General features: G+C 48.1%; 1 protein-coding gene across 1 annotated transcript; it reads right to left on the bottom strand.

Annotated features, from left to right (window-relative positions):
- Positions 1-20783: 20783 nt before the first annotated feature.
- LOC119977802 (cytokine receptor-like factor 2) lies at positions 20784-62109 on the bottom strand. The gene is made up of 10 exons (XM_038819027.1): positions 62034-62109; positions 56686-56803; positions 54019-54185; positions 47613-47748; positions 46209-46393; positions 42375-42520; positions 37829-37973; positions 37146-37248; positions 29099-29183; positions 20784-21221 (listed from the first exon to the last, which is right to left on the bottom strand). Exons 1-10 carry the CDS (start codon positions 62107-62109, stop codon positions 20934-20936), a joined length of 1449 nt encoding a protein of 482 aa, XP_038674955.1. The 3' UTR covers positions 20784-20933.
- Positions 62110-72089: the final 9980 nt, after the last annotated feature.

Raw genomic sequence — 72089 nt, 5'->3', positions numbered from 1 at the left:
TCTTCCCTTTGCAGTCAATGGCATGACCATTGCTGAATATCCTGCTATCAACATCCCTCGGGGTTACCAATGACCAGCAATTTAACTGCACCAACCATATAAATTCTGTTGCTACAAGAACAGGCCAGAGGCTGGGAATTCCACAGCGAAGAGCTCACTTGGCCACATAGCTAGAATGTGATTCAGAATGGCACCAACGGGGCACATTCAATCCCTACATCAGCTGTGGTAGTCCATGGAGGCCGGCCTTGCCCCTTGCTTGCAGAGTGGTACACCCCAAGTATAAATAACCAATTATCTCTCTACTCTGGACTGATGCCTGTGGTCCTTTGTGGACCGTGACTAAGTTCCCATTCCCAAGCTTACTTCTTCAAAACCTGTCCACCATCTACAAAGAATAAGTCAGAAGTGTGTCGGAATGCTTCCCACTTGCCAGGATGAGAGCAGCTCCAACAACACTCAGCACGGTGGCGCAGTGGGCTAGCCCTGCAGTCTCACGGCGCCGAGATCCCAGGTTCGATTCCGGCTCTGGGTCACTGTCCATGAGGAGTTTGCACATTCTCCCCGTGTTTGCATGGGTTTCACCCTCACAACCCAAAGATGTGCAGGCTAGGTGGATTGGCCACGCTAAATTGCCCCTTGATTGGAAAAAAAAATGAATTGGGTACTCTAAATTTTTTAAAAAAATAAATAAAAAAGCTTGACACCAAATAGAAAAAGTTATCCACCATTTTAAAGATTCACTTCCTTCACCTCTACTGCATGGTGATAGCAGCTTGTAGCATCTACACAATGCACTTCAGCAACTTGCCAAGGCTCCTTCAGCAGCACCTTCCAGACCCGCAACCTTTACCACCTCAAAGGACAAGCGCACCAGCCACATGTTAACACCACCACCTGCAACTGCCCCTGAAAGCCACACACCCTTCTGACTTGGAAATGCATTGCTGCTGTGGAGTGCAGTGGTTCAAGGAGGGACTCATACCACTTCAAGGGCAATTGGGGAGGGCAACGAATGCTGGCCTTGTCATCAATGGCCACATCACAGGAACAAATAATAATGAAGTAAAATCTCACAGACAGCAATGAGAGATTAGCCAATTAATCGGTTCTCTGATACTGGATGAAGGAGGAATTGCCAAAATCCCAGAAGAATTCCCTATTCAAATTGCGTCATGTGGTCTTAGAAATGTACCTAAACTATTTGAAATGTTAAACTGCTTCAGAGGCAGATGGGACCACTGACAATGTTGCATCAACTCAGTACTGCAGACGTAGCTACTAATGTCCTTCAAGATCTACTGAACACTTAGGAGCTTCTCATTCAATGTTGGGATCACTATCAATTGAACTGGGTTGACTAAAAAGATCAGCCGAACGTGTTTAATGAGAGTGGGCCTGGTACTATTCAGTACCTGAGTGTTGATGTTTGCCTTGCTGCACTGAACAAACTCCAGGTTTTATTTCTCCCTGACTGCCATGTTGAGGTTAAGGTTGGTGCCAGTGGCAATGCCTCTGATGTTGCAACTCCCCACTGACTGTCTGACTGTGTAGTCAATACATCATGCATTGACTACACTTTTCACATCTGACTTAACGCCAAACATCTTTAAACTATCTGGCCTCTCTGAGCCACTGTCAGTGGGTGAACCTGCACATATTGCTATTGGGACAGGAAAGGAAATAATAGCAGACTTGTGATTGGTTAGGCACCTATTAGCACTTCTTAGCCATTTGAAATCACGAATGATATACAGCAGAGAAAGAGGAGGCCATCCAGCCCAAGAAGTCGATGCCGGCAATAATTCTCCCCCTCAACAGACTGTGGACACTGGAACAATTGTATCCTTCGAACCAAGAGGAATAGACTTTTCTCAGGCAAGGATATCAAATGTCATGGCGCTCAGGTGAATAATTGGAGTTGAGGTACAGACCAGGCAATAACTGAATGACAAACAGGCTTGATGGCCTTTGATTGCTACCAATGGAGGACTGAGGCTCACAGTGGAGACCACCAAGGCTGAACCAGCGGGAGGAGATAAATCATGAACTGATGTTCAGATGGGTTTTAAAAGCTTCCAGATTGTAAGACGGCGAGAAGATTGAGGTTGATCCGGAAAGAATTAGTTTGAGCAGCCCAGGGAAGATGCGGGTAACAGGAAGAGTGTGCAGGACGGTGTACTCGGAGAATTAGGAACAGAAATGCAAAATGAAAATGGAAGCAGCAGTGTGGACGGGACTTTGTGACTGTAAATTATTAAAGTGATGTAAATCTCGGGGCCTGAAGTGGTTTTCATAGAGACCAAAGATAACTTGAAAGAAAATGGAAAAGTTGGAGCACAATGAAAACAGAACCAGAAGCACACAACACAGCATCGCAACTGCAAACTATTAAAACGGGGTGAATCTAGGGGCTAACTTTCTGTGAAAAGGAGATTGAACTTAAACGAGAGCCGAAGGAATGGATAAGGAAGTATTTCTGCAGCAGCATATTTGAAGGTTGTTTTTTTTTTCCTCAACTAACCATGGCCAGTTTAAAAAGCTACTTTCTCTTAAGGGTACCCTAAAGACTGTCTTTAACTGCGGGAGCCTAACTCGGCTCAGGAGTTCAGACAGTCAGGCCTAACTCGCGTCAAACGATTCAAACATGCAAAAAAATGATCAAGGATCCTTTCAGAGAGCAGGCGACGGGAGGGGGACATGATGCCACTGACACGCAGGAGGAGTTTTAAAAGATTGTTATGTTTTGCGATTGTGTATTTAATTTAGGATAAAATGAAGGAGTGAAAAGGGTCATGGGACCTGCTCTTAATTCTGCTGACAACAGTCCTGGCTGATTTGGTTGTTGAAGGTTAAAGGTTAACCATTAAAGGGCCCCCCACCAAATAGACAGTTTGGCCAGGATTTTCACTACAACAGAGAGGCTCTCAGGCACACCTGGCCAGATATCACAAGTCCCACCCCCGATCAAGACACCTACCATTTTCGCCCGGGACCGGGGTCAGGATTTTCACATTTACATTTTACGGAGGCCGCTATCCATATAGATTAGCGGCTGTCGCCAGTCTCGTCGGATTTTGGTCTCCCAAGTGTCTGAACCACGTTGTGTGCAGAGTAGACCTGGTTGGAGAAGGTCTGAACTTTGTGCAATTCTTTGGACAGCCCTTTGGAAGGGTATAGTTAACCCTGTGGAATTTTCTTCAAACTGACCCAGAATTGGCAAGACTTGATTCAAACTGTCCTGCTTCAAGCCAAGGGTGTTAGAACAGTCGGTCTGCGGGGACCGCAGGGCAGTATTATTTTTGTCCCCACTGACACATGCACTCAGGTGCCAGAAAGAACTTTGTGATGGGGGAGGGCAGAGGGAAGGTACAAGATGGGCACGGCAATCATTGCACAGGAGACGCTATTCAAACTATCAACGTCAGCAGCTGGAGGCCATAGGGAGGGTAGATCAGGAAGAAGAGGAAGGGCCTAAAGCACCAGAAGAAAGGAGGCAAAGCGGGAAAAGGAGGTATTACCCTGTGGGAAGGGTGTACAAACTTAGGACATCCTGCCTCAATATGAGGGAGACCCAATGCCGAAGGCAACTGAGGCTAAGCCATGATTTGGTGACAGGGGTATGTTGCAAGGTTAAGTAACAACTGAAGCCACACTTTATTAATCCCTACATCCTGCCAGTGACTTTAAAGTCAATCTTCACTCTCGGTTTTTAAGCCTCAGGCACTTTCCATGGCTCAGCAGGAGATTTATCTGATATATTCCAGTCAGCAGGACGTAGTTGCATTAAGGCTGGAACCAACGCCCTGTTTTCTCATGTGGGGCATCACATTCATTTTCCTGTAGCTTTGATGTTTCAGACACAAGAAGCCACAACCAGTGCCCCAACAGGAGGCTTCCCTCAGGCACAAGGTGTTATCGATTGCACACATGTTGCCATAAAGGCTCCAACTCATAATTCGGAAACTTTCATTAACCAAAAATCCTTCCACTCACTCAACGTCCAGATGGTTTGAGACGATAACAAGGTGTTCCTTCATGTGTGCACGCAAGGCTCCTTTTATACTAAGGAGTTCACAGCTCCCTCAGCTATTTTCACCACCACCGCATATCTGTTCAGGAGACAAAGGTTACCCCTTAAAAAAGTGGCCAATGACCCCCTTTACCATCCCTCAAACAGAGGCAGGGCATAACTACGGCAGCAGCCAAATTGTCACAAGGAGTAACATTGATCAGGCAAGTGGCATTTTAAAAATGCACTTTAGGTGCCTTGGTCGCTGGGGTGAAGCTCCACAAGTTCCCCCAGATGGGTTATCAAGAACAGCAGTGATGTGCTGCAGGGCATTGCATAGCAGAGATGTTCGAGGAGTCGATGACAATAACACCAACTTCGGAGGAGGAGGAAAGTGAGGAAGATGAAACTTCTCACCACTCGCCTGACAAGGCAATGTTGTCTTCTCTGAGACACAGGACTTCTGAGGGACCATTTTTAATCCGTGCCTAATTCGGCTAATCTGTGCCGGGTCTGCCTCTGACGTCTCACTACATTCAGGGTCAACCACCCCGATTCCGAATATAACCTGAGCTCGCCACCCACAGCGCCCCAAAACCAAAAATCTAATGACGTCATAGCCTTCACCATGGCGGGGGCGGAAGAGACCCCCTCCCCTGCGCATGTGCCGGTATGACGTCAGCAGCCGCTGACACGCCGGTATGACGTCAGCAGCCGCTGACGCACCGGCGCATGCGCGGACTTCCGCCGGCCGGTGAAGGCCTTTCGTCCCCGGCTGGCGTGGCTCCAAAGGCCGTTCGCGCCGGCCGGTGGAGCGGGAGCCACTCCGGTACGTGCCTAGCCCCTAAAGGTGCGGAGAATTCCACACCTTTGGGGAGGCCCAACGCCGGAGTGGTTCATGCCACTCCGTCCCTCCGGGACCCCCCGCCCCGCCGGGTAGGAGAGAATCCCGGCCCATGTCTCGTCTCAAGTCCCTGGTAGGTAGTAGGAATGTCAGGTTTTTAAAATGGTGATACTTTCAATTGTCTGTTTAATTCCAAGAGAGAAAGGAGGTGGGAGGATCTAGACGATAACTAATTAGCATTCCTAAATGGATAATAGGTCCATATGGTTCATGTTACCGTGAATCTCGGCTGTGCACAAGTAAAAGTCCAAACAAAGCCATTTTTGACTCGAGTAATATTTTTCCTGAACCTCACAGATATGGGATGGGATTCTCCGGCCACGCCCATCTCGCAACCGGAAATTCAACTGGGGTCAATACACCTTTACATGGTCCGTGTCCCACCCATAGTGATCTTGCGGTGGACGGAGCAGAAGAATCCAGCCCATGATCAGTCTCCAAAAATCTCAATGCAAGAGAGAGAGATAGAGATAGAGACGGAGACACAGAGAGAGCAGGGATATGGAGGCAACAAGTCTCAATTGTTCACCACGCAAAATGTGAGAGGGAGCTTGTGCTCAGATTGAAGAGATCAAGGTCATGAGGGTTTAAACAAAGCTGGAAGATTCGGCTAGCTTTGGCTAGAGTGAGCAACCTCTAGAGTAAGCCACACTGTGCAAGTAAATTCGGGGATTAGACATTAATCAACTGGAAACTAAAAAGGAGCCGGGAGTCCCTTGGTAAAAGCCAATTACTGCTGATGCTGGAATCTAAAATGAAAGAGAAAATGCTGGAAAATCTCAGCAGATCTGGCAGCATCTGTAGGGAGAGAAAAGAGCTAACGTTTTGAGTCCAGGTGACCCCTTGTCAAAGCTTTGAAAAAGAGTCATCGGAGTCCAGGGGCGCGATTCTCCTCTGCCCACGACGGATCGGAGAATAGCGGGAGGGCCTTCCCGACATTTTTCCCGACCTCCGGCTATTCTCCCCCCCCCCCAGCGGGGCGGCTGAGGGGCATGACGGCCCGCGCATGCGCGGGTTTGTCGCATATGCGTGATGACGTCATCTGCGCATGCATGGGTTGGAGCCGTCCAACCTGAGCATGCGCGGCTGAAGTCATCGTGCACGTCAGCCGCCGTGACGCTTGGCGCACGGGCTTAGCGACGGTCGCTAAGTCCGCGATGCCGTGCTTCACGGGTCCGTGCTGCTAGCCCCGCCCGGGGGGGAGAATCGGGTCCTGGGAGGGGGTGCGGAGGCTGCCATGAAACACGGCCGGTTTCACGGCAGCCTTTACGATTCGCCGCATTTGCGGAGAATCGCGCCCTAAGTGTTAGCTCTTTCTCTCCCTACAGATGCTGCCAGACATGCTGAGATTTTCCAGCATTTTCTCTTTTGTTTCAGGAGTCCCTTGAGATAGGTTTCGGGTGAGTGAAATGTTTAATTGGAGCACAGAGTAAAGTACAACTGTTGGGAGAGATTTTTGATTGTTTTAATTGTTTTCTGCAGTTTATAAGTTGCCCACCAAAATAGTACTTAGTAAATGCTGTTTTTCGTTTTTCTGTTACAGAAAAATCTTAAAACGTGAAATCTTGTTGTATAATCCTTTCAGGCACTCATTGGAAGTTTGAATTTCTTTTTCGAAGTTATTGGTCTCTCTGGGCAGAATTCCCCCATCGGGGTCTATATCCTGTGTTGTGGGATGAGAGAATGTGGGGTGTAGAGGCCAACGGGAAATGCCACCATATCAACCAGCCTTGGCCTCATTAATTATGCACCTGGGTGTTTCACGCCATGGTCCGTGGCGGGGCGGGCCTGATGGCATGTAATCCATCGTCATAACTGGGCGCCATATTTGAAAGGGACCCGGAATCCCTACTTTCACCAAGATGTCAGGAAGGGAAGGTGAGGGTCAAGCCCCTCAGTTCACTGACACCTCGCTGGGTGTCCTCCCTGACCAGGCCGAGGTCAGGAGGGCCATTCGCTACCCGGCAGATGGGAGGAGGAGACCCAGCAGAGACACATCCGACCTGGGCGCAGTGGCATCAGTTGAGCTTGAGAGCGAGGTGCCTATCATAGATTAAATCTGAACCTTTCACTTCCTAGTCCATGAATACTGAAACCTCTGATAGCTTCTTGAGATCCGTCCATTCAAAATAGGTTAGTCAAGTCTTTCCTTATCCTTCTGGCTTTGTTTCAAATTGTTTTCTTTATTATTCATCTGCAGGATGTCGGCATGGCTGGCGAGGCCAGCATTGATTGCCCATTCCTAATTGGCCTTGAGAAGCTGGTGGTGAGCCAACTTCCTGAGTCACTGCAGTCCATCTGGTGTAGGTACATCCATAGTGCTGTTAGGGAGAGAGTTCCAGGGGTTTGACCCAGCCACAGTAAAGCAATGGCAGTAAATTTCCAATTCCAGTTCCAATGAGAGCAACTGGATCCTTGACTTTCTGACCAACAGACCACAGTCAGTAAGAATGAACACCAGTACCTCCTCCACAATAGTCCTCAATACCAGTGCCCCGCAAGGCTGCGTACTTAGCCCCCTACTCTACTCCCTGTACACACACGAATGCATGGCAAAACTTGGTTCCAACTCCATCTACAAGTTTGCTGACAATACGACCATAGTGGGCCGGATCTCGAATAACGACGAGTCCGAATACAGGAGGGAGATAGAGAACCTAGTGGAGTGGTGTAACGACAACAATCTCTCCCTCAATGCCAGCAAAACTAAAGAGCTGGTCATCGATTTCAGGAAGCAAAGTACTGTACACACCCCTGTTAGCATCAACGGGGCCGAGGTGGAGATGGTTAGCAGTTTCAAATTCCTAGGGGTGCACATCACCAAAAATCTGTCCTGGTCCACTCACGTCGATGCTATCACCAAGAAAGCACAACAGCGCCTATACTTCCTCAGGAAACTAAGGAAATTCGGCATGTCCACATTAACCCTTACCAACTTTTACAGATGCACTATAGAAAGCATCCTATCAGGCTGCATCACAGCCTGGTATGGCAACTGCTCGGCCCAGGACCGCAAGGAACTTCAGAGAGTCGTGAATACCGCCCAGTCCATCACACGAACCTGCCTCCCATCCATGGACTCCATCTACACCTCCCGCTGCCGGGGGAAAGCGGGCAGCATAATCAAGGATCCCTCCCACCCGGCTTACTCACTTTTCCAACTTCTTCCATCGGGCAGGAGATACAGAAGTCTGAGAATACGCACGAACAGACTCAAAAACAGCTTCTTCCCCACTGTCACCAGACTCCTAAATGACCCTCTTATTGACTGACCTCATTAACACTACACCCTGTATGCTTCAACCGATGCCAATGCTTATGTAGTTACATTGTATACCTTGTGTTGCCCTATTATGTATTCTCATGTATTTTCTTGAATTTTGTTTAATTCCCTTTTCTTCCATGTACTGAATGATCTGTTGAGCTGCTTGCAGAAAAATACTTTTCACTGTACCTCCGTACACGTGACAATAAACAAATCCAATCCAATCCAATCCAATGAGCCTCCTGAGAAAGTCATCGAAAATGGACTTTCACGTTTGATAGATTTTCTTAAACATTATTTCCCCCAAGGTAGTCAGTGGGGTATCTTTTGATGGCTACTTGATCCAGTAGCCAGGTTCAATGGGGCGACTTTGAACCCACGTTAACTGTCAGCGAGAACAGCAACTTGGACGCAAAATGCCATGAGAGTCGGGAAATACCTTTCTCATCGGCGAGGTCACGTTCCCTGATTTTCCACACCCCTCGCCGATGACATAATGAGGCTCCTGCCCAGGATCGCGGGACCTTATTTAAATACATCTTAGTATAATTAGTGAGCCCTCTAGTGGGGTCCTCACCTCTCACCGAATATTCACTGCGCATCGGCGTGATGTCACATTAGCTTGATTTACCCAACAGTTGGATAAAAACGCGAACCTAGCAACCTCTTCTCCAAAGGGAATATTGGAAGTGATTGCTCAGGTCGCTATCACCCTCCAGGGTGCAAAATGGCAGGGAGTTACTGGACGGGGGATTGGACACTGGCACTGATGTGGGAGAACCTGATAGGTTTAACTCACTTTGCGGGGCTGGGGGGTGTAAGGTTTGGGGCGGAGGGGTGGTTGCTTTCATGACTTTGCAGCCCTTCGATCCTTTAGGTCTCAAGGGGTCTGTCGGCTGGTGTACATGGTCTCACCTCTTCGACCCCCCTTGCTGAACTTGTGGCTATTTCTCCACTGAGGGATTGCCTTTCTCGAACGGCAGCTGGAGGTGGCTGGGAGTGGGTGCTCACTGGGTCAGCACAGGGGGTGACTTTCAAGTCCCTGGGTGCGATCCCGTGAAATGCTAGGCTGCATGGGCAGAGTGGGGGACTTTGAGAAAGGATGTTGAGTAGCTACATGAGGGAGGAAGACCCTCACCCAGGGGGAGGACGAGTGAAGTCAGAATGAACCCCCAACACACAGGCTGCAAAGTACATCCTCTGGGCAACAGGTATCAGGAAGGGGAAAGCCAAATGTAATGAAGGCCAGCCAATCAGAGTTAGGGTAACTGACTATTCAAGGTGAGAGGCCCGCTTAACCTGTAGCCCATGAGAGCTGGGGGATGGGAGTGACATTGAAGGATGAAGGTGACTTCAAACTGCTGCCTCAACGTGAATGGACTGCTCAAGATATGGTTGCAGTGCTTGGACCAGCCAGAGGGTGCCCTCCAATACAGCCCCCGGAGGGGGTCCAGCATCATAGTGGCCTGCTGCGCTCTGCACAGCTCGGCACTGCAGTGGGAAGAGCAGCTTCACCAGGAGGAGATGGAAGAGCACCACATCTCCTGGGATGAGGATGAGGTCGAGGATAACGACGAGGGGAAACCTGCGGAGGAGGCAGAGGAAGGACCTCGGGCAATATCCAGGGCCCTCATGGGAATCAGGGATGCCCTCAATGCCTCTCGGTTTGGGGCCGATCAGGGCTAGGGTGTCAAGACCTCTCCCATCATGTGGTCTCACACCATCTCACTTTGGTGGAGCCTGTGGAGGTCATCATGATGGCTGCACAATTCAATGGCAGGGCGGTAAAGCAATTGGTCGAACACTGCAGAAGAACGATGGTGTGTTGCAGTGAGGACAGGGCAATGCCCACCTTAACCTCGGTGAAATGTTTGCCTCCTGCCTTACATAGAACTGAACATGACCTGCCGCTGAATGGAGTGATCTAGGAGCCATAGAGGCAAATAATACATCCCAGCTGCTCCCGCCTCCTCTGAGATCAGAGTCACAGTGTGTTTCACCAGCTCTTGATGGAGTGGACAGACTCTCACACATTTTCAGCCCATTGCATCCTCATAACTAGAGAATGCTGGCAGACACGAGAGGCCTGAGCATTGATGTGGTGGGGGGGGGGGGGACTTTTCATGGATCGGGGTTTGGGGGTGGGGACGCTGGGGGTCCTGAACCAGGGATAGCGTGGCATTACTGCATCACCAGCGTGATGGTGGGAGGGACACAGCGCTGCCATTCTCACATGGCACAGGGAAGAAGCGCTGAGTTTGTGCCGGGGTTTGTGGAGCAAGGTGCCATGACATGACAGCGTGGAGGCTATTTATGGTAAATTTTAATGTAAGCTAGGTATTACAATGAAGTATTTGTCCTAATAGTGTCTAGATTCACCCATGCCCACTTGGTGCCACTTATTTCTTAGACTTTTTCACCCTCCTGCTCCATCTAGGTTTATTCCCAGGATCCACAGCAGAGGCTGAGGCGGTCTACTGACTTCCACACCCTGTTACCTCAGGTGACCCGTGGGAGAGTTGGGACCTTGACGATCCTGGCCTGCTTTCAGGCAGCATGGGCGTTGCAGTGCTGCCCTCCTCGGTGTGGGGGGCTGGTGGTGTGTCACTCACAGGGACGGGTATGTCAGATGGGATGGACACACCCAGAGTCTATGAAGTGGAAGGCCCCGGGCTGTGTTCTTGTCGATCCTCTTCCCTTCAGGTGCCTGGGAGCCCTTGGGCTCCATGGGATAGTGGGGTGGCTGGAGTGAGATCCAGAAGCCCTGTGGTTCTCTGGCGCTGACACTCGTGGATTTTTAGTAGTGCTGTTGAAACCCTGAAGCATGCAGTTCATGGGGCTCAACTCATGGAGTTCATCAGATGAACCATGGAGTGGACAGTACCCACCATGGAGTGCCTGTCTTGCGCCAAGATCTCCACTTTGGACGCCACCTTCACAGTGTTCGCCTTGTTGCTATAGAGTGACATCGCCATTTCTTTACATTGAAGGCGATGAGACTCCTCCAGTCGGCTTTACAGTCCGAGGACTGTCATCCCTTCCTGATGCCCCCAGTTTCTGCCTCTGCAGCTCCAGCAGCTCTGAGACGACCGTGTGCACCTCATCGGCCTGGAGTTTAGCAGGATCCTGGGCTCCGGCATCCCTCCGAGTGTCAGATCCCTGGGACGTCCCTGCCTCCTCCAGCTGTGGATCATCAGGTGTAAGGTGTTCACCAGTGACCTAGAAGCCTGCCTACTACTGATTCCCACCGAGGTGTGAGTATCTGCACTGGTGCAGGGTGAGGGTGACGGGTGGGACACCTCTTCAGTACTTGTCTCTGAGATGTCTCCCTCAGAGCTGCTCGGGTCTGTGCTTTCAAAGGGCTGCGAGGATGGTCTGGGCTGATCTGATTCACCTGCAATGGAAGGGTGATGCCATTAGTCTGGGACAGGGGATCACTAATAGGAGAAATGTCACTCACGTGAGGCTTGTGCCATGTTTGGATGTGTCGAGGGTTCTCGCTTGTGTCTTTGGCCCACACCTTGCCCTATGCGCAGGTGGGGTCGTGCTCCTCACCGGCAAGCTCAAGGGCTCGTTCCTCGAATGGGATTATGGTCCTGAGCTCCGACATCACTCCGGTCGGCTGTGCCTGCTCACAACCGTTGCTTCAGGTTGTTCTGCAATGAGACAGATGGGGGAGTTGTGCCACGTCAGATGGGGGTGAGGTCTGGCATGTGTGGGAGCAGGTACGCATTGGGCACTGGAGCTACTGGGTGGATTGTGGGTAGGGGGCGCATGACAAGTGGTGTGACCCCGTGAGTTGGGTGGGAGAGAGATCACTGTAGAGGTGTGAGGGGCGTGTTACAGGGTGCTGCGGGGGACATGCGGAGGCAGACTTACCCTGCCCGCAAGAGGAAAGCTATCCATCTTCTTCTGGCACTGCAGCCCCAACCCGTGATGGAGTGAGCTGGCGCTGACAATTCTGGCCACAGCCTCCCAGGTGCGGTTGGCCACTTTTCTGGCTGGCGTCTGCCCAATTGTGGGTCGAGGGTTCTCGCCTCTGCTCGGCCCACCAAGAGGTTTGCCTCGGGCTTCCTCGGTAGAACATGGCGCAGTCTTACTGGCAGCCAACTCCCTCCCCCAACCCCCTGCCCCCCCTCCCCCCATCCTCCGCGATTGGATTTGGAACAAGTGCTGGGGAAGTGTTTAAATGGCGCGCCCTACTGATTGCAGAGATTAAGTAGCAGTGGGATGTAGAGGCAGGCTGCAATGGGCGTGGCTTGGAACCTGTGGAAACATTTCTTTCCTTGAAGCGGCTGAACGTAGGGCCGGTTTCCTGGCTGGCTGCGCTGGCAGTATTCCCTCTGGTTTCCTCACTGAAACCGGCACTTTGAAAAAATATGGTAAAATTCCGCCCGATGTGTGGGCCGAGACAGCAGGTGCCAAAACAATGATTTGGTCTTGAAATCATGATTTAAAAAAAATAAATTTAGCGTACTCAATTTATTTTCCTAATAAAAGGGCAATTTAGCGTGGCCAATCCACCTAACCTGCACATCATTGGGTTGTGGGGGTGGGACCCACGCAGACGCGGGGAGAATGTGCAAACCTCCACACGGACAGTGACCCAGGGCCAGGATGGAACCCAGGACCTCGCCGACGGGAGCGCCAACCGAAATCACGCTCTTTTGTTATTGAAGAATAAATGCCTGACTCTATCATGTAAAATCCCTCCTTCTGTTATTTAAGTGCAGGCATAAACTCATTAATCTGATGTGGGTTAACACCTCAACCGAAAGGCGTTGAAGAGGAATATCAGAGGTTAAATGTTTGTGTCATTATCCCACAGCATTGTTTCAGACCCTTCATCGAAATTGAGTACAAATTCACTCCAGTTCATGACTCACTTTCTCTCAGCCTTGCCCTTTAGAATCTCCAAACTTTGCCGGCAAATTTAATAACTCAAACCTGAGGGTTTTATGACGTCGGTCTTCGTCTACAGCGACAAAGAAGCAGTGGAGAATATCATATTCAGTTTTATCTAACAGAATTTAGTGCTTTTACCGATGACTAAGCTTCCACGTGTGTATGAATTTCCTTTCGCAGCTTAAACGTGCAGCTGCTCTGAAGTGTGAAGTTGTGGTCTCTAACCACTTTCCACTTTGGCCAAACCTTCATTGGTTTACACCACAATGCAGTGTTTTAATGACAGACATTGATGTAGTAAATGAACACACAGTAATGTGTACTTCTACCATTGTACGCTTTATGCAATTTGTTTCTTTGCCCTGTCTAAGATATGTCCCAATCTCTCTGAGTGCCTGTCCCCATAATGCATATATATTGTAGAGACAGGATATGATATCATCTGTTATGTGACACAGGGTTGGACTTTGTTAGTTAACCAAGTAAGATATATTCGTAAATGTTTTCCAGCAACATCTGTAAATGACTGTAATCTTCAAATAAAGAAGCCACAATACTTCAGAGCTGGGCTGACAGGTGGCAAATGTAGTTTAATGCAGAAAAGTGTGAGGTGATTCATTTTGGAAGGAATAACAGGAAGGCAGAGTACTGGGCTAATGGTAAGATTCTTGGTAGTGTGGACGAGCAGAGAGATCTCGGTGTCCATGTCCATAGATCCCTGAAAGTTGCCACCCAGGTTGAGAGGGTTGTTAAGAAGGCGTACGGTGTGTTAGCTTTTATTGGTAGAGGAATTGAGTTTCGGAGCCATGAGGTCATGTTGCAGTTGTACAAAACTCTGGTGCGGCCGCATTTGGAGTATTGTGTGCAGTTCTGGTCGCCACATTATAGGAAGGATGTGGAAGCTTTGGAAAGGGTACAGAGGAGATTTACAAGAATGTTGCCTGGTATGGAGGGAAGATCATATGAGGAAAGGCTGAAGGACTTGACGCTGTTTTCGTTAGAGAGAAGAAGGTTAAGAGGTGACTTAATTGAGGCATACAAGATGATCAGAGGATTAGCTAGGGTGGACATCGAGAGCCTTTTTCCTCGGATGGTGATGTCCAGCACGAGGGGACATAGCTTTAAATTGAGGGGAGATAGATATAGGACCGATGTCAGAGGTAGGTTCTTTACTCAGAGAGTAGTAAGGGTGTGGAATGCCCTGCCTGCAACAGTGGTGGACTCGCCAACACTAAACGCATTCAAATGGTCATTGGATAGGCATATGGACGATAAGGGAATAGTGTAGAGGGACTTTAGAAGGGTTTCACAGGACGGTGCAACATCGTGGGCCGAAGGGCCTGTACTGCGCTGTAATGTTCTATGTTCTAATAGTTTGCCAGTGCTACCTCATGGTGAGTTTGTGTGTGAAGGATGATATGTGTCAGATCGTATCTTGTGGGTACATGAGTGGTAGGCAAAATTGACCCAGGTAAACTGTTCATGAAGGCCTATTGAAATATAGTCACGATTGTAATATGGAAAATGGGTGCAATTTAACCGCCGCGTTGCACTTGGTATGGATCTGAGTGCACCTACTATAGCGCGGGAAAGATAGAAATTGAGATTGACGCCGGGCGAGAATCAGTTTGCTATCTAACCAGCCCATTCACGATGGCGAGCTCCGGATCTCGCCCAAACATGGTGAGCATATCACTAACCCCAATTTATGTTAATCTCTACCGCTTTTAAAAAAAAATTATTTTATTAGAAACATGCATCAAAGTTAATCTCTATCTCATTAGCGAGATTGAAGTCAAATGTAACCTCCGCCTGGGAATTAACTGGCTCCCCAGCGAAATATCTCGCGGGTGTCGTTTGGTACTCCTTTTTAAAAATATGAAGCTGGCGCAATGATTGCTGAGGGGGAACTGAGGAGGTGAGTAGCCATTTACATTTTCAAGTATGCAGCTCAAGAGCACTAGAGCTGCTGCCCCGGTACTTAGGGTGAGGGGCTGGTCTTGGTGTGTGTGTGTGGGGGGGGGGGGGGGGGGGGGGGAGCCTGAAGCATTCTTTTTGTCAGTGAGGTCTTCAAGCCATCTTTAAATATTGTGAATGCCATAACTGGAGCAACTACAGATGCTGCCTGTCTGCCCTACCAAACACTTCCAGGACAGAGCCCTGCTCGTGGTTATCGGCTGAAGGTCACTTTAACTCCCTTTGTCTGTGAGCAACCTCTAGCTTCACAGCCAAAGGCTGTTTGCTAATGAGGAATTGGCCTTGTTGGTTGTGTAAGCACTTCGCAGCTGCAGCTTGTGTTGGCTGCTTTCTCCTGTTAGTGACTGGCAAATGCCTGGAAGCCGCTATAGCTGAGAGTTTATTTGCTGCTTGCTGCTGCCTCTTCCCCTTGGGCTTCCTTGCTGCTTTCTGGATGAAGGGAAGGAAGAAAGAAGGTAGTTGCCTTTCGGGTCTCTTTTACCTGGAGTGCGACGAGGGGAGGCTTTTGGCGGGCACGCTGCCGGGCTGAGGATGCAGGAGGGCTTGCCAGAGCAGTCTGTGGGTGTTTGTAAAGGCCTGTTTTGTGCACTGACTGTGTATTCTGTCCTGGGCTTGTGGGTCACCTGTTAGTGCCCCCTGTGTTCCTGTGGCCCGGTCTTCGGGCAGGGTAGTGATGGAAGGTCAGATGCCGATACTGCAGGAGAGGAAGGGCAGCCCAGCTCGACTGTCCAGCCCAAAGGTTGCATCGGAACATTTTAATGACCTACAGGTGACTCTTTGTGTTCAATTGCTACCTGCTGCTCCCTTTAAGAGAGCCATGTGAGTTGCTGGAATTCCTTGGTTTCCTTTTTCACTGTGTTTGTTCTATGTTTGTCGGTGGGTTGGGGGGATTTGTATGATGGATACCGTGCAACTGCGGATTATCTTTTTGCCAGTTGCAGCCCCTCCTGCCCCTGTAGCCTGGGAGTCGATGGAGGATGCTGCCAGTGCAGGAGAGAAGGAGGTGGTTTTCACTCTCTCTCCCTCCTCCGCTGTGCTCCAGGTCGGCGAGACCTCGGGTCATTGACTTACCAAGCAGCCTTCCACTGATGCACATCCACTGTGGGGGCAGGGGGAAGAGATGGGGTGGGGGGGTTCATTTTTACAATGTTGGCAGCATATTGATCTTTTGCCTGGTGGCTGAGTGCTTGTCTGCTGCAAACCCTCTTGCTTCTATGGCCTGGACCCCAGCAAAATACCAGTCTTGGAGAAGAGGTCGGTGTTCTCTCTCCTTCTTCCGCTGTGCCACGCTTCGGCGTTACCTTTTCTGCTCTCACTTTATTGACAGTATCAAAATACAAAAGGCAATAAAGCGAGGTACTGGCCGGTTAATTCCCAGGCGGCCGTTGCATTCGACTTCAATCTCGCAAATGAGATATAGATTAATGCAAATTGGAGTTAATAATGTACTCGCCAACAATCAAACACTCAAGAGATGGGCCTCAGCACTGGGGATATCCTCGCGACCAAAGGGTGTGTGTGGATCCGGGGAGGGCACCTGAGCATGTTCTCCCGAATGATCCCAGCAGGGGTCTGGGTATTGGGGTCGAGGGGCTCCTGATGTGGCCAGGGGTGAGTGTGCAGAGTGAGGTTTTCCAACACAACTGGCTTGCAGGATGGCACTCTGAGACAAGACAGGACAACTGAGGGTGGGGGAGGCTCAGGGATTTGAGGGTCCCGGGATGAAAGCTCTAACTGATTGTCGGTCTCTTTCCTTCTCCGTTTCCTTACAGATATCAAAATGGATGGTGGTGTCGGTCAAGGAACAAAGAACAATACAGCAGAGGAACAGGCCCTTCGGCCCTCCAAGCCTGTACCGGTCATGATACCAACCTTGGCCAAAACCATCAGCACTTCCTCGTGCCGTATCCCTCTATGTCCATCCTACCCATGTATTTGTCAAGATGTCTTTTGAACAGCGTTAATGTATCTGTTTCCACAACCTTCCCTGGCAGCGGGTTCCAAGAACTCACCACCCTCTGTGTAAAAAAAACTGCCTCGCACATCTCCTCTAAACTTTGCCCCACGGACCGTAAACCTATGCCCTCTGGTGACTGACCCCCCCCCACCCTACCCTGGGAAAGAGTGCCTGCCCATCCACTCTATCTATGCCCCTCATAATCTTGTCGACATCTATCAGGTCACCCCTCATCCTCCGCTGTTCTAATGAAAACAGTTCGAGTCTATTCAGCCTCTGTATAACGATGGACAGCATGTGCCGCAGGAAATTCCGTCTCAACAAAGAGACAATGCAGCACCTGTGCCACGTCCTCACGGACCTGGCTCCCCCTGGAGGAGGAGGACACACGCTCCCTGTGACCGTGAAAGTCACCGCAGCCCTGAATCTCGATGCCACCGGTTCGTTCCAGGGCTCGAGCGGGAACTTGTGCGGCATTTCACAAGCTGCAGCCCACAAGTGCATCTGTGAAGTCACGGATGCCCTGTATGCCCGGGCAGCAGACTAAATTACCTTTGAGCTGGATCAAGCCCACTAAGATGCCAGGGCTGCTGGGTTCTTTGCCATTGCCAGGATGCCCCATGTCCAGCGGGTAATTGATGGCACATGTGGCCTTGCATGCACCAGGCCATCAGGGAATGCTCTTCATTAACAGGAAGGGGTTCCACTCACTGAATGTTCAACTCATGTGCGACTACCACCTCCGGATCATGCACGCATGTACGCCCTATACAGGAAGCACGCATGACAGCTACATCCTGGGACACTCGGAGATCCCAGCATTTTCGAGGACCATCCCAGGATGACGGGTCGGCTCTTGGAGATCAGAGGTGTCTGCTGAGGTCCTGCCTGATGATGCCAGAGTGGTGGCCGGAGACCGAGGCAGGGTCCCGATACAACGAGACCCAAGTTGCTACCCCCACAGGTGCATTGGATTGCTCAAAATGCGGTTCCAAGGGCTAGAATGCTCTGGTGGGGCACTGCAGTACAGTCCCCAGACGGTCTCCCAATTTATGGTGGTCTGCTGTGCCCTCCACAACCTGGCACAGTAGTGGGCAGCAGGCTGCCCCCCCCCCCCCCCCCACCACCACCACCACTGACTACCCTGAGTTTGTATAACATCACCCCAGGGTGATGGGTCTGTTTAACATCACCCCAGGGTGATGGGTCTGTGTAGCATCACCCCAGGGTGATGGGTCTGTTTAACATCACCCCAGGGTGATGGGTCTGTGTAGCATCACCTCAGGGTGATGGGCCTGTGTCGGCACTGTCAGCGGGTCCTTACACAAGGCAGGAGGGTGATGATAACTTGCTGTGAGGAAAGCTCTGCTGCTCCTCAGATTAGGCCAAAGTCTGATTCCTGTCTTCCTGCCGACAGCGCTCACATCCGTCACCTGGACGGGGTCTGCATCGGGGGCATTTGATCTTGGACCACTGTGCCCGGGGGCAGAGGGGACGACGGTGGAGTGGCGGGTGACAGGGGTTGGGGTGCAGGCAGGCCCCCTGTGAAAATTAATGTGACAGAGGCTGCACATGTATCAGGTGTAACATGTTTTAATAGTGTCCACCTGGTGCCAGCCTGCCACTGCCAAGGTGTTTAAGTGGCTCTGTAAGCTGGTGGGGTTGTGACAGACTGGCACTGCCAAGGTGCCAAGCTGGCATTTGTTGCACGATGCGGATCGGGCCCGGAAGTGCCTTGTGGGGTTGTGGGTAGGGGGGGGGGGTGCAAGGACCCCCTTATAGATGAGTTGGGGCTTGGCGTGTTCAGGGGTCGTGTCGGGGACTCTACAGATCGGGACGCTATTTAAAAATCTCTCCCTGCATTGAGGGGTTCCGGAGAGCGAAACTCCTCAGTGCAGAAAGTGGGACTAAGTGCAGCCTCGGCCTCGACGTTCCGTGCTGAGGTCCCAGATCTTCCCGAATGACTGTTCGATAGAGTGGTGTTTCTCGGCGCTCCCGTGCCGGGAAACACCCGGTTAATCGCGCTGTGGGACTCTGTTCCCATTAGCATGGACACACCCTATATTTCAAAAGAACTTCACTGGCTGCACGGAACGTGGCATTTCCCTCAAATCATGAGCAACAACGTTTTTCTTTCGGGAAAACAATTGCCTCACCACATCCTGAGATCATTCGGAGTGTACTCAGGCCTATTCACCACAGGAGAAGAAGATTTTGTCACAGATCATTATTTCTCATGAAGCAAAAGTCTCAGGAGTATATCTGCATTAGTCTGATTTACAACTCTAAGGGTTGTGTGGAGTTGCGATCTTTGCGTACGACATTGATAATATTTGCGGCCCTTAACAAACGTGCACAATAACACCACCAAGGGTAACATGAAGAACATCAGTTTATTTAATTGTTTGGCACAACTACATTTTGATGCAGTTATATTGAAATGAGGTTTCATATATGAACTGACTGAGTTATATCCATCACTGTACATTTAATACTAATGTCTGAATCAACAGACAGTTTTGTGTCTTACAAAAAAGTATTCTTTCTCTCCTCTATCATCTCTACTTTCATGTAAGATGATCAAAAATGTATTTTTTAAGGGCAGCATGGTGGTGCAGTGGGTAAACACTGCGACCTCACGGTGCCAAGGTCCCAGGTTCGATCCCGGCTCTGGGTCACTGTGCGTGTGGAGTTTGCACATTCTCTCCATGTTTGTGTGGGTTTCACTCCCACAACCGCAGGAACATCCTTGCGATGGGAACAGATGAGCATCTGCCTTCTTGTGCGAAGAGAAACAGCAACATGCTGTTCCCTCTGGAATTCCCTGCAAACCAGGTGGATTGGCCATGTTAAATTGCCCCTTAATCGGAAAAAATTAATTGGGTACTCTAAATAAAAAAATATATATATGTATTTTTTAAAACAGATTTTTCATCAGGTGAAGCTTTATTTTAATATTCTGTCCTTCCCTATCTCTGTAATTGCCTCTAGCCCTACAATCCCATGAGCTATTTGTGCTCCTCCAATCCTGGTTTCTTGCACATCCCCGAGTTTCATCACTTTAACATCAGTGGCCAGGCCGGGCCATGTGGTCCTGTGGCGCAGGGGCTGGTGCTCTGGCTTCTGCGTCAGAAGCTTACGGTTCTCGACTCACCCCAGAATACGGCCAAATATGTTGGCTATCAACCTGCAAAATCCTTCCAATACTCCAATAGCAGGTGGTAAGAGTGGAATAGACTCCTGGTCAGCCATGTGTGATGTGGAGTGGCGGCCCCCTCAAGCTATAAGCCTCTGGCGACAGGCCAGTGACCTGTTGCAGGAACATCCTTGCGATGGGAACAGATGAGCATCTGCCTTCTTGTGCGAAGAGAAACAGCAACATGCTGTTCCCTCTGGAATTCCCTCCCTAATGTTCTCTGTTGTTCCATCCCTCACTCCTCTGCAAAGCTTACCTCTTTGACCAAACTATTATGGTGACCTCTCCTATGTCTCTTTCTGTGTCGCAGTGTCAAATTTTATTGATCCTATAAACTGCCGTGTGATGTTTTGCCACATTAAAGTTGTCCTGTAGTTTAGGTAGTCTAATCTGGCTGAGAACCCGTGACGTTCCTTGGAGATACTCCAATTTCACCAGCAGTATGTCAGATTCCCTCACACTAATGTCATCAGAGAGGGAGTATGTCTGAGGGAGTTCGCACACACCGTGTCTCATCAGCGCGATCAAGCAAGTGACATGCAATGGGGAGCAGGCTACTCTGTTGAAGAATGAGTCTACTAGGCTGCAGGTATTTTACAAGCATTATTTTTACAAATGTTGCTATCAATACTGAGTTTGGAGATTGTCTTTTTGTTTTCCCCTTGACGTCCATCTTGTATCTTAACATCATCAGAGCTGCGTCCTTGAATTTGTTATTCATAGTCTTACGTACATGTTTTCGTCCATGATGAGCTTGGACATGTCAATAGCGGCAGTCTCATGAACTGGGGGTTGTGAATTTGGCACATCCTCAACCGACTTTCCATTCTCCCCATTAATGCTCTCCAGGACTGAATCACTTCTCTCAATCTTGTCTATCGGAGGCTGCTGAGGATCTTCGTGCTCAATCTTCAGCCTCACTGATTCCTCTTCAATTTGGCATTCAGTTGGAATACACTCCAATGCCGAATTTATGTCCAGATATTTAGATACGCCAATCCATTCCTTTTGTAAGAAGACACATTTATATTTTAAGTCATTCTCATGGTAGTTTAGTCATGTTAAGGTACGGAACAAGAAAAAAAAGCACAGTATTTGCTGCAGTCCCATCGGCTTTAACCAGCACTCGATAAAAGTTAGATAGTTCAATTTGTCTAACAATAACAACAATCTTTATTATTGTCACGAGTCGGCTCACATTAACACTGCAATGATGTTACTGCGAAAAGCCCCTCGTCGCCACATTCCGGCACCTGTTCGGGTACACGGAGGGAGAATTCAGAATGTCCAAATTACCTAACAGCCCACCTTTCGGGACTTGTGGGAGAAAACCAGAGCATCCAGAGAAAACCCACGTAGACGCAGGGAGAACGTGCAGACTCCGCACAGATAGTGACCCAAGCAGGAATGGAACCTGGGACCCTGGCGCTGTGAAGCAACAGTGCTAACCACAGTGCTACCGTGCCGCCCTCTGTACTACCGTGCCGCACCGTAAGGTAGTGGAGCAGTCACTAACTTTAACTGGGATTTTGGAAAGGATATTATTTAACGCCTCGCTGTAAAGTAAATCTTGTGTCAGTTTAATGGTTTGTTTTGCCCTGATTTAATAAATACAGCCTAACTGGTGTGGAGCCACTTAAATTGTGTATTTCTTATTTGCACGGCTAACTGTAAGTAGTGCAAAGTTAGCTTCAGAAAGGTTCCAGTTGGTCACTGAAACTTAGTTCAAACCCTCCATAAAGAGGAGCCAGCGGCAATCCATGACTTGAAATATAGCAGTGCCACATCATTCTTTTAGCAATTTCTTTCATGTTTGCTTACTGTTAGATATGGAGGTCAAAATCCGGACGGCATCTCACTCAAGTGGGCAAGCTTCATGATTGAGCTCAGTGAGTGTTGCTGTACAGTGGTCCCTAAGAATTAACTCTGGTTCTTTCTTCGCTCTACAAGAATGTTACCAGGGCTAGAAATGTGTAGCTACGAGGAGAGATTGGATAGATTAGGGTTATTTTCCTTGGAACAAAGAAGGGTGAGGGGTGACTTAATTGAGGTGTAAAAAATTATGAGGGGGAGAGATAGAGTGGACAGGATAATTTATTTCCCTTGCTGGAGAATTCTAGAACCAGGGGACACAGATTCAAGTTAAGAGACAGAAGGTGTAGAGGGGAAATGAGGAAGAACTTTTTTAAGCAGAGGGCAACGGGAGTCTGGAATTCACTGTCCGAGTTGGTGGTGGAGGCAGAGATCCTAAAATCTTTTAAAAAGGTATCTGACCTGCACCTTAAGCGCTGTAAGCTACAGTGCTATGGACCAGGTGCAGGAAGGTGGGATAGGAAAGGGCATCTGTGTGTTTTCAGGCTGGCATGGACAAGGTGGGCCAAATGGCCTCCTTCTGTGCTGTAACTTGTCTATGGTTCTGTATTCAGTAAACACCTGCACTCAGCCAATTTGTCAAAATCCTGGATGAGCATTTTTTCTCTTTGTCACCTCGAAACACTTACAGCAATTGTAATGCTTGTTACTGACATCGCCGAGACTAGCGAGCTGAGAACAGGCACCCCGAGGAATAGAACATGTGACCATCCTGTTCGCAGTCCACACACCAAGTGGTACATTTACCTCTTGAAGTATCCGGAGAATGCCTATTAGCTAATTTTTGTATTCGATGACATTGATATCACGCAGAAACTGGCTTGAAGAGGTTTATGAGCCAGGTAGCGTGAGCAATTTGGATGAGCATACAATGTCGAAGAATATAATGTAGAAGCTGTTGCCTAGAAATCGATGTGTGAGATAATGAGGTACAAATGCTTAACATGTTCATATGACGTTTCCCTATCTGCTTTAACAGCTTATACTGCAGTTATTTTAAAGTCGTCTACTCACTTAAAATAACAGACAGTGTAATTTTAAATGAGCGTCCGTACACAAATATGGAAAACAATACTTTCTCAGTTTGTATCTCCATGATATATTGCAGCTCCCTGCAAATTTTATGAAAAGAGCTATGGGGAGCGCAATCTATCGACCTCGTCACGCCCGAATTGGGACACGACAAGGCCGGTAAATCTCACAAGAGGCCCCTTGCGAGATTTACCGGTCTTGTCACACCTCGGGAGATATAACGAGATCTCGCAAGGAGTCGCGATCTGGATACCGCCCATTGAGGGCAGGTTCCAGATTTGCATATTCAGGTGAGCCGTTAGTCTTGGTAGGGTGGGTCTCCCAGGGGGCCCCTGGGTGGTGGGGCTCTGGGCAGTGTGATCCCCTGGTACCATTGATACCACCTGGGCACCATGGCATTCCAGCCTGGCACCCGGGCAGTACCACCCTGGCAGGGTCTCCAGGTGGCATTGCAAGGCTGACAGGGGCACTGTCCAGGCACCAGGCTGGCAGTGCCAAGTTGCCCATGTGGTACATTGCCCATGCCGGGGATTGAGCCCGTGGTTGCCCTGCCCTTATGAGCTGGCGTGCGAGGGGTCCAATGACCCCCTAATTGGTGGGTTGGGGCTGAGGGGGGGATCCGGACGCCACGGTGGGGCGGGGGTGGGGGGGGGTGCGGTCTAGAGAGGAGGCAGTGGCGTCATGGTATAGTTGCTGGATTAGTAATCCAGAGACCCTGGATAATGCTCTGGGGACCTGGGTTCAAATCCCACCATGGCAGATGGTGAAATTTGATTTCCATAAAAAATATCGAATGAAAAGTCCAATGATGACCATGAAACCAAAGTCGACTGTTGGGGAAGCCCATCTGATTCACTAATGCCCTTTAGGGAAGGGAATCTGCCATCCTTACCCAGTCTGGCCTCCATGTGGCTCCAGATCCACAGCAATGTGGTTGACTCTCAAATGCCCGCAGGGGTGGCCAATAAATGCCGGCCCGGCCAGCGACACCCTCATCCCATGAATGAATTAAAAAAAACATCGGGGTACCATTAAAAAATGGTGCCTTCATCTCTTCCTGCTCTGGCGGCAGAACTCGTTAATGCAGGAAATGGAACTAAGTGCGGCCTCAGTGGGGCTTTCCTTCCCAAGGCTCAGAAATGAAGCAGAGTCTCGTTTAATAGCAGCGTCATTCTCAACGCTGCAAGCTGGGAAACACCCAGCTAAATGCATCCGACACGGGACTCTGTCTCATTTCTGTTAAACCGTGCCCAATATTTCTGAGCTGTTACCTTTAATTCACTCCCACACATTTGATAAATGTTAAATGTTATTAGTCACTGATAGGAAGGTAACAGCAGTCAGAGAAAATAACCTGATTCATGCTTTTCCTGATCGTTAAAAATAATCGGAAAATTTGGAGGGCTAGTCATTGAGCATATTGTCCAATTTGTCCTCCCCTTCAGATGATCTTCACATCAGGTAGTCTAACCTGATTTACCTACAGAAGGCTCACCATGTTGTTCTACTTTTCCCACCTCTGCACAGTTTACATAAGGAGACAGAGAAACATAGGAGGTCGGTGCACGAGGAGGCCATTTGGCCCTTCGAGCCTGCTCCACCATTCATTCTGATCATGGCTGGTCATCCAACTCAATAGCCTGACCCCGCCTTCCCCCTATATTCTTTGATCCCCTTTGCCCAAAGTCCCCCAAGTATCTATCCTTGTAGGGCAGCACGGTGGCGCAGTGGGTTAGCCCTGCGGTCTCACGGCGCTGAGGTCCCAGGTTCGATCCCGGCTCTGGGTCACTGTCCGTGTGGAGCTTGCACATTCTCCCCGTGTTTGCGTGGGTTTCGCCCCCACAACCCAAAGATGTGCAGGGTAGGTGGATTGGCCACACTAAATTGCCCCTTAATTGGAAAAAATGAATTTGGTATTCTAAATTTATTTTTAAAAAAGTATCTACCCTTGGCACCTATATCTTTCTTATTTGCACACCCCTTGCTGACAATGACCACAGAAATGCAAGTAACATCCACCTCTACTTCTTCACCACCTCTCTCTCAATCACCCCACTGCCCCTGTTGTCAGACTACTCGTCTAATATCCAGTCATGAATGGGCTAGGATCTGCTCCAGCTAAATATTAGTAAGATCAAGGCCATCTTGAGCCTTGTCATGAGTCCGATATCATTGCTACTCCATTACCGCACACATCCCTGGACATCATGAACCATGTATTGCTTTAATATCCCATTTGTTCTAGAACGTTGACCACATAATCCATGAATCAAAGGAACAACCTATGTATAATCATAATATTTTCTGCCTGGGACCCAATCTCAGTTCATTTGTTGCTGAACTTTTCATCCATGTCTTTGTCACCTCCGCATTCAACTATTCCAAAGCTCTCCTGACCAGATCGACCATTTTTATGGAATTTCGCTCATCCAGATTTTGCTATTCATATTTTATCATGCACTAACCCTACTCATCGAAGTGATAGGCAATCGTCCCATTACCCTACATTGACTCACGATCTCCCAGTGCCTAAAATTTTAAATTCTCTATCCTTGTATTTAAATTCGGCTATTTTCTTTCCCCTCTTTGGCTTGAACTTTCCTAAAGTTGGAGAGAGCCTCCAGCTTGTCCAGAGTGGTTCAAGAGCCCCGATTCGGAAAGTCCCATTCCCGGACCTGGCACCCTCCATTTTCACTGGGTGTGTGGGAAAGAAGGGCAGTTGTTGTTTGCCTGCCCATGGTTTATGGAGGCAACTGCGCATGTTAAAGTGCAGCAGCTTCAGTCAGATCAGATTTTCACTCCTGGAATGTCCAAAACACAACTTGTGCACCTTAGATTTATCAGCAGAAATTGTAAAATTGGCAGAGTTCTTTAGAGAGGTAGAATACCCTTTTGCATAGGTCCAGGTGCAGCTTTTAAAGGAGTAAGGTGCCCTTTGGGATTTTTAAAAGTAGACATGAATGTGCATAAAAATATAAACTCATTAGAACTGTCAGGCTGTCAATGGAGTTGTCACGGGAACTATCAAGGGATCTGTAAAACTATCAAGGGAGTTGTCAAAGTTCATTGGAGCTAGCAAAGATTTAAAGCCCTGCCCTTCAATTTATTTTAAGTCTTCTGGTTAAAAAATGTAAGTGCTTGCTATTTCACTGTGTCTGCTGATCTAAGTGTGAAGATTATCATTATAGTATTTGTGCAGCATGACTGATTCATAATGGGGTACCTATCAGTTAAGTTTGATCAACAGCTCCAAGTGGTTATAAAATATCTAATATGGTGCTGTGAAAACAAAAATTTGGTGTTATAAGGGATTAAGTGGTTGAACAAATTTAAATGTGATAAATGAATGAAGAGTGTTTTTAACAACAAATTCATCAATACACATTGAGAACATTATTTTATTTACTCCCAGCATGGGCCCTTGGTGGATATTGGATCAGTTAGCATGTTGGATGGAAGGGCAAATGCCGGTGGTTAGGATCACGGGTTGGCATGTGTTTGTTTAGGGGATAGAAAGGGCCATTAGAGCTTGATGTAAATGCATGAGTTGGCATGGAGTGTATAAGGAGTCAGAGGAATGGCATGTGTTGGCATGGATGGGGCATAGAGAACTTACAGGGGGGGAATGTGAGATGGTGTGAGAGAGTGAAGGCTACAGGCTGTTTTTTAGGATGTTTTTTACAGATGGGGCAAAGTGCTGGGTCATTGAGGCCACCTCCACGCCCAGCAGTCCCTGTGCTCCGTCTGAACTGTTTCCGGGAGTAGCAAGCACGACTGCCGTGAACACACTGAACAAAGATTTGAGCATCTGGGGCATTTGCTTCTGAGTCTGGTTCGCAGAGCTGAGAATTTTTACGACTCTGCACTCACGCCCCAGGAGAGAAAATTCAGGCCTTTTATCCCTGTTCAGCTATGCTGAAAGACTAAGATAGATGGAATGGGAAAGATTTGTGAGGAGTATAAACACCAGCACAGAATAATTTGCTTCTCTGTTGTATATTCTTTGTAATTTAATAACAATAGCTTATTATCACAAGTAGGCTTCAATGAAGTTACTGTGAAAAGCCCCGAGTCGCCACATTCCGGCGCCTGTTCGGGGAGGCCGGTACGGGAATTGAACCCGCGCTGCTGGTCTTGTTCTGCACTACAAGCCAGCTGTTTATCCCACTGTGCTAAACCAGCCCCTTTAATCTAATTTAATCTCAAAGAAATAGTGGCAGGGGTGCTTTGATGGACGAAGAATGAGCAAACATTACACAATTTTTGCACTTTCCCCAATGAACATTTTTGTAAAGTAATCACATTGTTATAGACTTTAATAGGACAGATAATGGTTTAGTGGCAATGTCATTGATCTAGCAATCCAGAAGGGTTCAATTCCCAATTCCGGAATGTGGCGACTAGGGCCTTTTCACAGTCATTTTATACTTGTGACAATAAAATATTATTATTATTATTATTAATAATACTCTGGGGACACTGGTTCAAATCCCACCAAGGCAAGTAGTGAATTTTAAATTCAATTAATAAAATATGGAACAAAAAGTTGGGGTGCGATTCTCCGCCCCCCACGACGGGTCGGAGAATAGCGGGAGGGCCTTCCCGACATTTTTCCCGACCTCCCGCTATTCTCCCCCCTCCACGCTCGCCCCCCGACACGAATCGCTGCTCGCCATTTTTTTACGGCGAGCAGCGATTCCCCCCTAGCCGATGGGCCGATTTTCCAGGCCTGTACGGCCGTTTTCACGAACTGCAACACACCTGCTCTCACAGTTCGTGAAAACGGCCGCAAAGTGCCATTCTAGGGAACCATGGCACCGATTGGCACGGCCGCACCACGGCCGTGCCAAGGGTGCCATGGGCCCGCGATCGGTAGGCACCGATCGGTGGGCACCGATCGCGGGCAGCGGGTACGAACCCCGCGCACTCTTTGTTCCTCCGCCGCCCCGCTGGATCAGTCCGCGGGGCGGCTGAGGGGCATACCGGCCCGCGCATGCGCGGGTTTCACGCATATGCGTGGTGACGTCATCCGCGCATGCGCGGGTTGGAGCCGTCCAATCCGCGCATGCGCGGCTGACGTCATCATATGCGTCAGCCGTCGCTAACTTTGGCGCGCGGGCTTAGCGAAATTCGCTAAGCCCGCGGTGCCGAAGTTCACGGGGCCCCGCTGCTAGCCTCGACCGGGGAGCAGAATCGGGTCCTGGGAGGGGACGCGGAGGCTGCCATGAGACACGGCTGGTTTCACGGCAGCCTTCACGACTCTCCGCATTTGCGGAAAATCGCGCCCTTGGTCTCAGCAACAGTGACTGGGAAACTATCACTAATTGTTGTAAAATTCAATTTGGGTTTTAGGGAAGGAAATCTGTTGTCCTCAACTCGTCTGGTTTACCTCTGACTTGAAGGGCAGTTAAGGATGGACCATAAATGCTGACCTTAGCCAGCAACACCCACATCAATGTGATTAAAGAAAAGATCCACAACAATGCGGTTTGACTCCCAACTGTACTCTGCAATGGCCTCACAAGCCATTCAGTTCAAGAGCAATGACACCCACATTCCATGAAAGAATAAATGAAAAAGATTGACACCACTCACTGTTTGGACTAGTACATGAATAATCATCACTTAAATGAGGTACCAAAAGGGCAGCACGGTGGCGTAGTGGTTAGCACTGCTGTCTCAAGGAGCCGAGGTTCCTGGTTTGATCCCGGCTCTGGGTCACTGTGTGGAGTTTGCACGTTCTCCCCGCGTTTGCATGTGTTTCGCCCCACAACCCAAAAGATGTGCAGGGTAGGTGGATTGGCCATGTTAAGTTGCCCCTTAATTGGGAAAAAATGAATTGGGTACTCTAAATTTATATTTTTTTTAAATGAGGTTCAGAAAGTTACGGACTCCCATGGGATCATATCCTAGCCTGGGTCAATGAGTGGGAGAGAAGGCACAAGGATAAAATTTAGAACAATTGCTTCATATTTTACCTGAAAGTTTCCGTTATAATCCTCAAAGAGGTCAACAAATGGATATTTCGGGTCCGGTATTCCTGGGAAAAGCCAGGTGCTTACTCTAGAGATACAGAAACATTTGTACTGAGTACACATTCAGAGGAAGACACATCACTTTGGACTAAAATATGGAGCACATTTGGAACATTAAAAAATGAACAAAGTAACTAGATCCATATATATTTACGTGTCACCTCTGGGCAGGAAGGTTTTCTGTTCAAACCCCACTCGGCAGTACAAAATCTCGATTGTCACTTCAGTGCAATGCTGAGGGAGTGCTACTCTAGCAGAGATACATCCTTCAGATGCAGCAAATGTCTGAGTTCTCAGACATAAAATGCACTGGATATCATGTATAAGGCTGCTGAATTTGGGGTAAAGTTTGAAAAAATTATTTACGAAATGTGGGTGTCGCTGGCTCGGGCAGCATTTATTCCTCATCCCTAGTTACCCTTGAGAAGGTGGTGGTGAGCTGTTTCTTGAAACGTTGCAGTTCTTGAGATGTAGGTCCACCCACAGTTCTGGTAGGGAAGGAGTTCAAGGATTTGTACCCAACGATAGTGAAGGAGCGGTGATATATTAACAAGTCAGGATGGTGAGTGACTTGGAGGGGAAACGCCAGGTGGTGGTGTTCCAATGTGTCTGCTGTCCTTGTCCTTCTAGATGTTAGTAGTTGTGGGATTGGAAGGTGCTGCCTAAGGAACCTTGGTGTGTTCCTCCAGTGCATCTTGTAGATAGTACACACGGCTGCTACTGTACATCGGTGGTGGCGTGATTGAGTTTTTGTGGAAGGGGCAGCAATCAAATGGGCTGCTTTAGTGTTGAAGTTTTTGAGTATTTCTGGAACAATTCGAGAGGATTCTATTACACTCCTAACTTCTGCCTTGCCGATGGTGGATCAGCTTTAGGGAGTCAGGAGGTGAGTTACTCGCCACATGATTCCTAACCCTTGACCTGTTCTTTGAGACCTGCCCATTTTGAGACATGGCCCAAATTGAATTAAAACATTTGTGGGATTAAAATTAAAAAGTTTAACAGGACATATGGCCCAAATTCAAGAATAGTAAAGGAAAGATGGAAGAAAGATTGTGGAGACATCAGCTATAATGTTCCAACAACAAAACAAAAATCATTGGAAATGGCATTGTTGTAAAAAAAGGTTTGAACAGTCACTCATGCTAAATGCTAAAGGGATAAATTTGAAAATGTTAGGTTCGTGCGGTGTGCTTGGTTGCAGCATTTGTGCCTTGGATTCAGAAAGTTAGGCACCCAAGTCCTATAGCAGAGATTTAAGCACAAATTCTAGGCTAACATACAAAATGGGGTCGAAGGATTGAATAGTCACTCTGTTTCCTATGTTCTTATGTTGCTGTGTTATAAATTACACTTCCTATCTTTTTGACATGGGAAAAATTCTTTAGATGGCACAACCCAACTGAGTCGCTATTACCAAAATACTTAAACCCTGACGTCATCTGAACTAAACTCCTGAGGCGCACATTCACACTGGAGACTTTCTTCATGTTATTTTTACCACAACTTTTTTGTTGGTCCTTCTATAAAGGTATTTGAAAACCTAAATAAGAAGGTAATTAATCATCTCATTAAAAGGGAACAAAGTTATGAAGGTAGCACTTTCTGTTCATCCTGTTTTTCCTGGATACAAAACAAAACGAGTAAAGACGTATATTTTGTCCATTATTAAAATATATATTTATTTCTTTATAAATTTAGAATACCCAATTAATTTTTTACAATTTAGCAGCAATTTAACATGGCCAATTCACCTACCCCGCACATCTTTGGGTTGTGGGGGTGAAACCCAGACAAACAGGGGGAGAATGTGCAAACGCCACACGGACAGTGACCCAGAGCCAGGATCGAACCTGGGACCTTGGCGCCATGAGGGCTAACCCACTGGGCTAGCTTGCTGCCCTAAAATATATATATTTTAATTAAGTGTCTTTTCCTCTCAGGGTTTTCCAACAATGCTATGAACATCCAAGGATTCCTTTCTGCCCAGATGTCGCTCCATTCATTTCAAAATGGGTTAACTTCACAAAGGCCTGGAAACAAATCTAGAGCCTCTCCACTTCATCTCCCAAAAAAAAAATCCCTCAATTGGTTTCCTGCATCCAGGCAACTGGGGATTACTTCTCAGATCAATGGGAAGTCACAATGTTTATCTGATTTAATCTGATGATGCAGTGGTCCTGAATCTTGGGATGTTTGTAAACAAATAAAAGGAGCTTAACAAGTGTAAGTTGCTGTTGTTGCGGCATCGAGTAAAATGAATGGAGTTGCTTTGGCATGAGGGAAAAAGGGACCATTGTCTGTGGGCTGCCACAATACTACAAAATTGAGGGGTCTTTGAGCAAGAATTTCAACACGCAGGACAAAGGAACTGGGTTGATTGGCCCATCCACCACATTCGCCCCATTCATCAAAGTTGCAACATGGCAGCAGAGTGTATCGTTGACAAGATGCAATGCGGAGACTCGCCGCGGCTCCTTCAACATCTGCCACTTCTAGGACAAGGCAGCAGATGCCAGAGTGCACCACCACCTGCGATTTCCTCTCCGAGTCACACACCATCTTGCTCTGGAAAAGCGTCACTATTTATCAAGACAGGGCCAAAATCCTGGAATTCCCAACTCAACTGTGGGAATATCATCACCCCCACCAGCTACCCCCGTCCAAGAAGGCAGCTTACCAGTAGGTTAGTCAGAGATTGGCAATAAATGCAAAACCTTACCAGCAACACCCACAACGCATGACTGAAAAATGGCAAAAAAACACCAATGATTCAGTAATTGGCTGGGTTAGACAAATCCAACACTGCCAATTACCACCCTATCAGTCTACTCTCCATCATCAGCAAAATGATGGAAGGAGTCATCAACAGTGCTATAAAGCAGCACTTACTCAGCAATAACCTGCTCATGGATGCTCACTTTGGGTCCTGCCAGGGTCACTCAGCCCCTGATCTAATTACAGCCTTAGTTCAAACATGGACAGAAGCACTGACTGTCAGGGGTGAGGTGAGAGTGACTGCCATTGACATCAAGGCAGCATTTGACTGAGTATGGCATCAAGGAGCCTGAGCAAAACTGCAGACAATGGGGATTGGGGGAAAGCTGTCCACTGGTTGGAGTCATACCTGGCACAACGGAAGATGGTTCTGATGGTTGGAGGTCAATCATCTCAGCTCCAGGATATCACTGCAAGAGTTCCTCAGGGTAATGTCTTTGGCCCAACCATCTTCAGCTGCTTCATCAATGACTTGCCTTCCATCATAAGGTGAGAAGTGAATGGGTTGTTTGTAGATGACTGCACAATGTTCAGCACCATTCACGACTCCTCAGATAATGAAGCAGGCCATGTCCATATGCAGCAAGACCTGGACAATATCCAGGCTTGGGATGACAAGTGGCAAGTTATATTTGCGCCACACAAGTGCCAGGCAATGACCATCTCCGACAAGAGAGCCCCTTGACATTCAATGGCAATACCATCACTGAATCCCCCACGATCAACATCCTCGGGGTTACCATTGATCAGCACGGTAGCATTGTGGATAGCACAATTGCTTCACAGCTCCAGGGTCCCAGGTTCGATTCCGGCTTGGCTCACTGTGCGGAGTCTGCACATCCTCCCCGTGTGTGCGTGGGTTTCCTCCGGGTGCTCTGGTTTCTTCCCACAGTCCAAAGATGTGCAGGTTAGGTGGATTGGCCATGATAAAAATTGCCCTTAGTGTCCAAAATTGCCCTCAGTGTTGGGTGGGGTTACTGGGTTATGGGGATAGGGTGCAGGTGTTGACCTTGGGTAGGGTGCTCTTTCCAAGAGCCAGTGCAGACTCGATGGGCCAAATGGCCTCCTTCTGCACTGTAAATTCTATGATGATTCTATGATGAAACTGAACTGGACTAGCCACACTAATGCTGTGGCTCCCAGGGCAGGTCAAAGGTTAGAAATCCTACGGCAAATAACCTATCTCCTGACTCCCCCAAAGCCTGTCCACAATCTACAAGGCACAAGTCAGAGGTGTAATGGAACACTGTCCCCTTGCCTGGACGTGTACAGCTCCAACAACACTCAAGATGCTCAAACCATCCAGGACAAATCAGCCCACTCGATTGCTCCTCCTTCCACAAACATTCAAACCATCCACACCGACAAACAGTGGCAGCCATGAATACCATCTACAAGATGCACTGCAGTTACTCATCAAGGTTCCTTAGACAGCATCTTCCAAACCCACGCCTGCTGCCATCTATAAGGACAAGAGCAACAGATTCCAGGGAACCCCACCACCTGGGGGTTCCCCTCCAAGTCACTCACCATCCTGACTTGAAAATGTATCACCGTTCCTTCACTGTCACTGGGTCAGAATCCTGGAACTCCCTCCCTAACAGCACAGTGGGTGTATCTACACCTGAAGGGCTGCAGCAGTTCAAGAAGGCAACTCTACACCACCTTCTGAAGGGGAACCAGGGACGCGCATTAAATGCTCAGCCTAACCAGCGACGCCCACGTCCCATAAATGAATTTTAAAAAACCTTTGGAACAGACCTCAATGGAATGGTATGAGGGACAGTCGACGAAGCACATCTGGTGGTTGCCTTTCAGTCCACCCTGAGTTCTGATTATAATGAGGTGAGAGGGGATCTCCATTTGACCCCATACCTCCGTCGAGCTGGTTTTCAGATCAATCGCTAAGGTCCACTGTTATTCGACAATATTAATGGGTGGCATTCTCTGACCTCCCGGCAATGTGATTCCGCGGAGCACCTGGTGGCAGGATTCTCGGCTCCTGCCGCTGTCAATTGGAATTCCCATTGAAACCACTAGAAAATTCCACCGCCAGCGAATGGTCAGAAAATTCCGGCCAATATTTACAGGCAGCATGTACAAAAGCACCTTTTGCCACAAAACTGATTTAATGTGTCGTAGCATTCGGAAATCTATTCGGCATTTTAGTGTCCCATTAATCAAAAGATTGTGATCGGGAATCTCCAGCTTTGGAAACTACAGAATTATGCAATGCAGAAGGAGACCTATCTTGCCTATGTCAGCTCCCTGAAAGAGCTTTCTAATCGGGACCTTCCCCATAGTCCGGCTTGATCGTGTTTTCTATCCAGATTCCAGCTGCATTTTCCATGAATAATCAGCAAAGCCAAAAGTACGTGCGAGAAGTTTCATTGAAGTTTGATGAAGGTTGTAGCTTCTTACCCCACCCCCGCTCAACTCGGGATCATAGATTCATTCATTGCTCAAAGCATGACTGTTTCAGATGCAAACCTGGTCAGTTTCCCTTAGCGGGTGATGGAAAGCAAGTGAGGATCTGCAACTATTTAGTGCACTGTGCAAGATAATTTAGTGCAGTTGCTCTATCAACATTTGTCGTAACTACAAATTTGCAAATGATGCATCAGTGCATATTACTGTCAGCTAAACAGGAAACGTTGGTTTCTGGCCAAACCCACAGTTTAAGCAGTTGTGGTTTATTGGGTCCATGTGTTGCTGCCACCAAATATGTTTTGAGTATTGCTGAAAAAAGACACATGTTGTCTTACACGGATCAGGACGGACACAAGAACACCAAATTTTAAAGAGAACAATTTAAACTGCATGAAATAAAGGTTGCTAATTGATTGGCAAGTCAGCTCTGATTAACATGTTGACCAGCTAGAGACTACTTGCTAACCAATCAGTATCCCTTTTCTCATGCAGCAGAAATTGTTGTCCCTTTTGAAATTTGGCATTCCTACATCTGCCCTGATGAGTGAATGGCAAAACGTTTCAACAGCATGGGCGGGATTCTCTGATCCTGAGCCTAAGCTTTGATGCCGTCGTAAACGCTGTTGTGTTTCTCGACGGCGTCAACATGGCCTCAGGAGCAGCAATTCTGATCCCTACAGGGGGCCAGCACAGCACTGGAGCGACCCACGCCGCTCCAGCTTCTGATCCCCAGCGTCAGATGGGCGCCGTGGGTCTGCGCACGCGCAGTGGGGCCGGCGCCAATGCGAGCAAGCGCAATGGCTCGCTTCTCCGCACTGTCCCCGATGCAACATGGTGTAGGACTACAGGAGCCGGCGTGGAACAAAAGTGGTCCCCAGCCCAAGAGGCTGGCCCACTGATCAGTCGGCCCTGATCGCTGATCAGTAGGCCACAGCGGAGGGCCCCCCCGGGGTCGGACCCCCCTCCTCCCCCACCAGGCCGTACCCAGATGCATCCACGCTGAGGTCCCGCCAGGTAAGAGCAGGTGTGGATGGTGCCGGAGGGACTTGGCTTTTTTAGCATGGGCTGCTCGGCCCATCGCTGGGGGGGGGGGGGGGGGGGGGGGGGGGCGTGGAGCGGCTCCCGACCGTGGCGGCGCCAATGGCACCGATTCTCAGCAATACTCATGTTCTGTACAATATAGTTTCCAAATGTACCTCTCTGAGTTCAGCAATCTAGGATGCAAAGGACTAATACTTATACCAAAAGAATATGACTCAAAAACTACAAAAGATCCAAGAAAGCTCAATATAATGGTTCAAGTCAGGAGATGGTATAGAGATGACTATACACACTTCTGTATAGAAGTATATGGTATATTAGAAACCAAGGCAGACCAAGAGAGCGTGTCATGGAGAATTTCAAGATCAACCTGTCCTGAAAAGTGATACAGATGACTGAAGCAGATAGACTAGAGCAGAATCGACAACAACAGAATAAATTAATTTGGTTCCAATGTTGCTGTTGTGCTGGTGGACAAGGATTTAGTTGCAGAAGCAAAGATCCTTGATTTCTTTGTGACCAAAGGACATCCTAAAGCACTTTCCAGTCAATTAAGTGCTTTCAAAGTATTGTGTCTATGGTTTGCAGGAAACAGATACAGCAAGGTCCAACAAACAGCAATGCGGTGACTATTTGATAACCGATCTTCGTCATGCTGGTTGCAGGATATCTACTGCATGGCCAGGGAACCAGGGAGAACTCCCATGTTCTTTTTTGAATAGCGTTATGGGGTCCGTAACATCCACCTGAGAGGGTAGATGGGGCATCTGTCAGCGATGAGGTGGAGTGTCACCTCTCATTTTGTGCCCCAGTTTCTCGGAGTGGGACTTGACCTGCCAACCTTCCGACTCCAGGGCGAGGGGTTCTACCACTGAGCCACAGCAAACGTGGGGGGTGGATTTTCCACCTCCATCAGGGCTGGGATTGCAAGTGAGCATAAGCTAAAATTAGGTCCGCCCCACCCCCCTCAGTGTGCAGCTTCCTCTGTTCCATTCCACGTCCGGATTGATAGCTGAAGCAGCAATGGGAGCTGGTAGGGCTACCACCTGCACTCAATGAATGGCCCACTAGGCTTATTGGGAGCCCAAATGAAGCCGGTTAAAGGCTCCTGCACTCCAATCAGGTCTGGAGGCCATAGAATCCCTACAGTGCCAAAGAAGGCCTTTGACCCATCCAATCTGCAACAGCCCTCTGAAAGAGCAGGCAGCTGTGCTAACCATTGTGCCACCACGCCACCCTCCCTGCCTGCTTGGCTACAAGTGCAGTTACACACCTTGTAATGTCGCCTAGCTGCAGGATATGTTGTTTTTATTTGATCCTTAAATAATATTTTAGAGAGGGTGTCTCCATTTGGAAACACCTTCCCCCTTACTTTATATTGCTTCCATATGCAATTCCATTATCTAGTTCCTCAGGACTCATAACTCTTCAAAAATAAACCGATAAAATATTCCGACAAAATTATTTAAAAGGAAGATATTAAGCACATAACAGCTGACTTTAATTCCCTTTGCTACTTTTTGCAAGCTTTGTGTATCTGTTTTATATTTTTCCAGGGAGTGGTGTGGAATGCGAGACCTCCAAATGCAAGTATTAATCCCCTTCGATCTTCTGACCTTTTAAATTCAACCTAACAGTTCACTGCCCTAAAACCGTCTCGCTGGCCCTTTTGCACTGAAAAAGTCCAACTTGAAGAAGTGTCCAAGGATAAAATCGACCACTGAAAAAATACTTCACTCACCTCTTAACTTTATAAAACACGGATATGAGTGCGGCAATAGCCAGAACTGCTGCCAGCGGTAAAACCAGTAGAAGTGGATTTATTGTTGGTTTGGCGGACGGGCCTTGGGGAAGAAGAAGAAAATTACTCACGGTAAATGGCAAATTTTTAAGCAAAAAAAAAAGGGCTTAGAAATTTGGGCATGCCCATTGGTCCCACAGCGTGGGCCTCTAAACAGGCCCTTATTTGCATAAAGTACTGATGTCTGTCTCAGGTGATGCTGTTCTTTTGGTCTTTAACAATATAGTAGGAGCCGAGATGCCGGCTTCCAGTTTGTAAGAAGCACTGTGTTTGCTGCCTCCCAAGTTGTGTATTGCTTTTAAAAAAATTATTTCAACGGATTTGGTTGTCACTGGCTCAGCCAGCATTTATTGCCTATCCCCAATTGCCCTTGAACCGAGTGGTTTGCTATGCTGTTTCAGCCGGCATTTAAGAGTCAACCCCATTGCCGTGGATCTAGAGTCACTTGTGGGTGAGAGCAGGTAAGGACGGCAGATTTACTTCCCCACAGGATTTTTGAGCACCAGATGTTTTTTTACGACAATCGACAATTGTTTCATGGTCATCATTCGGCCACTCCTTTGCCAACTTTCTAGGCCAACATTCGCAAAATCAGAAAACAAAACACACACCCGCAGTCTTACCCTTCCAAATAAACGTGGGTCCCCATTCACTCCAGTAACTGTTGTTTGCATGCCGGTCATTAAGTTTGGATCTTAAACGAAAGAAATAGTGCTTTGCAGAATCAACACTTGACAAAGTCAATGAACGGCTTTGAAAATCTTTCACCTGCAATGATGAAGAATATTCGAGAGTGACAAGGTCATCAAAGTGACTGAAGCAAAAGTTAATGCACTTTTTCACACTAAATCTTTCTGCCCTTCTTCAATGCCTGACAGTCACTTGCTAAAGCAGATCTTCTGTGGAGGCCTAGATTCTGGGGTCTTTCTCATGGTGATCAAAGCAGGCACTACAAGGGCACTCTGAAGATTCACTTAGGAGTTATTATATCAACTTCTATTTCTTTCAATAAAAATGCCAATTAAGGGGGAGTTTAGCATAGCCAATCTACCTATTTGGGGCAGCACGGTAGCATGGTGGTTAGCATAAATGCTTCACAGCTCCAGGGTCCCAGGTTCGATTCCCGGCTGGGTCACTGTCTGTGTGGAGTCTGCACGTCCTCCCCGTGTGTGCGTGGGTTTCCTCCGGGTGCTCCGGTTTCCTCCCACAGTCCAAAGATGTGCGGGTTAGGTGGATTGGCCATGCTAAATTGCCCGTAGTGTCCTAAAAAATAAGGTTAAGGGGGGAGGGAGGGTTGTTGGGTTACGGGTATAGGGTGGATACGTGGGTTTGAGTAGGGTGATCATTGCTCGGCACAACATCGAGGGCCGAAGGGCCTGTTCTGTGCTGTACTGTTCTATGTTCTATGTTCTATCCGGCGCATCTTTTTGGGTTATGGGGTGAGACCCACGCAGACACGGGTCGAATGTGAAAACTCAACACGGACAGTGACCTGGGGCCGGGATCGATCCCGGCTCCTCGGCGCCGTGAGGCACCATTGCTAACCGCTGCACCACCATGCCGCCCTCTATCAACTTCTATTCCTGAAAGAAGCTGGACCAGGCTTGCGGCACTGGCTGCAACCAAACAGAACACAATGTGGTCTCCTTCGGATGCACATGCACACCAGAGACAGAGAGGAAACCTAAGCAGAGGAAATCCAGGTATCAGCAATGTATCCAGAACTCAATCATCTGAGGTATTCTATATTATTTGCAGTAAAACCTTGTGGATCGCAGATCGCCAATAGCAGTCACCTACATAATGGCTGAAACCCTACCAAATACTGTAGATGATGAGCATGGTCACCTTTGCTTCAAAGAATGATCGGAAGAAGATTAAGGTAAGCCATTACTGGGATTTCCCAGGTACCAATCACCCTCTGCTACCTATGTAACATGACAATTATTTATGTACAAACTTTTACAATGACTATCAGTAAGGCATTGTGGGGAGGTGGTGTCATAATGTTACTGGGCCAGTAATCCAGGGATCCAGGCTAATGCCCTGGGGACATTGTGTCCAAATGTTGGATGGGGTTACAGGGATAGGGCGGGGGAGAGGGCCTGGGTAGGGTGCTCTTTCAGAGAGTCGGTACATACTCGATGAGCTGAATGGTCTCTTTCGGCACTATAGGGATTCAATGACCTGGGTTCAATTCCCACAATGGCAGCTGATGGAATTTAAATTAAATTTATACAATCAGGAATTGAAAATAGGGTGGGATATTCCAGCTGCCCCCATGGCGCGTTTCCCAGCCCAGGAGGCGGCATGCCATTGACTGCCGGCAGGATCCTCCAGTCCTGCTGATGTCCACGACATTTTGCATCCCTGGTGTACTGAGCCCCGTCACATCTTCATTTCGCTGCTATACTGGTACATCTTTAAGCTGTGTTTATCAGACACGGTCAGGATTGCGAATGGAAATCCTGATTGGCCTTTAACCTCCCTCTCAGTCTCTGAGGCTAATTGTATCTACTTTCCCATAACTGTGACAAGTTTGGGGACAAACCTAGGAAGCAAAGGCTACAATTCCCAAAGCACCACTTCCTGATGCATGGTTGGAGCAAGTTGTGCCAACAATGCCAGCCTTCAGCTCACACCCGTTAACTTCAATGAAGCATGAGCTAGGAAGGTGTGGGACCTGCTGCTCCCCAACACCAGAGTTCCCTGTAGAGATATCTCAAAAATCAGAAGAGAATAACATAGTGATGGAATAATGGCGAATTTCAGATATTTTACAATATAAATGGCAGCTGTGTCTTTAGGGGGATCTCCAAACATCTTGATTAAATTGCAATCCGTATAATGGTTTTTAGATCCTGTAATCCTTCATGCCTCCCTGGGTGTGGTTCACAGTGAATCAGAAGATATTCTGCTGCATATAACTCAGCTCAGAGAGTAACCATTGCCCCTTCTCCGTGCAGAACTGGCTGTGCTGTAAAACAGGTAATATAGTTTCAGCCACCTATTATACCACGCTCCCGAATTTCAGTTCCATTCACGTCGATGGAAATGCCAAGCAGGAGCGATACATAACGGATGGTTAAATCAATCTCATTCGCTTTACACTCCCGCCCAAAGCCAAAATGAGCCCCACTCAGTCTAGAAATGATTACCGAGTTCCAAGTGTTTCAATAGCTTTTCAACCCCAGAAATCCTAGCGCAGTAAGGAACCATCCAATTCTTCTTGTCTACAAATGGATTGCCATTCCTCACTGGGGCTGAAGTTACACGTTTAATTGGGTTCTTTTTGGACTTCCTCCTCATCCTCACTTGTAAGGTTCTTCAGGAAACAATTCAGGGAAGAATTATCTTGCAATGAGGAAGAGTTGAAAGGGATATTAAGGGCCTGCTATTTCCTTAATGCTACAGGAGCAAGATTCATTCTATTTTCAACCATAAATAGTGAAAGAAGGAGTTTCACGCAAATGACTAACCAAGGAAAATTAAGCCTTATTTCCAGTTCAATGAGAGCCTTTCTGAATCAAAAGCATAACATTTAAATCTCAGTCAGTAATTTGGAGTAAGACTTAAAGTGTGTCGGATTTTAACATATCTCACTTCTCCCCATTTTGTAAATCTTGCTCCTGTTCAGGTGATTTGGCAGAATTTATTTTCATCTCGACTCATATTCCTAAAGGCTCCTTTATTTTAACATCTGCTTCACATGTGGGTCAATCTTTTCCAGCACTTCCCCGGGGTGGGGGGGTGGACGAACTTTCCGGCCCTGCCAATGGCAACCTCCTGTGGGGCGATCCCCAGAGGCTGAGGGCGTGGGGCACACTAAGCCCGATGGACATCAGCGAGGTCAGAATACCCCGCTGTGATCTTGACTTGCCAACCTGTGCCATGCCAACAAGAACAGTTTACATTTATATAGCCCCTTTAATGTACTAAAAACATCCCAAGACACTTCACAGAAGCATTATCAACCACATTTATGAAACCAAGCCACATGAAGAGATATTGGGATTAGGAGACCAAAATCTTGGTCAAAAAAAATTCTCTCCCCCCCCCCCCCCCCCCCCCCCCACAGGATCGGAGAATTGCCCAGGGGCTGGCGAAAATCCCGCCCCCGCCGTGGCAGAAATTCTCCGCCACCCCATGGTGGCCAGGCCCGCAATCGGGGCACACCGATCGCGGGCGGGCCAGTGCCGTGGGGGCACTGTTTTTCTTCCGCCGCCGCCACGGCATCCACCATGGTGGAGGCGGAAGAGATTCCCCCAGCGCGCATGTGCCTGTGGTGATGTCAGCAGCAGCTGACGCACCGGCGCATGCGCGAATTGGCGAAAGCCTTTCAGCCAGCCCCGGTGCCAGGCAGCGGGCGTCAAAGGCCTTGGGGGCCGGTTTTGGCGCCAGTCGGCATGGTGCCAACCACTCCGGCACGGACCTAGCCCCTTAACGTGAGGACTTGGCCCCTAAAGGTGCGGAGGATTCCACACCTTTGGGGAGGCCTGACGCCGGGACCCCCTGCCACGCCGTGTAGGGGAGAATCCCGCCCAGGCTTTGAAGAGCGAGGTAGAGAGACAGAGAGCGTTAGGGAGCGAATTCCAGAGCTCACAACCTCGGCAACGTCTGCATTCCCACAAATGGAGGTGCACTTAAAATCAAGAAGCGCATGAGGCCAAAATTTTAAGAGCCCAGAGATGATCGACAGTTCACGAACTGGAGGAGGTGCATTGAATCCACAGAATCCCGACAGTGCAGACGGAGACCATTTGCTCCATGGAGCCTGCACTGATCCTCCGAAAGAACAACCTACGTAGGCTGACTCCCCCAACCTGTCCCCGTAATTCACCTAACCGTCGGACACCAAGGGGGCAATTTAGCACGGCCAATTCACCGAACCTGCACATCTTTGGACTGTGTGAGGTAACCAGAGTAACCGGAGGAAACGCACACAGACACGGGGAGAACGTGCAAACTCCGCACAGATAGTGACCCAAGGTCGGAATTGATCCCGGGTCCCTGGCTCTGTGAGACAGCAGTGCTGCCTACTGTGCTGCCATGCTATCTCATTCGGCCATTGAGATAAGGAGGAGGGTGAAGGGCTGAGAATTTCAGAATCAAGGTAGAAATGAGGTCAGGGCACAAAGGCACCTTGCCTGAAGTATGTAATGTACAAACCTGCCAATGTGAGTCCATGTTGCTTTTGTGTTCCATCTGGTACAGGAGCAACTCTGGCTTCTGGCTCTTTGGGATGTCCCAGGTTAATGAAAGCTTCTCCTTTCCAGAAAGTTCAGCACTCAGGTTTTGTGGTGGACTCAGCTTAACTGAAACAATTAGATTCAGTACGAAATTAGAATATCCACCAAATGTATCCATCACACAGATTGCACTGTGGAACACAGACTACTTCCTCTAAAGGGGTCAGAGTTAACTTGTCCCAGGCTACTCCTCCAGATCAAATTTCCTCCCTAAAGGTTGAAGCGTTAATTAGCTAGTGGGTCCGCAGTGCTGGCTCTTCTAAAATTAATTCTTGCCGTGCGGCACATCACCAGAAGGCCAGGAAGTTCTGTCCACCTCTTAGTGACTTTGAGAAGGTGGTGGTGAGCCGCCTTCTTGAATAGCTGTTACCATGGGGTGAAGCTGCTCCCGCAGGGAAATCATAGAATCATAGAATTGATAGTGCAGAAGGAGGCCATTCATCCCATCGAGTCTGCATCGGCCCTTGGAAAGAGCACCCTACCCAAGCCCACACTGCCACCCTATCCCTGTAACCCAGTAAACCAACCAACCTTTTTGTTCACTAAGGGCAATCTATCATGGCCAATCTACCTAACCTGCACATCTTTGGACTGGGGAGGAAACTGGACAACCCGGAGGAAACCCACGCACACATGGGGAGAACGTGCAGACTCCGCAGACACAGTGACCCAAGCCGGGAATCAAAACTGGGATCTTGGAGCTGTGAAGCAACTGTGCTAACCACCGTGCTACCATGCTGCCCAATCTGGGACTTTAAGCCAGCGATGGAGGAATTCTCAATATTTGCCATAGTCGGAATGAGCTGTGACTTGGAGGGGACCCTGGAGGCGGTAGTGCGTCCATGAACCTGCTGTTCTTGTCCTTCATGGTGGTGGATGTTTGAGGTTTGAAGGAAACTGTTGCTGCGGCACACCCTGCAAATTATCTGCACACTGCAGCCATGTTGCACTGATGGTGGGCAGAATGAATGCTTATAGCAGTTGAATTAAGTGGATGACCAAGTGGACTGCTTTGTCCCGAATGGTATCATAATATACAGCCCATGGTGTTCAACAAACTCGGGATGCACTGATTAACCAGATGCTTGTTATTCATCCACCACACATTGGAATGGAAGCATTGGCAATGATGGGCCTGTGCCTGTTTGGCTAATTACTAACTCAAGGCCATCTTGTGCAGCAACACTGACTCTGTGAACCATTGTTACACAGGAACTGACTGCCTCCACCTCATTTCCAAATTAACAGCAGGAGCCAGCATGTGAAACTCACTGAGTGAACACAGGAAGGGAAATTATGAACTTTACCGAGTACATTAATAGTCTTATAGAGCTGAAGGACACAGCTTTGCTTCCCCCCCCCCCCCCCCCCCCCGCCTCACGCCCTGCATTTCATTAAGTTTCCAATCTCAGCAATGTCGCACAGGGATTGTAACTGGCTATTGCTCGATATCTCTCACACGAGGAAGGAAAAATCGGCACTGGGCAGCAATGATGACCAGAGCACCAGAAGAAAATGAGGGTAAAACCAAGTTCAAATCTTTGCCAGAGAGAGATACATTCGCTTCTCTGAAGAGAGTCTGGCAATTGGTGATGAAATTAGTCGATGACATTCATGTCCTCTTTCAGAAGAGCAAGTTTCTCGTGCAAGGAGATCAAGTGGCAGATGCACTGAAAATGTTGTGTTTAATAATTCACATTAAGAACAAGGGTTACCCGTGTGCAGGGATTGATGGAGTTTTCATGTTAAAATGTGAACTATAGACTATTGGTCTCTTGTTCAGCATTTAACCTTTCCTTTCTTTTTATTCTTTATATGAACACTGTTGGCAAGGCCAGCATTTGTTGCCCATCCCTGATTGCCCTAGTCTCTTATAGCCGAGGGTGGGTTTTTAGGGTCTCCACCTCACCCCCACCCCCCCGCGGCGTGTTTTCCGACAGTGGAGACGGCTCGGCATTGGCCACCGTCAGGATCTTTCGGTCCTACCGGTACCTTCGTAATTTTGCATAGCTCAGCCACCGGGGAACCCCACCCAGGAGGTTGTCTTCAGTGGGAAGGGGTGCAAAATTCTGCCCTATGTATTTACTCCTGATGCATATATTCAATTGGTATAAATGGGATTGCTTTGTTTTCCTACAGTGGTATTTACTCCTAATATAAAGAAGTGAACAATGATGTGTTGCTACAAGTTATTTTTGAGTTGACAGGGCCCGAATCCATAGAATTCCTGCAGGAGGAGGCCACTTTGGCCTATCAAGTCTATAACCCTAACCCTAACCCTCTGAAAGAGCACACAAACTAGTCCAACTCCCCCGCTCTATCACCATAACCCTATAATCATCTTTATTGTCACAAGTAAGCTTACATTAACACTGCAATGTAGTTACTGTGAAAATCCCCTCGTCGCCACATTCCAGCGCCTGTTCGGGTACACTGATGACGAATTCAGAATGTCAAAATTATATAACAGTGCGTCTTTCGGGACTTGTGGGAAGAAACCAGAGCTCCTGGAGGTAACCCACACAGACACAGGGCGAACATGCAGACTCCATACAGACAGTGACCCAAGTCGGGAATCGAACCTGGGACTCTGGCTCTGTGAAGCAACAGTGCTAACGACTGTGCTACCGCATGTTCGATCCACCTAACCGGCACTTCTTTGGATTGTGGGAGGAAATTGGAGCACCAGGAGAAAACCCACACGGACACGGGGAGAAAGTGCAAACTCCACACAGTCATCCAAGGCTGGAATCAAAGCCGGGTCCCAAGCGCTGTGAGGCAGCAGTGCTAACCACCCTAATAATACCCAATTTCCAACCACTTCCCACCCAATAGTGCCAAAAAGGTTAAACTAAATGAAAACTTTCACATATTAGAAGACAGAAGTTAAGAAAAGCATTTTACTCAAGGGGAAGGTAAGTAAAGTCTTGAAATTTGAAGATACAATGAAATAGAAAGTGAGACTGAACTGAAAATTGAGCAGTCAAGGAAAATTGTCTCATCGCAGGTTGATCAGCCTTTTTCTGTGGACACTGGGAGAACGTGCAAGCTCCACACAGAAAGTCACCCAAGTCGGAATTGAATCCAGGTCCCTGGTGCTGTAGAATCATAGAATCATAGAATTTACAGTGCAGAAGGAGGCCATTCGGCCATCGAGTCTGCATCGGCCCTTGGATAGAGCACCCAACCTAAGCCTACACCTCCACCCTATCCCCATAACCCAGTAACCCCCACTCAAACTTTTTGGATACTAAGGGCAATTTAGCGTGGCCAATCCACCTAACCTGCATATCTTTGGACTGTGGGAGGAAACCGGAGCACCCGGGGGAAACCCACGCAGACACGGGGAGAACGTGCAGACTCCACACAGACAGTGACCCTAGCCAGGAATCGAACCTGGGACCCTGGCGCTGTGAAGCAACTGTGCTAACTACTGTACTACCCTGCTGCCCTGTGAAGTAACAATGCTAACCACTGTGCCACTGTGTCATCCCTCAACAAAAGGGCCATGACAACAAAACAATGGCCAGGAACGGCCCAGTTGCTTCATCAAGCTGTCCCATGCTTAAGGTGGTTGCAGAACGTGATGGGACATTTCTGACCTTGTTCCCAGCCATCACCTCCATTCAACGCTCCAGTAATACAACCTTGTGGGGGATGAAATAAAGCAGGGCACAGATAGGAACAGTACACTGTTGTAGCTGTCAGTGAATGGAGTACCAAACTGCCAAGTGTGATTATATATCGGCCGTACCATTTTCAAGAAGTACATGTTCATGCAGTTCCACTACTGTGAAACGGTTGGAATCAATGACGGATGTATAGAGATAATTGATGTCAAACACTTTTCCATCCTCGATCAAGAGGCAGCCCAGATTGAGACTTTGGTTCTGTAAGTATTTGTTGCAATGCTTCACACGCAGGGCATTTTTAGAAAGCCTGGAAGACAGGATTTAACAATCCAGTTAAACAAGAAACAATGTTTAACGTTGGCAGGAGTTTGTTTGATATTTTTTTCAACACCCTATGAGTGAGTCTATGACTGAATTGGAAAAAGTTTTACATGAACACATTTGTAAGAATGTTAAAAGTTACACAAAACAGAATTATGCTGAGCTTAAAGTTCCCAATTAGTTTTTAAATAAAAAATGAGAGACGTATATAGTGCCTTGTATAACCTCAGGAAACCTAAACAACCAATGACGCACTTCTCAGGCGCAGTGGGGAATACGGAAGCCAGTTAATGCACAGAAAGATCCCCAGACTGCAATGAGGTTTTGAGCAGTTCATTTCTTTCAACAAGTTGGTTAAAAAATAAATATCCACCAGGACACCAGGTCCATCACCACACTTATTCAAAAGATGCCGCGTGATCTTTTATATCCACCTGAAGGGGCAGACAGATCTTTGTTTTAAAACCTGATTCGAAAGATGCCATCTCCAACAATGCGACACTCCCTCAGTGGAATGTCAGCCTGGATTATGTGAAAGAAAATAGACTTGCATTTGTACAGTGGCTTGTCAAGATGTCTCAATTGGTTTTCATTATTGGATGTGCCAGTATTTATTTATCGCCCATCCCAAATTGAACTTTCAAAAGCCTCTTGCCCACACCTTGATCTTGGGCTTAATTTTCTGGTCATGCATGCCCCATACCAGAACTTCCCAGCCCAGGTCAAAGGAGTTTTTGCTTGCCCGTCGAACTCAGCTATTGTAACAAATAAAAAGATAAGACATAAAGGCGGAACTTGCTCCGCAAATTCAGCCTCACCATAGCTGATCTGTTACTTTTAATCCACTTCCCCAAACTATCTACACGTCCCTTAATTCTCTTTGTATCCAAAAATCTACTGACTCCTTGCTCGAAGACTGAACATCCACAGCTCTTCAGTTAAATGATTCCAATGTTTCACAAGCTTTTGAGTGAAGAAATGTTTCCTAATCTGAGTCCCAAATGTCTGATCCCTTATTCTGAGACTGTGACCTTGAGTTCCAGATTCCACAGTGGGGGAAATATTCTCACAGCATCCTAAGAATCTTATATGATTCAATTAAATAATCTCTAAATGCCAGGAGGTGTAGGCCCAGCCTCAAAGTACTTATTTAAGTCCTCTTTATCAATTTGCTCACTCTCACCTGAACAAATACTGATCTTTACCTGTAATAAATTTCATAACTGCTGTTCTGCTTTGCATCTTTCTCTTGTGGCCACTTGCAGCTTAGGTTTCCGTTGTCATAATAGATACAATTCAAATCAGATGTGTTTGATTTTTGGTTTACCAATCTATGTGGTCCTGTACAACAGATTGAAATTAAACAACATTAGGCAGGGATATCAGATCGGTAATGAAGTATTCAACAGTTGGCTGGGAATTCCTAAAACTGCATTAGAACTCTTAGATGGCCAATCTGTAACTCTGATAGAGAATTCAGGATAAACATCTTGATTCAGAGAGGTCAAGAATCATGGGGGAAAGTCTCCACCGGTTGGCGTTATACCTGGCACAAAGGAAGATGGTTCTGGTTGTTGGAGGTCAATCATCTCAGTTCCGGGACACCACTGCAGGAGTTCCTCAGGGTAGTGTCCGAGGCCCAACCATCTTCAACTGTTTCATCAATGACCTCCCTTCCAGCATAAGGTCAGATGTTGGGGATGTGCGCTGATGGCTGTACAATGTTCAGCACCATTTTCCTTTTCCTCAGATAATGAAGCAATCAATGTACAAATGCAGCAAGACCTGGACAATATCCAGGCTTGGACTGACAAGTGGCAAGTAACATTCATGCCACGCAAGTGCCAGGCAATGACTATCTCTAAAAAGAGAGAATCAAACCATTGCCCTTTGACATTCAATGGCATTATCATCACTGAATCCCCCACAATCAGTAAAATGGGGGTTACCATTAACCAGAAATTGAACTGGACCAGCCATATAAACACTGAGGCTACAAGAGCAGGTCAAAGGCTAGGAATCCTAAGGCGATTAACTCACCTCCTGACCCTCAAAGCCTGTCCATCATTGACAAGACACAAGTCAGGACTGTGATGAAATACTTCCCACTTTGTCAAGAAGAGTACAGCTCCAACAACACTCAAGAAGCTCAACACCATCCAGGACAAAGCAGCCCATTTGATTGCTCACCCTTCAACAAACATTCAAACCCTCCACCGCCATGCACAGTAGCAGCCACATGCACCATCTACAAGATGCGCTGCAGCAACTCACCAAGGCTCCTTAGACAGCACATTCCAAACCCGCGATCACTGCCAAGTCGGAGGATAGGAGCAGCAGATACCTGGGAATCCCACCACCTTGAAGGTCCCCTCCAAGTCACTCACTATCCTGACTTGGAAATATATCAACGTTGCTTCACTGTCGCTGGGTCAAAGACCTGGAGCTCCCTCCCTAACAGCACTGTGGGTGTATCTACACTATATGAACAGCAGCGGGTCAAGAAGGCAACTCACCACCACCTTCTCAAGTGCAGTTGGAGATGAAAAATAAATGCTGGCCGAGCATACAATAATACAAAGGCCTGTATTTGTTACCCATTCCTTATTGCCCTTGAAATGGTGGTGGTGACTCACCTTCTTGAGTACACTTGTAGTACACTTGGTCTGACTCTTCTGTCGCATTTCATACAACAGAGTGGCCTGTTGGGCCATTTCAGAGGACAGGTAAGAGTCAACCACATTACTGTGGATCTGGAGTCACATGTAGGCTAGACCAGGTAAGGACGGCGGCAGATTTCCTTCCCTGGAGGATATGAGTGTACCAGATGGATTCGTACAATAATCAATGATAATTTCATGGTCACAAATACTGAGAGTAGCTTTATATTCCATATTAATTAATTATTTGAATTCAAATTTCACCAGCTGCCACCAGAGGCTCATATGGATAATAAGCACCAGCCAAGACCTGTTGGGCTGAACGGCCTGATTATGTGCTGTAAATTCTACAAAATTCAATTTTGCTTCTATACTCACGAAGCCTCAAAACAAAGTACTAACATATCAGGTTTGAAGACTCTGACAATATTCTTTCATGAAAGTAACTATGGAAAGCAATACAGGGCAATCAGTTTCACCTCAATGCTAAGGCTAGAAATTAGATGGGATAATTCGGAACAAAATTAATCGCCACTTGGATAAATGTGGGTTAACTAACGAAAGCCAGCATGGATTTGTTACGGCCAAATTGTGATTAACTAACTCACTAGAGTTTTTGATGTGGACCAGAGAGGGCTGATCAGGGTAACGCTGTTGATGTGGTGTGTGCGCACGTCCAAAATGCATTTGATAAAAAGTGCTGCGCAACAGACATGTGAACAAAGTTGGAGCTCACGGGATGAAAGGAGAAGTAGCAACCGGACTGGAGGAGATTATAATGGAGTTCCCTGTGGTCAGTGTTAGGACCCCTCTTCTTCCTGATGTTTGCTAATGACTTAAAGATTGGCATGCAGGTCACAATTTCAAAATTTGCAAAATGTATGAAACTTGGCAGTATTGTGGCCATGAGGAGGATAGTTTCGAACTTCAAGAGGACGTAGACAGATTATTGGAGTAGGCATAGAAAACTGAATGCCAAGAAGTGTGAAGTGATCCATTTTAGTCGGAATAATGCAGCGTGACAACACAAAATAAAGGGCGGGATTCTCTATTTCAGTAACGAAGTGCTCCCACCAGCGGAGAATTAGGATTGTATGCCCGCTGGAGCTAGCAGCATTGCCGAGGTAGTATTCTCACACCGCTACTGTACAAAATTATGCAGAGCGGCGGACACCCGTGTTTCCCTGCACTTAATGGTCTGAAGCCATCATTCTGAAAGAGCACCCTGATCCCAGTGGCCAGACGCAGGATCCCCTTCCCCCAACAAAGCAAATGTTGACTGCACCAGTGACTAGGAGCATCCCCAAACCCTCATCAAGGAGGGGGCAAACTCCCCCACCCCATCATGGGAACGATGGGTCACTCCTCACGTCACACACACATGAGGGTGACCCGATCTTCCAGCCCCACCTCCGGTCCTCCCAGCACCCGTCCAGCCACCCCCACCTCAGCCACCTCTTTCAGACCCCACCCAGGCACCCTCCTTCAGACCCCATCCCTGGCATTGCCAATGTTGCACTGCTCACTGGCACCATGGCACTGACACCATGTCCCACACATTCTACCCTGTCGCTCTGGACCCCAAAGGGTCATGTGTCCCTCTGCCAGGCAGCTGAGGAAGGGTCCTCCAAGAATCCTGTGGGTTGGGCAGGCTCAGGCTGTGGGTAAAGAGTGAACTCCGGGGCCCTCCCGTGGAATGGGAGTTCCGTGTCTGGACCGTCCCTTCCAGCCCTGGGCAACCTAAAGGTCACTATTAGCATGGTGATCACTGTTAGCATGGCGATCTCAGGGCATGAAGCCCTCTGTACATAGTCATCATCCTTGTCTGATCTGTTCAAACTTTAAAATGGCCTTCTCAATTTGAACTGCTCTGCTTGACAGCTGCCTCACCTGATAAAGGAGCTGTGCTCCAAAAGCTATTGGCTCCAAACAAATCTCTTGGACTTTAACCTGGTGTTATAAGAACGTCTTACTGTGACAGCTGATGAGCAGACCAGCCAGTTCATTGAAGGTTCAAACCAGGAAAACATTTCCTTTCTTCACATCTTCACCCTCAGTGCCACACTTTGAAAACTTCTGCTTTTTGAAGTGCCTGAGCCTTCCTACAAAGCCCATAACACTTGAAAAGGCTTGAAATCCCCAGAAATCCTTTGAAATGCTGAGCATTAATTCAGTTTCGCAGTGCAGTACATTTAACTAGCCTTTGATTGACAGCTCAATAGTTTAAACACAGCTGCCAGGAGGTTTGTTTATTTATCTTTTCCTTCACGCATGAATGCATCCGAGGTACCCTCCATTGATCCCAACTAGAATGTTTATGAACAACCTTGTACTGATTTACAGCTTCAACAATGCAAAGTGCTTTTTGCAGTTAGAAAGGAGGAAGTGAAAGCACTTAACCTGTTAATAGCATTCAAATGAATGCAAATGAACTGTTTGCACGTTCCCACCAGCACAGGGACGGAAGCCCGGTGGGGTGTGATGGGAGACTGCTGATGGGCCTGCCCATTCCGTTTATTGGGCCAAATCGGGATTTCCAATTTTAGTGATGGGAACCAGAGATTCTGCTCAAAGTGTATAATTCTGAATGGGGTACAGGAGCAATGGGACCCGGCTGTGTATGTGCATAAATCGTCTAAGCTGGTAGGGTAGGTTGAGAGCGCGGTTAAGGCATAAGGCATCCTGGACTTTATCATTAGGAATATAGAGTGCAAAAACAAGGAAGTTATGTTAAACCAGTTTAAGATACCGGTTCGGCCTCAACTGGTGTACTGTGTCCAGTTTTGGGCACTGCACTTTCGGAAGGATGTGAAGACTTTTGAGAATGGTTCCTGAGATGAGGGACGTCAGTGATGTAGACAGGTTGGAGGGGGTAGGGCTGCACTTCTTGGAGAAGAAACGATCGAGTGGAGATTCGATGGCAGAATTGAACTTCTGAACAAAGTAGATCCGGAGAAACTGTTCGCACTGATGAAAGGATCAAGAAACAGAGGGGACTGTTTTAAGGTAATGGGCATGACAAACAATGGCAGCTTGAGGAGGAAGCTTTCCACACAGCAAATGGTTAGGATCTGGAACGCGCTGTCTGAGAGTGTGATGGCAACAGGTTCAATTGAGGCTTTCAAAAGGGGATTGGGCCGAAAATCTCCAGCCAAGGGGTTCTCTTACCCGCTGGCAGCGTAACCCCGCCCGTGGGTATCGTGGTGTCATGGCTTCAATGGGAAATCCCATTGCCAAGTGGCGGGAAGAGAGAATTCCCCCGCCCCAGCGAATGGTGCGCCGCTGAGAAACACACGGCCAGGGGACTGGATAATCCTGCCCTTGGATTGTAATCCAAAAAGGAAACAATATTGCGGGGTGATGGGAAAGAGGCAGGGGGTGTGGCAATCGATGAACCGCTACTTCAGATGGCTGTTATCGGCATAATGGGCTGAATGGCCTCTCTCTCTGTGCTGTAACCGTTCTATGATTCTAATCTGCCTGCAGATTTTTGACTCTCTTTCACATCCTCGGGGGAAACCACTTGGGTTCTGCTTCAATGCCTTTCGATATGGATGGTGAAACAAATTCAAAACTTTCGAGTTGACTACAAAAGGAAAGACGCTCTGTTCAATCTTTATAAATTACTTGTCTGGCCTCTATCAGATCTGAGGAATGATCTTGAAAGGGGAGCATGATTGATTGCAGTTACATGCACAATGACAGATAGGAAAAGACTGTCTGGTCCATCCAACCTTTCCCATACTAAATGTGTTGCATTGTGACTCATAATGCATACATGCTGCCCACTCCAACCGAAATGTTGTTTCCTGAAGGAGGTCCAAAGGAAATAAACAAATTCAAATGAAATCTGAGCAACTCATCTCAGGGCACCTCAGATGATTAAAACAAATCTAGGAGAGTACTTTGCCCCTGATTAATGGTGTGTGGGTATCTACCTTATATACGAGGAGACCTTCCCCTCAGCAGAAACAGGTCTAGCACTAATGTCATGTGAGAGTACCTTTAAGAAATGGATGTTTAAGCAATGTACCTTTAAGAAATGGAGCAGCTCATATTACTGAAGTGATGTCAGGGGGTGGGGGTAGTTGAGGTGAGCTCACTTCTGCTTTTTGGGAGTTTTAGTTTCAGTTTTGAGGAAAAGAGCTTGGGTGTGTCTCTGTTTGCAGGGAGCTGGATCTGCGGTGATGTCTGCCAGAAAAGACAATCTCTGAAACGTTTAGGTGATTTAAACTCATAATAGTAATGTATTTAACCTGATGTGTTTCTGTTGTTAAAGGTGAAGTCTTTTGGAGGTTTGAAGGAACATTTTGAGGGATTATTTAGTGTTGTATTATTTTTGGGGTTATCTTTGAAGTAAGGGGTGTTAAGGGATCCAATGTTTATTTAAAAAGGTTACGTTGAATTCATTGTTTTGTGTTTAAAAACCCACATGTCCATAATTGTAGTACCACACCTGGGGACCAAGCCGTAGGCTTCAAAAGCAACAATACATTAAAGGGAGAGGCTGATTGAACTCCATGATACATTTTGGGGTTCTGAAAACGCCTCTCCCATAACACTAACAGGAAGGAATTTAATGAATTGGCATTTTCCTGTTCCACAAGTCCACCATTATCTCAGAAAAGAAACACTTTCTAACATCTAATCGAGATCTGACCTTGCAGAACTTAAGATTTGACCATTGCCCTCCCAACCTATTTGTTTGAAGCACGCTTTCTACACAAAAAAACAATATTTACTTAACCATTTTATAAACCTCAAATAAGTCACCTCTGAAACCCAGAGCCTGACTCTTTGGTCTCACCTTGATAGCCAAGATGCATAAAAGTGTAATTATTGTCCCTCCACACCTTTCCAAAATTCAATATCACCCCAGTATAAAGAGAGCAAAACATGAGGGTCATTTACTGTCCATATTAAAGTTGTTGCATGCACATAAGCTTCATACCACGTTCCTGAAGTTGGAAGCCTTGCGGTGCCAGCAGTGTGAAATTGTTCGACATCTTTATATATAACAACAACCACCGATGTGTATCCCTTTTCTTTTTCAATCGACAACGTTGGTTTTCTTTGTTCCAGCTGCACAACTCCCTTTTTAATTGCTCCCGTGAAAACCTATAAGAGTATTCAAGTGGGCAAAGAATTTCATTCGTCTGCTATTTCATACATTTAAATCTTTATAATCATACATGCCTGTAAAGAACATAAGAACATAAGAACTAGGAGCAGGAGTAGGCCATATGGCCCCTCGAGCTTGCTCCGCCATTCAATGAGATCATGGCTGATCTTTTGTGGACTCAGCTCCACTTTCCGGCCCAAACACCATAACCCTTAATCCCTTTATTCTTCAAAAAACTATCTATCTTTATCTTGAAAACATTTAATGAAGGAGCCTCGACTGCTTCACTGGGCAAGGAATTCCATAGATTCACAACCCTTTGGGTGAAAAAGTTCCTCCTAAACTCAGTCCTAAATCTACTTCCCCTTATTTTGAGGCTGTGCCCCCTAGTTCTGCTTTCACCTGCCAGTGGAAACAACCTGCCCGCATCTATCCTATCTATTCAATTCATAATTTTATATGTTTCTATAAGATTCACTCGCATCCTTTAAAATTCCAACCAGTACAGTCCCAGTCTACTCAACTTCTCCTCGTAGTCCAACCCCCTCAACTCTGGGATTAACCTCCCAGTCTTGAACTCCATTCCTATAGCAATGAAGGACAAAACTCCATTCGCCTCCTTAATCACTTGTTGCACCTGTAAACCAACTTTTTGCGACTCATGCACTAGCACACCCAGGTCCCTGTGCACAGCAGCATGTTTTAATATTTTATCATTTAAATAATAATCCTTTTTGCTGTTATTCTTACCGAAATGGATAACCTCACATTTGTCAACATTGTATTCCATCTGCCAGACCCTAGTCCATTAATTTAACCTATCCAAATCCCTCTGCAGACTTCCGGTATCCTCTGCACTTTTTGCTTTACCACTCATCTTAGTGGCGTCTGCAAATTTGGACACATTACACTTGGTCCCCAACTCCAGATCATCTATGTAAATTGTGAACAATTGTGGGCCCAACACTGATTCCTGAGGGACACCATTAGCTACTCATTGCCAACCAGAGAAACACCCAATAATCCCCACTCTTTGCTTTCTATTAATTAACCAATCCTCTATCCATGCTACTACTTTACCCTTAATGCCATGCATCTTTATCTTATGCAGCAACCTTTTGTGTGGCACCTTGTCAAAAGCTTTCTGGAAATCCAGATATACCACATCCATTGGGAACAAGGAATATTCAGAACATGAAATATTCAGTATTACAAAGAAAGGACAACAAAGATTTGGAGATGTCGAGAGGAGTTCACCTGAAAGCTATCAGCAACGAGGGCTATTCAGCTGCGATTGTTCTCCTTGGAGCAGTGGAGATTTGGGAAGCGGGTGGCGGGCGACTAGGGGTGTTTTGGTGAAAGTCTTCAAAATCAGGAAAGATTTGGATACAGTAATTGGGGAAAAACTGTTTTGACTGGGAGGAGGGTTAGTACCGGGAGACACAGATTTAAAACAGTTGGCAAAAAGCCAGAAGGGAATTTTTGAACTTCTGGAAGCGGGCTCAATAGCAACTTTCAAAAGGAAATCAGAGCAAATAATTCAAGCAACGAAATCGAGTGAAGAATTTTCGGGACTCCAGGAAAAGAGCAGAGGAGTGGAACAACTTAGTTTTTCAAACAGCCGGCACAGTCATACTGGACTGAATGGCCTCCTATCTGTGCGGTGTGATTCTATGTTCATATCGGGCTGACGTGATGCCATTTGCAGAGGTACAACCGGCAAACCTAGCGATCAAATTGCTTTTGGTTCCACTCAGAGGCTCCAATACGTTTCCCAATCCATTACTCGCTCTTCAGTAAAAGATGAATCGTACTCACAGGAATGGTCATTGCAGCTTGGTCAGGAGGGTGTTGTTAAAATAGAATTTACACAACTGCAACATGATCAAGGGAAGCAGTCTTCACCCTCTGACACTGAGTGAATGTGAGTAAGGGACTCAGCAATAAATCTGGATTTCAACGCAGTGTGGAAATGAAATGAAAAGGAAATGAAAATCGCTTATTGTCATAAGTAGGCTTCAATGAAATTACTGTGAAAAGCCCCTAGTCGCCACATTCTGGCGCCTGTTCGGGGAGGCTGGAGCGGGAATTGAACCATGCTGCTGGCCTGCCTTGGTCTGCTTTAAAAGCCAGCGATTTAGGAGACAGACCTCCCGCCATATTTGAGCTAAGGGTCAGCAATAAAGGCTATAACATTAACAGCAAAGAACAAAGAACAATACAGCACAGGATCAGGCCCTTCGGCCCTCCAAGCCTGCGCCAATCACGTGTCCTATTTGGACTAACCGCCTGTATCCTTCTATACCCGTCTGTTCATGTGCCTATCCAAAATTTAGCCTTAAAATAGGTGCAAATTTTGTACCAAAGAGAAATTGAACAGCAGAGAATTTCCATCCTATACAGCATTGCAGGAGAAATGCTAAAAAAAAATGTTTGATAACTTAAATAGGAAGGGTATTGACGTTTTGGACACATATATTCAAGGTTACTACTTACCAGTAATAAAACGTCTCATTAACACCATTAGGTGCCACTTCATTCCGCTCCCATGTGCAGTTTACATATTTCATATCGTAATAGATGCAGTTCATGGGCTCAGAAGTCCCATCTTTGCCTATCAGTGGTTAAAGCACACATACAATGCCCTTTTAGAATTTACAGGCACATAAAGCTTAACCAAAATTAAATTTATAGGGTAATCGTTCTATTCTTACAATTCAATGGAGAATATTGGTTTCAAAGAGATTTTTCTTGTGATATCTCAAGCAACTGAGTTACATGACCAGTCTTACGCTGATGTAAAATGGCTTTGGAAGTGGTCAATGCAGAAATGGTAAGAGAGGGCCAAATTTCCTTTCCTGAGGTGGGTAGCTCATGTTAGGAAACATCTCGGCCGGGATTCTCCCCTACCCGGTGGGGCGGGGGGTCCCAGCGTAGCCGAGTGGCGCCAACCACACCGGTGTCATACTGCGCATGCACCGGTGCGTCAGCGGCCGTTGACGTCACCACCGGTGCATGCGCAGTAGGGCGGGTCTCTTCCGCCTCTGCCATGGTGGAGGCCATGGTGGCGGCAGAAGAAAAAGAGTGCCCCCACGGCACTGGCCCGCCGGCCGATCGGTGGACCCCGATCGCGGGCCAGGCCACCGTGGGGGCACCCCCCCCCCCCCAGGAACCCGGGGGCCCGCTCGCGCCGCCAATCCCGCCGGCACCAATTGGTGCTCCAATTCCCGCCGGCAGGAGAGGCCTGTCAGCGGCGGGACTTCGGCCCATCGCGGGCCGGAGAATCGCCACGGGGGGCACGCCAATCGGCGTGGAGTGATTCCCGCTCCCGCCGATTCCCGGGTGGCGGAGAATTCCGGCCACGGCGGGGTGAGATTTACGCCGGCCCCGGGCGATTCCCCAACCCTGCGGGAGAATTCCGCCCGACAAATTCAACAGACGGACCTTCTCGATAGAAAGGGCCTGAAATGTCGTGATCCTTGCTCCGATGGTGATGAGTGCATGATGGAGCCAGGCTTGTTGACTCTGCAAGCAGACAGTAGGTGGACACAGGGACAGCCAAGTGGCCTCTCAAGTGGCTATAAGAGATCCCATAATACTACACAAAGAACAGGAGATATCTCCTGCTGCCCTGGTCGGCATTCATCCCTCAACGAACGCTCTAAAACCGAACGCACTACTCACTTATTTAATCGCTACAAGTGGGATCTTGCTGTGCACAGACTTACTGCAAAAGCGACGCGGGAAATCCTGAACCACCACCACCCATCTAAATACATCCAACTGTTTCCAATGTAAAGATTGTTTCTATTCTTTAAAAAAAAATCACCGATTCTAATCTCGAACTGGGGACGGTTCAGCAAGAAACCACAGATTCAAACCAAGACAGGCATTAGTCAACGAAGGAAAACCCTGAGCAATGCATATGAATAATTTCTGGAGAACATTATCAGATTATCGAGAAAGCGATTCGCTATCCCTATTGCTCCATGGGCCAGTTACATGAAAGGTGGTGAAAGCGAAAAGACAGAGAGCATCAACCCAATAAACATCCTAAAGAGTAAAGACTGACTCATGTTTCAGATGTCGAACTTTCACAAGCAAAACGATACTGAGGGAGAGTTACGCTGTCATAGATGCTGGGGATGATTCAGCAGCCTCGTTGCACCTGACTTTGGTGTCAGGGCGAGGCCGTTGAATCTCAGGCGAGGCCTCTTGAAACGTCTCGCGAGATTGTGATCGGCGCTATATAAATGCAAGTCTTTCTTTCATTGCCCCTTTTCAACCAAAATGTAGCCTGAATGTGGCTTTTCTCCAAAAGCTGAGAGTGGCTGAGAACTTCCTGCACTTGCCAAATTTTGTCGTCAGATCTCTGGTATTAGCTGTTTGTCTCTTTCATTTTATTTCTACCTTTAACACGTAACTTTGCATCAAGAAATGAGACGATGGGGCAGCGCGGTGGCGCAGTGGGTTAGCCCTGATGCCTCATGGCGCCGAGGTCCCAGGTTTGATCCCGGCTCTGGGTCACTGTCCGTGTGGCGTTTGCGCATTCTCCCCAAGTTTGCGTGGCTAGGTGGATTGGCCACTCTAATTTGCCCCTTAATTGGAAAAAAAATGAATTGGGTACTCTAAATTTCTAAACAGCAAAAAAAGAAATGAGACGATATTTGATCTCAAATTGAAAGAAATATGCTTGGGATATTAAAGCTTGCAAATCACCCATCAGTTATGCAAACTACCAAATTTTCTTTTAATAAATAGAATATAAAGTTTTTATCTGGATGCCCCATGATTACTGTTGTAACCCTCACGAGAGTCATGGGGTGTGGACTGCCAGGTTCCCCGTGACCTCGGATTAATACGAGCTTTCCCGTTAAGGGGGTGAGGCTTTCCCTTAACAAGGAAAGCCAACTGGACATAAAAACTCTGACTTGGATGTAGGTCAGCACGGGAGACACTTCGGGAAGTGGAGTTGTATATCGTAGCTTACCGTTCAATTAAAACTTTGAATACTTTCATTGTCACTTCCTTGTGGTCACTCTGTCTTGATCTAACACTGGCGATGAGGATAAAGTGGAGCTGTCGACGGTGCCATCTTCTCAGGACTCAGCCCACTTTTCATAGGTCTCAGGAGGCTGCCTTACCGATAGCAGACAAGCCGCACATAGGAACGTTGGAGGCTTCCGATGCCGATACGGATGACTGGTCTCAATATGTGGAGAGAATGCAATATATTTTTCACAACAATGCCATCATTGGGGATGAGCGCCAGATGGTTATCCCCCTCACGGCTTGCAGAGCTGCCACATATAGCGAGATCAAGAGCCTGGCTTATCCCGATGCACTTGGTACACGGTCCTTTGCGGACTTGGTCGCATTGGTGGATGAACATTTGAACCACAGGCCATCATCATTCAGCGTTTCTGCTTCCATAGCACCGCCATGGTTATAATCGAACGGCTCTGACAGGCATACCTGAAGTCCTTGTCTCGGACAACAGGTGGGCATTCACCAGCGCAGAATTTGGGATCTTCTTACGGATGAACGGGATTCGTCCCATCTGCACCGCACTGCACCACCTGGCATCAAATAGGTTGGCTGCGCAAGTGGTCCAGGCATTCAGGCGGGGGATGCAAAAACAGACTACAGGTTCCCTCACGGTCTGGCTGTTTCTTCTTTTGTTACAGGGCTGTGCCGCCTGCCACCACGGGGGTGGTGCCATCAAGTTACTCATGGGGTGATGCATACACACATGCCTGAGCCTCATGTTTCCAGACATAGGCAGGAAGATCCGCAGTGGGCAGGAATGGTCTAAATTGGATTCAGGCAGACATACGCACCATCAATGATTTTTGTCTGGCGATGCGGTCCATGTCCGAACTTTCGGTGACGGAGACATGTGGGTTCCGGAGGTCGTATTTAAGCAGACAGGGCTGGTATCATATATGGTACAGGGGCAGGGTCAAGAATCCAATTGGCACGTGGATCATTGCCACAGCCAAGATCCTGCAGTGGCCAACCCTTGCTGGTATGAACTTCCATTGTCGTTGCCATCTCCACCATCATTGGCACCGGAACCGCCACCATGGGTTGAAGAACCACAGGACGCTGAGATGTTCGATGTGGAGGACTCAGATTCTGACTCCGATATGGAGACGCAACCACCTGCAGCTGCGAGAATCAGGACACGGATACCGCTTCACCGGAGGCAGCACCGCTTAGGCACTCAGGTCAAACACCCGTGCGCTACACGTTGCCGGATCCCGCAGAGACGGCGCCAAAGCAAAGAGGACCACGGGTCCTGCCTGACAGCCTATCACTGTGGACGTCATTCTGGACTTATGGGGGCGGGAGGGGTGGGGTAGTGTTGTAACCCTCACAGGGGTCACAGGGAGTGGACTGTCAGGTTCTCTGTGACCTCGGATGAATACGAGCTTCCCCGTTAAGGGGACATGGTTTTTCCTGAACAACGGAAGCCAATCAGACATAAATCTCCGATCCGGATGTGGGTCAGCACGGGGGACCCTTTGGGGAGCGGAGTTGTGTATCGTAATTTATCGTGCGATTCAAACATGTATTATGTCCATCGTCGCTTCCTTGTGGTCACTCTGTCTGGATCTAAGGGGCTTTTCATATTCTTTCTTGGGATGTGGGCATCGCTTGCCAGGCCAGTATTTGTTGCCCATCCCTAATTGCTGTTGAGGAGGGGGTGGCGAACACCACCTCCTGGACCGCTGCAGTACATCGAAAGCAGGTACACCCCCCCCTGTTGGGAAGGGAATACCAGAATTTTGATCCAGCGACAGTGAAGGCACACCGATACAGTTCCGAGTCAGGATGGTGTGTGGCTTGGAGGCAGATTGCAGGCATTGGTGTTCCCATGCATCAGCTGCCCTTATCCTTCTAGGTGGTAGAGATCATAGATTTAATAACTGTGATTGCAACTGCCAAAAGTATCCAATGAAGCTTAGTTTTTTCTTGGCTAAAACATTTAATGATACATCTGGATATCATTGGAAATAAAACAGGTGTATGCCAATCACATGTTAATTTACCTTTATTCAATTGGTTTGTTCTAAACTAACTTTAATTCTAAGTAATAACATTCCTAACTATACAGTATCACTGTAAATATAAAACATATTGCATTTGTCATCTGTCCACATAATAATAATATTGTCTTTATTGTCACAAGTAGGCTTACATTAACATTGCAATGAAGTTCCTGTGAAAATCCCCAAGTCACCACATTCCGGCGCCTGTTCGGGTACACGGAGAGAGAATTCAGAATATCCAAATTACCTAACAGCACATCTTTCGGGACTTGTGGGAGGAAACCGGAGCATCCGGAGGAAACCCATGAATACACGGATAGAACGTGCAGACTCCACACAGACAGTGACCCAAGATGGGAATCGAACCCGGGAGCCTGGCGCTGTGAAGCAACAGTGCTGACCACTGTGCTACCGTGTCACCCATTCTAAGCAATTCATTTCTGGTACAACAATGAGTTCAAATATATATGGGTAAAATTTCTCCTCAAATAATATAGAATTAGCCAGTAACCAGGACCACTGATTTACCAAACATATTCCATTTTGCTCTTGCAGAGATTTCTAACAGACGTGTTGGGGGTTAAAGATTGTCTGTTTTCTCCGCATCAGGATAATATGAGAGTTGATAATATGAGAATTTTAGATTCGGAGCAATGTTTTCCTTGACTCGGGGTTTTTTTTCCCAATAGACCTCACATAACTTTAAAGCAATGTTATGTAAAAACCCAAAATCTAACTGGACTATTATCTTACCTTCCTCCCGACATTATAAGATCCATCTCCACTCACCTTTCTTAGCAGAACCACCATCCACCTGCTGCAGACTAACAAGGAAAACCGCACAAAGAGGAAGCATGAGGGTCATTGCTGACAAGTGGAATGATATTCAAGACCAGCTCTGTAGCTCTCCGCTTGCCTAGCTGATTGACAGATGAATGGGTTCGTAGCTTCTCACTTATCAATGCGCCTTTAAGTTTTAAAAGTTGACTCAAGTTATGTTTCCTGAACTCATTTCCTGCTTTCTGAACTACTGCCGCTTCACTGATTTGTCATCTAGCTCCGGATTCCAATTGTGGTTTCTGTCATACACTTATCTCATCAATGCTTCCACCTTGTGCAGCCTATTCATTAAATTCTAGCTCAAAATAAGTTTCTTAAAAAGGAACCTGATCTACGGGGCAGCAGGGTAGCACGGGGCAGCAGGGTAGCATGGTGGTTAGCTTAAATGCTTCACAGCTCCAGGGTCCCAGGTTCGATTCCCAGCTGGGTCACTGTCTGTGTGGAGTCTGCACGTTCTCCCCCCTTGTGCGTAGGTTTCCTCCGGGTGCTCCGGTTTCCTCCCACAGTCCAAAGATGTGCCGGTTAGGTGGATTGGCCATGCTAAATTGCCCGTAGTGTCCTAATAAAAAGTAGGGTTAAGGGGGAGTTTGTTGGGTTACGGGTATAGGGTGGATACGTGGGTTTGAGTAGGGTGATCATGGCTCGGCACAACATTGAGGGCCGAAGGGCCTGTTCTGTGCTGTACTGTTCTATGTTCTTCTATGTTCTACTTGCTTTTTATGTGACAATTTTCACATTAAAACAAACCGTGTTAGCGCAAACAGTATGAAGCATTACATCAGAATTGTTATGGGAGCGGCGTTTTCCGAACCCCAAAATGTATCATGGAGTTCAACCAGCCTCTCCCTTTAATGTATTGTTGCTTTTGAAGCACACGGATTGGTCTCCAGGTGTGGTATTGCAATTATGGACACGTGGGTTTTTAAACACAAAACAATGAATTCAACGTAACCTTTTTAAATAAACATTGGATCCCTTAACACCCCTTACTTCAAAGATAACCCCAAAAATAATACACTAAATAATCCCTCAAAATGTTCCTTCAAACCTCCAAAAGACTTCACCTTTAACAACAGAAACAGAGCAGGTTAAAGGTATTACTATTATGAGTTTAAATCACCCAAATGATTCAGAGATTGTCTTTTCTGGCAGACATCACCGCAGATCCAGCTCCCTGCAAACAGAGACACACCCAAGCTCTTTTCCTCAAAACTGAAACTAAAACTCCCAAAAAGCAGAAGTGAGCTCAGCTCAACTATATATTCCATATATATATATATATATTCCAACTATATATAGGGCCTCACGGTAGCACGGTGGTTAGCATCAATGCTTCACAGCTCCAGGGTCCCAGGTTCGATTCCCGGCTGGGTCACTGTCTGTGTGGAGTCTGCACGTCCTCCCCGTGTGTGCGTGGGTTTCCTCCGGGTGCTCCGGTTTCCTCCCACAGTCCAAAGATGTGCGGGTTAGGTGGATTGGCCATGCTAAATTGCCCGTAGTGTAAAGGTTAATGGGGGGATTGTTGGGTTAGGGGTATGTGGGTTTAAGTGGGGTGATCATTGCTCGGCACAACATCGAGGGCCGAAGGGCCTGTTCTGTGCTGTACTGTTCTATGTACTGTTCTATCTATGTAACTACCCCCACCCTCTGACATCACTTCAGTAATATGAGCTGCTCCATTTCTTAAAGGTACATTGCTTAAACATCCATTTCTTAAAGGTACTCTCACATGACAGAATTAATAAAAATATAGGCTGGAGTGTCCACTTGCACGTAACTGGCAGATTGGGCACAAATTACTCTTGGAATTTCGCTGCTTCAGTTATTATGCTGATTTTCAGAATCACAAGCTTAAAATCTTAAATGAACTTGCATAATAAAATGTGCTCATTTATTCTTTATCATTGCATTACACAGTATTGTATTACACAGTATTGATGTATTTAAGATTGGCACGTAAAGTCGCCATAGTCCCAGATGACCATGGGCTGCTTTCCCCTTTTGATGGGGGACAGCTGACTGCTGGTGATTTAACCTGAGGATTACCACATCTCAGGCGAGGGGCAAGGTTGAGCAGGTGGGGCCGTAGTGAATAACCTCAGCCGGTTTGGTAATTGAAACCGTGCTGTTGGCCTTGCGCACTGCATCACAAACCAGCTGTCCATCCAACTGAGCGAAACCGGGGTAACTTGGCACAATTTGATTCGCACACCAGTAAATATGTTTATCCCAAGAACTAAGGGCGGGATTTTCTGGTCCATCAGCCACGTTTTCCTGAGGGGCGGGTCCTCACCGGCAGTGGGACTCTCCGTTCCCGCCACCTGCCAATGGGATTTCCCATTGTGGCCACTCCATGCCGCCTGGAAACCCGCAGGCTGACGCAACGGAGAATCCCGCCGGCGGAGAATCCGGCTTTAAGTGTTTTTAAAGAAGATGTCTCGTCCTCCTCCAATAAGGAACTTGATATTACAACACTAAAAATGACTTAAAAAACAATACGGAGCTATTTTCTAGTTGCCGAGAGTACACTAGTTAGTTCCTCTGTAACTTAATTTAAATGTTTTTTAGTTAGTATCTGAAGACTTTTAATATGTGCCTGCTAGCAACTATCTGCCTAAGAAAATTGATTGAATGTAAAGAACCTCCTCAAATGCACGCAAGCAGGTGCAACTGGCAGAAACAAACTAGAAGGTTAAGGGGAGATCTAATAGAAACTTACAAGATAATACATGGCTTAGAAAGGGTGGACGCAAAGAAACTGTTTCCGTTAGGCGAGGAGACGAGGACCCGTGGGCACAGCCTTAGAATTAGAGGGGGTAAATTCAGAACAGAAATGCGGAGACATTTCTTCAGCCAGAGAGTGGTGGGCCTGTGGAATTCATTGCCGCAGAGTGCAGTGGAGGCTGGGACGCTAAATGGCTTCAAGGCAGAGATAGATAAATTCTTGATGTCGCGAGGAATTAAGGGCTACGGGGAGAATGCTGGTAGGTGGAGTTGAAATGCCCATCAGCCATGATTGAATGGTGGAGTGGACTCGATGGGCCGAATGGCCTTACTTCCACTCCTATGTCTTATGGTCTTATGGTCTTATGGTCCTGATCATTTTGGTCTGGGTGGAGCCAGTATTGGATGCAACAAACTTTTAAACTGCATTGAGGAGGCAGAGGCACGAACTTCCGAGTTAGCAGCAGGAGTAGGCCACTCGGCCCTTTGAGCCTGTTGCAACATTCAGTAAGATTATAGCCGATCTGATTAACATTCCTGCCTAACCATTCACCCCCTCCGCCACCCCCCACTTGCTTATCAAGAATCTACCTATGTCTGTCTTAAGAATATTCAAAGACTCTGCTTCCACCACTTTTTGAGGAAGAATGTTTCAGAGACTCACGGCCCTTTGAGAGAAATAGGGCGGGATTCACCATTCCCCGATGCTGATTTCGTAATCGGCGATCAGGCGGAGAATCCATTTTGACGCCGGAATTGGGGGCGGCACCTGCTTGACGCAGAATTTGTATGCTCCGCCCTCTCCGAAATGGCATTGGCACGTTGCGCGGTTGGGACGGCCTTAGCGCGTCACCTATAGGCCCTTCCCCAATGCTCCGCCCCAGATGGGTCGAATTCCCGACCGCGCGGTTGATATGTGGTCTCAGCAATCGGGAACCCGGCGTGGTGGCTGCGGACTCCTCACCGGTGGCCGGATCACAGATTCTCCGCCCTTAGCCTCAAACACGGTGAACCCAGCCCAAGGTTTCTCCTGATCTCTGTCATACATATGGGGCGTTTCTGAGACTAAGTGTTGACGCCAACGCGGAATTTGTGGACTTTCATCACAGAAAAACTGGCACCAGACCAAACCCATTCCGTTACTGCTAAGGGTTAGCATCGGCACCAAGTGGAACACTTTCGATTCTAATGCGAAACAGTGCCGGATTCGCCGGTTTCGCAATTCATGCTCGTGAGGCTGACAAGCTGCAGCCACATAGACACACTGCACTCCCCACATACACACCAACCCAGCCAACAAGATGACAGCGAGGAGAGCAGCCCCGAGGTTTACATATGCCGAGCTGGAGAACATCGTGGAGACGGTGGAGGAGCGGAGGGTGACCCTGTACCACGGCCTGGGAAGGAGGCTTCCAGCTTCCGCCGTTTGTCGTACCTGGGCGCAGGTGACAGAGTGCTGCAAAAAACTGCATAACCTCCTCAGGGTGGCCAGGGTGCGTAAACAGTAACCCGCGTCCCACACACCTTGCACAACAGGCCGATATCCAAACCAGCCGCCATGGCCAGGTTCCCTGGCCACTGAGGCCACCAGCTTCCCATCCCCTGGGCTCCATGCATCGGACTGTCTAACACTGTCATCTTCTCTCCTCACCCCCCTCCTGCTCCCTAGGAGAAGGCTGCGACAACCAGTGGAAGCGGAGAAGGAAGGAGGGGGAACCGCTGGACCTACGTCCCCTCATCGTGACCGGGCAGAGGACCCTGGAGGAAAGGGAGGTCGCCGAGGTGAAGCACAGCCTGGACGAGGAAGTGAGACCCCGCTTAGTTGCGGTTATCCGTGACAGAGGTGCAGGGGAATCTCATGGCACCCGTTTCGGTTAATTTGGCTGTTCAATCTGAGGTTAGGAGAATCAACGGTCTCGTAGGGCTGGTCATGGGCTCAAAAGCTCTCATGGGCAGCACGGTAGCATGGTGGTTAGCATAAATGCTTCACAGCTCCAGGGTCCCAGGTTCGGTTCCCGGCTGGATCACTGTCTGTGTGGAGTCTGCACGTCCTCCCCGTGTGTGCGTGGGTTTCCTCCGGGTGCTCCGGTTTCCTCCCACAGTCCAAAGATGTGCGGGTTAGGTGGATTGGCTATGCTAAATTGCCCACAGTGTCCTAAAAAGTAAGGTTGGGGGGGGGGGGGTTGTTGGGTTACCGGTATAGGGTGGATACGTGGGTTTGAGTAGGGTGATCATTGCTCGGCACAACATCGAGGGCCGAAGGGCCTGTTCTGTGCTGTACTGTTCTATGTTCTATGATGTGGGAAAGGTCTCTGATCAATGGGAGAGGTGGGTGTAAACTCAACACGTAGTGATTGTATTTCCACTTGGACAAAGACAGGGTTTAGGATAATGAGCAGAGGCTGAAGTATTATAGAGGGAACTCGCTAAATGATGTTGGGAGGCTCAAGGATGTTGGAAACAATGGTGAAGGTGACAAGGGTAGGGTGGAGGATAACGGGATATATCAATAACCTTTAAACTTTAAATGACAATATTTGCTGAGCCTCCAGAAGCATGGGTGATTCCAGGATTACAGATCAAAATGGAAGAGCCCAGTGTGTGCGTTTGGGGTGGAGATTTGGTTGTGGGCAATGAAAGAAGTGAAAAATCTCACAGCTTTTTGTGTAAATTCTGGCTGTTGTGAAGTCACATTGTGCCTCCAGGAATTATTCTGTTAATCAATAGAGTCTCATTAGGCACAGAGGGCTTCACTAGCTTGACATGTGAACGGGACTGAAGATGGCCAAATCCCTAAAGGTATGCTGCAGTGGGAGGTAGCCCATGGCAAATGACCAGCAAGGTGCCCAAAGATGTCCGACTCAAGGATGCTGTCGAAGGAGACACAAAAGCTGTCAACATCATTAAGCCAATTGGAAACTCTGGCTGATGTCCAATTCAAATGACAACACTAGAGTCCAAATGGAGCCGAGCAGCAGAGCTATCCAATCCCAAAATCCCACTTGTTGGTTCTCTCACCGCCTACCATAGCGTCTATATCGTTTAGGACTCAGCCCATAATCGTGCTATCAGGCCATTTTTGGTGATAGACACTGAAATCCCCCACCCAGAGTAAATTCTGCTCTCTTGCCACATCCAACACAGAAGGGTACTGATTTGACCTGGTGCCATGAGACTTCATGGGGTCCAGAATTGATGTTGAGGACTCCGAGGGCAGCTCCCTCCTGACTCACTGTGCTGCCAGTGGGATGGTGCATCTCTGGGACATTATCTGGAAGATGGGCTGGGTTCTCTGCCCCTCCGCGCCACATTTGTGCCCCGATCCGCCGGTGGGATTCTCCGTTATGCCGGCCGGTCAATGGGGATTCCCATTGTAGGGCAGCCCCGCGTCGTCGGGAAACCCCCAGGCGCCGGGGAAACAGCGAATCACGCCGGCGGAGAATCCCGCCCATGATTCCTCGAGTATGACTGTGTTGCTTGACTATTCTGTTGGACAGTTCTCCCAACTTGGGCATGTTAGTAAGGAGGCTTTTACAGGGTTGGCAGGGCTGAGTTTACCGTTGTTGTTTCTGGTGCCGAGATCTATGGTGGGTGGTCCATTCGGTTTTATTCCTTTTTAGTGACTTTGTAACAATTGGTTCCAATTGAGTGGCTGTGGTGAATGTGTAACCACTATAATTCACACTGTACATTACTGTGTCCCTGTGGGCTCCATCTGTGAGCCGTTGCGTGGCTCTGCCCACAGGGGGAGATGAGGAGCATGTACAGGGCTCCGCCCTTGGCTCCGCCCCCTTCAGGAAGTATAAGTGCTGCGGTCCTGCGAGTCCGCCTTCAGTTCAGCACAGTCGCAGGCAGGCTCAATTGTAACCCGATTAAAGCCACAGTTTACTCCAACTCGTGTCTCTGAGTGAATTGATGGTCACATCAATTTAATGAACTACTATGGAATCAGCCCTCAAACCTGACCGACTGGAACTTGATCCACAGGCCGCAGAGGCAAATGACATTTTTTTGCATTGGCTTCGGTGCTTCAAGGCCTACCTGGCTGCGTTGACGACCTCCCCTGTTGCAGATGAACAGAAACTAACTCTTCTCCACGCACGAGTGAGCCATTGGATTTCTACTCAACTTAATGAAGCTAACTCTTACACCGAGGCCCTCGCGATGCTCGACCGCCTGTACGTGCGGCCCGTGAACGAAGTCTATGCGCGACTCATCTTCACAACTCGTCGCAAGTGCCCGGGGGAGTTACTAGATGACTATCTACGTGACCTCAAAGCCCTAGCACGCGACTGTAACTTCCAGGCCGTGACAGCCTCTCAGCACATGGAACTCGCCATCCGAGACGTGTACGTTGCGGGGGTCCAATCAAATTATGTGCAACAGCATATTCTTGAGCAAGGGGCCCAGGACCTGGAGGACACAGTAAAACTGGCGACCTCCTTAGAGGTCGCTTTCCAAAGCCTAACTGTGTTCCCGGCCGATCACGCGACCCCATCGTGGACCCCCGACCAAAGACTGCTCCAGGCCTGCACCGCGCGGCCATCGGCCCACCACGGAGGACTATCGTGCCATTTTTGCGGCCAGCCCCAACACCCGCGACAGCAATGCCCGGTTAGCAACGCGACCTGCAGCAGCTGCGGATGAAAAGGGCACTTCGCTAAGGTCTGCCTGGCCAAATCCAAAAACTCAAACCCCAACTCGAACACTCGCTCCTCTGACTCTCAGGTTCGCAGACCCCATAACATGGCAGCGTGTCTGCCGACTCCGCCTCCGCATATGTGCGACTCACAGGGGCCGCCATTTTGGCCATCCTCCCCCACGCGGCCGGCGACGTGTGATCCATGGGGGCCGCCATCTTGGACGCCATCTTCCTCGCCGCCCACCACGTGCGATCCATGGGGGCGGCCACTTTGGACGTCACCTCCCTCGCCGCCCGCCATGTGCGATCAACGGGGGCCGCCATCTTGGCCATCACCCGCTACCCAATTCGAACAGTCATAGCGGGGCCACTGCAGCACCGCCGACTACGCCGCCATCTACCCTCAACTCAGTGCCTTCACCTTGGTCCAGTCGCGGCCCAAGCACCTCAAAAGCTCCATGATGGCTGTCCGGATCAACGGCCACGAGACACCGTGCCTTTTCGACTCCAGGAGAACCGAGAACTTCGTTCACCCGGACCTGGTAAGGCGCTATTTGCTCACGGTATTCCCAACGCGGCAAACAATCTGTCTCGCCTTGGGGTCGCACTCAGTCCAAATACAAGTGCGCACCTCAGCGACTCTAACGATAAAGGGCGCCAATTATACAAATTTCAAATTGTACGTACTCCCAGACCTCTGCGCCCCACTCCTCCCAGGACTGGATTTCCAGTGTAACCTCAGGAGCCTCACACTCAGCTTCGGTGGGCCCCTGCTCCCACTCACTATATGCAGCCTAGCAACCCTGAAAGTCGACCCCCCCCTCACTCTTCGCTAACCTCACCGCCAACTGCAAGCCAGTGGCCACTCGTAGCAGGAGATATAGTCTGCAGGACAGGGTGTTCATCAGATCAGAAGTCCAGCGCCTTTTGCGTGAAGGAGTCATAGAGGCCAGTAACAGCCCCTGGAGAGCTCAGGTGGTGATCGTCAAAACCAGAGAAAAGCTCCGTGGTTGATTCCAGCCAGACCATTAACCGGTTCATGCACCTTGATGCGTACCCCCTCCCCTGGATTGTGGACATGGTAAACCAGATCGCACAGTACCACGTGTTCGCCACGGTGGATCTGAAGTCCTCATACCATCAGCTCCCAATCCGCCCGGAGGACCGCCACTACACGGCGTTCGAGGCAGACGGCCACCTTTTCCATTTCCTCCGGGTTCCCTTTGGCGTCACAAACAGGGTTTCGGTGTTCCAAAAAGCAATGGACCGAATGGTGGAGCAGTACGGGCTGCGGGCCACTTTCCCGTTCTTGGATAATGTCACCATCTGCAGCCAAGATCAGCAGGATCACTACGCCAATCTCCACCGATTTCACCAGACCGCCCAAAAGCTCAACCTCACCTATAATAAGGAGAAATGCGTTTTCCGCACCACCAGGCTGGCCATCCTCGGCTACGTCGTGGAAAACGGGGTCCTAGGACCCGACCCTGACCGTATGCCCCCCCTCTTACAACTCCCTCGCCCTCACTGTCCCAAGGCTCTCAAAAGGTTCCTCGGATATTTTTCGTACTATGCCCAGTGGTCCCCCAGTTTGCGGACAAAGCCCACCCACTATTTAAGGCCACCCTCTTCCCACTGTCAGCCGAGGCTCGCCAGGCCTTTGACTGTATTAAGGCGGACATCGCTAAGGCCGCCATGAGTGCAATAGACGAGTCTGTCCCGTTCTAGGTGGAGAGCGATGCCTCAGAGGTCGCTCTCGCTGCCACTCTGAACCAGGTAGGCAGGCCAGTAGCGTTCTTTTCCTGAACCCTCTCCTCTTCCAAACTTCGACACTCTTCAGTCGAAAAAGAAGCCCAAGCCATTGTGGAAGCTGTGCGGCACTGGAGGCACTACCTCGCAGGTAGGAGGTTTACCCTCATCACCGACCAAAGATCGGTTGCCTTCATGTTTGACAATTCGCAGCGGGGCAAGATAAAAAATGACAAGATCTTGAGGTGGAGGATCAAACTCTCCACCTACAATTACAATATCGTATATCGTCCTGGGAAGCTCAATGAGCCCCCCGATGCCCTGTCCCGCGGCACATGCGCCAGCATGGAAGATGACCATCTTCAGGCGATCCACAATGACCTTTGCCATCCAGGGGTCACCCGGCTCGCCCATTACATCAAGGCCTGCATCCTGCCCTTCTCCACTGAGGAGGTTAAAGCCATCCCCAGGAATTGCTCGATCTGCGCGGAGTGTAAACCACACTTCTATAGACCAGACAAGGCACATCTGGTAAAGGCATCCCGGCCTTTTGAATGCCTGAGCATTGATTTCAAAGGGCCCCTCCCTTCAACTGATCGCAACATTTATTTCCTCAACGTTATAGATGAATTCTCCTGTTTCCCGTTTGCCATCCCATGCCACGATATGACCTCCCTTACAGTTATTAGAGCCCTGCACAGTGTCTTCACCCTGTTCGGTTTCCCCAACTATGTCCACAGCGACAGGGGTTCATCCTTCATGAGCAACTAACTGCGTCAGTACCTGCTCAGTAAGGGCATCGCCTTGAGCAGGACTACCAGCTATAACCCCAGGGGGAACGGGCAGGTGGAGAGGGAGAACGCAATGGTCTGGAAGACCGTCCTACTGAC

Source organism: Scyliorhinus canicula, chromosome 14 (assembly GCF_902713615.1).
Source record: "Scyliorhinus canicula chromosome 14, sScyCan1.1, whole genome shotgun sequence".
Classification (NCBI taxonomy): Eukaryota; Metazoa; Chordata; class Chondrichthyes; order Carcharhiniformes; family Scyliorhinidae; genus Scyliorhinus; species Scyliorhinus canicula.
The sequence above is the reverse complement of the archived record's forward strand: the minus strand, read 5'-3'. Positions and strand labels throughout refer to the sequence as shown.

What these genes read in the sequence shown, in the direction of transcription:
- LOC119977802 (XM_038819027.1), bottom strand. Translation starts at nt 62,109, where the DNA reads ATGACCCTCATGCTTCCTCTTTGTGCGGTTTTCCTTGTTAGTCTGCAG. An exon ending in ACCCACGTTTATTTGGAAGG is followed by an intron (nt 37,249 to 37,828) that starts GTAAGACTGCGG and finishes TTCTTCCCCAAG; the next exon opens with GCCCGTCCGCCAAACCAACA. An exon ending in ATTATAACGGAAACTTTCAG is followed by an intron (nt 21,222 to 29,098) that starts GTAAAATATGAA and finishes TTCTTACAAAAG; the next exon opens with GAATGGATTGGCGTATCTAA.